The sequence below is a fragment of the Streptopelia decaocto genome (genome assembly GCF_964273445.1).
Source record: "Streptopelia decaocto genome assembly, chromosome: 6".
Lineage (NCBI taxonomy): Eukaryota > Metazoa > Chordata > Aves > Columbiformes > Columbidae > Streptopelia > Streptopelia decaocto.
In genome coordinates this window covers 30,563,162-30,635,250 of record NC_138660.1, presented here as the reverse complement: position 1 = coordinate 30,635,250, position 72,089 = coordinate 30,563,162, and the positions used below count along the sequence as shown (strand labels likewise).

The 72,089-nt window shown below is 42.4% G+C and overlaps 1 protein-coding gene across 1 annotated transcript; it reads right to left on the bottom strand.

Annotated features, from left to right (window-relative positions):
- Nucleotides 1-46,131: 46,131 nt before the first annotated feature.
- On the bottom strand, nucleotides 46,132-57,299 carry ICOS (inducible T cell costimulator). The gene is made up of 6 exons (XM_082056749.1): nucleotides 57,194-57,299; nucleotides 51,383-51,421; nucleotides 50,329-50,667; nucleotides 49,009-49,121; nucleotides 48,311-48,401; nucleotides 46,132-47,813 (listed from the first exon to the last, which is right to left on the bottom strand). Exons 1-5 carry the CDS (start codon nucleotides 57,249-57,251, stop codon nucleotides 48,312-48,314), a joined length of 639 nt encoding a protein of 212 aa, XP_081912875.1. The 5' UTR covers nucleotides 57,252-57,299; the 3' UTR covers nucleotides 46,132-47,813; nucleotide 48,311.
- Nucleotides 57,300-72,089: the final 14,790 nt, after the last annotated feature.

Here is a 72,089-nt window from a genome sequence, read left to right as displayed (position 1 = left end):
TTTAAAAACCGCGGTGGGTGTATCTGCCATGAAAGTGTCCGATCATTTTTCAATCCATCTCTACTTTTGGCCTCCACCAATAACGAGTGGTAAAGAACTGCACAGTGTAACTGGGCATAACGTGAAGTAGAAACCATGATATAACCCCATCAGCGATGCTGTTATCCAAGTCTGAGAAATGTGAGAGGCAGGAAGCGCTCGGTGTTTCTTTAGTTCATTTCTTCGGTGTCGAGGACTGAGAGTGTGTGTCTCTCTCCACAAACCTGCCACTCCAAGCCTATAGCCAGCCTGTGCATTCCAGCAATGGGAGGGCACTGCAGGCCTTGTTTTTCTGTGTCCTGGTGCTTCCAAGTCAGTGTCTGATGGGGATTCTCAGGAGGATGAATGCAGGAGACTGATACTCAAGAACAGGAATAGTGTCAGAGAGGGAGGAGAGTACTGAAGATGATAGGAAATGGGAGGACTGGGTGATATGAAGAGTGTGAACCAGAAAGATGAAACCGGTTTTGAACGGCACAGGCGGTTCTGAAAGCAGTCTTGTTTTTAGTGCAGAACAGAGTGGTACGGTGTGGGTTGTGAGTGGCAAGCCCGGGGCTCTGGAGGATCCGTAGGTACCAGTCCCATCAGTCTGTGTGTGGTTCCTCCTCTTTGTAAGGGATTTCACCTCTTATGTGGTGTGGTTTGGAGAGCAGGCTGGCTCTCCTTGTCCTGCTGAGCACTCCCAGACATGGCAACAAGCCCTTACTCCAAAGATGGAAGAGGGTCCTTGGATGCTGCTTCTGCACAGACTCAGACATCCACAAGGACTTGTGTTAGAGCGAGATAAGCACTCAGCAAAACAAGTCGATTCAATGTGAATCACGCTAAAGCCATTTATTACAGAAACAAGTCTCCTTATATATGTAACTATATTCTAATCATGTGTCCACGCTCCAAGCATGGATTCGCTAAATGAGTATCGTGGGCTGTCCGTGCACTGGAGTCTCACTGATGATACGTCCGATGATTCACGCCATGCCAGGACCTCGGTGATTGTGGAACGCCCCTCTTTATCACAGCAGATTCTGTTTCTCGAAGCGGCCTTGAGATTCCTTTGAGCCTGACTAATTCAGCAACAGATCTTTATCTATCAAAACCCCTCCACAGACTTGTATCCTGCATCCGTGTCTGCCCAGGCACTGACATCAGTGAAACTCTGCACACGTGCAGGAATTGACCCACGTGGATCCAGTCACGGGAACAGGGTCCCTGCTGGGTCAGGCACGACTTGCAGATAAATGTGCCCTCACCGGCCCAGGGGTCACGTCTCAGCTGTGTAGCACTTGCAAGGCAAGAGCTGAGTGCATCCAAGTCTCCTAGAAACCCTCCTCCCTTTCCGCTACCTATATTAAATACAGAGCAGGTTCCATCTGCAATAAATAATTCTTATAAGTCAAAACAACAAGTGCATTTGTTCCATCTATTCTTAGCTTTGCCACTTGTTTAAATCTTGGATGCCTGACACTGCTTAGATCTGTGATAAAGGCAGACAGCAAGAACTTTATCATGCTTTGATAGGGCTGGTTTTTGTCAGCACACTCTCTCCTTTGTCATCAGCCTTAGAAGGCAAAAAGCTGGAAACAATTCATGGGGAAATAACTGAAACTCATTCTGCCACAGAAAGAAAAAAGAAAGAAACACAAAAGACATTTAAAAATATATATAAAAAGACCCTTGAAACTGGCTGGGGCAGTGCCCTCATGGTGAGGGGTACTGAGCCCCGAGTGACTCAGCCTTTTCCAGGATCAGGCCAAAGAACAGCTTGTCTGCTTTACACAGGAGAACAAACACCTGCCTAAATCCTGCCAGAAAAGCACAGGGCCTGGAGATGGTTTTCTGCATCTTTCTTTCCTGCCCTAGGAGTATAGACTAGATCCCACATGATGGGCAGGGAGATACAGGTGTCTTCTGTTTACCTAAATCTTATAGCTGATTCCCTTCCCCTTTACTTCTATGACACCTTGTGAGGACAGGAGCCATCTTCTTCCTGTCTTCTGCGAGAGCCCCTCACTCTCAGCTTCTGCCTTCTTGTAGTGAGCAAAGAGCCTTTCTTCTGTAACATCACCCTCTCTGTTAGCTGCACGAACTGAGAGGGAAAGACAGCCATCCTGGTCCTGCCAGATATATTTTCCAGTGCCATATAGTAAGACAAAAGCAGGCTGTGAATCAGGATCACTCCGCTGTTTGCCAGGAATCCCATAACTGGTTAGGACCTCACGTTCTCAATTTACCAAGCACTGAACCAGCAGGTTGTGGCTCACCCCCCTAACAGCAGCTCCCGTGGATACCGGAGGAGTGCTGGGAAAGCCCTGCAGGTACCTGGTCCATGTATGTTGCTCCTGTGATCGTGCTCTTTGCTAGATTTAGAGAGAGAAATGACATTTTCCCCCAGCTCAAAGGGACTGTCTCTAAGGGAGACCTATGCTTGGTTTACATGTGCTGAAGTAGGAGATGGTTCTACAAATTCAGCCCTAAATGGCTAATCTATTCTGAGCCTTGGGCATACTGTGTCTTGGAGTGGTGGTGGCTCTATTTCCCCTTGTGTAAATGCCTGGTAGACATTAAGGAGGGAAGAGCTTTGGGTTTTACAGATGACTTGAAGCCTGTTGAGGCTGTTAACACCCTAGAAGAAAGGTGGTTTGGAAGGCAGTGGAGAAGGGATTTGCTTGTTCTTTCATCTCCTTTCTCTGAACAGCATTGGTGTGATGTGAAAGTTTGGATTCCTGGCTCTTTGTCTCAAGCAACCAGTGAAAGCAATTGATCCTACAGCCCTGCAGTTCAATAGGACTTCTGTAAAAACATGGTTTATTTTCCTGATACAGAAGACACAGGGCAGTGGCGCGTGTTCCGTTTCCAGCCTTAATTACGCTTCATAGGTACGTATGGGCAGGTCACTCAGCATCTGGGTTTGTGGTTAGTTTTGTTTTGTTTCCAAAACTGTGTTTGAGAGAAATGTTCTGAGCTCAGAATCACTCTCAGCTCCTACAATCAAGTTGCTAAACACAACTGGCCAGTTTCATCTTTGTGTATGCAAATACATAATTTGTGCTTGCAATCACATCTCTTGTTTCTATGCAATCAGGTGCACACAGTTTAGAAACCCAGACCTCTTTAGAAAAATAAACAAAGCCCGCTGTAACCGACAGTTTGCTGAGCCTGTTACCCTGTCTTTATTTTAAAAAGTGGGAAAAGAAGAGATAAAGTACATTCCTGAAGGGAGGCCGTGAAGCTCAACTTCTTAATATTCGATAATTATCTTTAGGTGGCAAACAGAGAAATGCATTAAGACACATGCAGTGTTATGACTTCCCCTAACTAAAAGTAGCATTTGCCAAGAATATGATGTACTGAAAATGACTGTTACTGTTATAATGCCATCAGCCAGTGTAGCTGTGAAGGATTTGTTTTTATGTCTCTGCCTCTAATTTCATCATAATTTTAAAAAAATTTCCAGAGAGTAGTGCAGCTGCTCCAGCATTAACAGCCTTGAAATAGAAGTGTGTTACTTAGCAAAATACAGCTGCAGAGCAGAAAAAAATTCCCCAAACAACAACTCCAACATTTGGATTGATTAATCCACCAAGAAGGTTATTTGTATTTTAAAATCATGTTTTTGAAACTCAAATCTGTTTGCCTCCCAGCCATTTCATTTAGTTGTGTTTTTCCTAAAGTAGTAATGATTTCCAAGATCTGCATAAAAAATGAACACTGCCTGAGCAGCTCAGCAGCTCCCGCCGCTTGTTGGCTCCTGCTTGTTTCAGTATCATAAATTGAGCCACTGAGATTGCTCTCTGGAGGCTCTTTACCCCCAATGATGTAAATAACTGTTCCTCCTTTGCCCTTTCTGGAGATGCTTCCACCATCTCTGGCCTTTCCTAGGTACAAGAGATTTCATATCATCATTATTAGAGGCTGGAAAAACACACAGTGTATTTACACGTGCCCAAGTATATAAGACCTAGGGGAGCGATAGGAGAAGTTCAGCAGTTCCCAGACTGATGATCACCCGCTCCGACACCGCTGTTAGAGAACGTGGCAGAGGCCACACAGGAACCTCCTTGCCTGCCCCAAACCAATAAGAACAACCCTGAGCAGCCCTAAAGGTGCCTGATTCAGGTGCCATCCCCACCCCGTGGCTGCACTGAGCCTTCCTTGCAGCTCCACCTTCAGCAATGAGGGTATGGTGGGTATCTTGCTGGGAGAAACTCAGTTTAGACGTTATCTGTGCCTGCAGCTTCACACAGGCTTCTGCATATGGTTCGGGCGAGATGTGGTTAGGCGAGAAAATGAAAGAATAGGAGCAAGCATCCCTAAAAACATCAGTCTGAGTGAAGCTGGGAAGGATTTTCCTTCAGACACGTCCTGTGAGAACTCTCCGTCCATCCGCAGGAAGATGAGAGGAACGTGACTGCTGAATAAACCTGTGCTGCCACAGGGGTGTTCCTGGGAGCACAGCATGGGAGCAGGCGGTCCCAAAAAACAATGTTTCAGACCTCTTGACATGCTCTGATATCCAGGGGATTTCCTCCTGCAGTCTGTAATATTCGTGGATTTTGGAGAACTGTTATCCCTGCTAGTCCTGTGAGACCATCTAATTTATAGGAAACTCAGAAAACAGGAAATCTGTGGCATTTCCCAGCCCTCTCACATTTTTGTGCTGATGGTATAATCCCATTTTCATGACCTCGAGAGAGATACATCTTTTGGTCAACTGATTATCATGTAGCATTTAATACTACTCACGTCATTGACTCCTACAGTCGCACATTATGCAGCCAAGCACGCTTTACCTCCAGTATACCACTTACAGAAACCCAGCTGGATTAATATTTTATTCCTTATTTAAAAAGAGCTGCCCAAGGTTATCTTATCCTGTCAGACCATACTTTTTCCCCTCTCTAAATAATTCCTTTGCCCTCACATTGTTTCAACTTTTACTTAGCAGCTCTCCATTTCTCTCCCAACTAATTTATTCCTTGAAGTGCCTCCTCAGTCCTTTTAGTTTGTCTGTTCTTTGTTGATGACATTCATGCACCCCAGCTCAAGTAGGCTACAGCAGCTTTTTCTTCTTCTCTCAGAAGTTGCCCGCAGTACTTTAGTAAGTCCTATAATCTCCTTTTTTGTAAAGAACGTAGATTCAGTTTACTTAACCTTTCTAAAAACTGCTGTGTGTCTGAGTCATCTGTTGCCCTCTGGTACTTTTCCATAATATCCTTCTTTTATAAGGTGACCAGAAAGCCATACAGCATCTCAAATGTGACCTCACATGTACTTAACCAATACCATAATAATTTCCTCTGCCTTATAATTGATACTGAAATATTAAAGTTTCCCAGGATTTTGCAGAGCAGCAAGGTTACATTCCTTTTTCATTGAAGCTTCTCCCACACGTTTTTGTCCAAGCTGGCTCTCCTCGTGCTGCCCCACAGTCATTTGCTGTTAACCATATAAATCCTTATGCAAATCTGGACAAGGTATTGAGAATCACGGTCCGTGTCCAGCCTCTTGTAAAAGGTTTCATGTTATGAGGACCTTTTTGCATCCAGCCCTGTTCCCCAGGAGTTTGAATGCTTCCAGGCTCCAGCGATGCCACCAAATTAGGTATTTACTGTAAACTGACAGTCTTTCTGGACAGGAGATGATCTGAGTCTCTTTCTTCTGAAGCAGGTGTTGGATCTGACGGGTGGAGAAATAAGCGCACAGATGCTCCAACAGTAAAGAAAGGAATAAGTCTGGGAAAACAAGGAGAAATTACCAAGTTTTGATAGTTGTAGAAGTTCAGTGTGAAGTAAACCTATGCATGATGCCTTCTATAAAGTGCAAGGAATTCCTGGCCACTCACCTCCCATCAAACCACATACTTAAAAGATAAAATATGTCTCTTGGTGCTAGAAAATATATTACATTTTTTTTCAAGTGAGTCTTGGCTTTTTCAAGCCTGAGAGAATGATTCTATAAAGATAAAGAGTGGAATCCATGGCCTGTTACCATTCACTCCCACAGGTATTAAACCAGGTATTTATAGCCTCAGCATTCTTGAAGACAAATTTCAACATGAATAAAGGGAATCCGTTTCTGTTTTACAAAGTAATTGTGCACATCTAGCTAGACACTCCAGATTGTAGGCTCCAAGTGCTATTAACCTACGAGGCAACCACTTGTGTGTATACATAATGTGCTTTTCTGGCTTTCCTACTTGAACAGTAAGTACACAGCTATGCACCCATACACACGGCCTCCCTATATTCATATAATTACATCCCTTGAGTAGACATTAAAGCAGGTATGTTGCTTGGTTTTTAAAGAGCAGCCTGGCTGGCTGGCTGAAGAGGTACTGACTGAGGTTTTGTTCTTACACAGCGTGTGTGACAGCACTGCAACCAGGTCACGGCTCTATGGCACGTACATAGGTGAAAATATGATTTGTGTGGGGTGTGATTACAGCTCCCGGTCTATAATCACTTCATCCTGAAGTGTACTTGTTACATAATTATCAGGAGACCTGAGGTGACAGAGCAAAAAAGGACACTGAAAGAGGTGGAAAAATGACCTGGGATCTATTCAGACAAAGGAGCACTTGATAATTAATTTCACTGGAACTCTGTGATACTTTTAGACTTAGATGCCTCTTGTCCTGCCACTGGGCACTACTGAGAAGTCTCTGTCTCTTTCTTCTTTACTTTCCCCATCAGATATTTATATACACTTACAAGATCCCTCTGAGTTTTCTCTCCTCCAGGCTAGATAATCCTAGCTCTTTCAGCTCTTTTGTGCGAGAGATGCTCTGATCCCCGTACCATTTTTGTGTCCCCATTTCCAGGTATAGGAGTTGTTCTGGTGGCAGCACCCAGATGCTTTGCTGGGGCCTCATCAGAGCGGGTGGAGGAGTGAGCACCTACTGCTTGCACACACCATGTCTCCTTAGGCTCCATCCCAGACAGGAACAAACTGCAGTTGCTTTGTGCTTGTGAGCTGCTGAACTAACTTTTGGATTCGTACAACCAGTTTGCTTTCCTGAACCTTTGGTGAACTTCAGCTATGTTTTAAGCAGGGATGACTCAAGTTTAAACTATGCAGATTTCACCAGCTATATTTCTGGGAGTTGCAGACCATCCCTCAAAACCTCGGCTGCCCCAGATAAACGCCCCTTCCCTAGACTGAGTCCTTGCCTGGCCTGGATGGCCATAGCTGCACTGACATGAGTGAGTGCTCAAGGAGCTGGGCTATTTCATTTTCTCCCCAACATCCTCTCACTTTATTCCCTGCTTCTCTTGCACAAATGTCATGTTGGTTGCCCTCTGACTATGCAGCATATCCACTCCCCCTTTCCTCCACCCTTTTGTAGGATTTTCAGCCAGATCATTGGCTGTGGTAAAAGCTCATCGAGCTCAGTTTGGTTTTACTTATCAGAGCTGCACAATTTGTTTTAAGGGAGCTGTGCCAGTTCATAACAACTGATGATTTAGCCCCTTTTTTCTCATGTCTTGTTACAGCATCTCCCTTATGAACATTCTTGGATATTCAAGTTCTACTGTGCTTGCTGCAAGAAGAACATTCTCCCTTCTCCCAGCAATTTCTTGGTGAATAATGGGAAAAAACCACCCATTGATAAAGCAGACGTCTTACTGAAGCTGTCTGGCTTATCCCTATGTGGTCAGCAGACAGACTGGTTCAGAGGTAGTTTCCTGGTCCCTCAGCATGTTCATGAGACATGTTTTGTACAATTTTTTTTTATTCTCTCGGTAACTACCTGTCTCTGACTCTTTAAAATGAGATTTTTTTTCATTAATTAAGTTCTGTGGCCTTTATGAGAAAGTTAAAGGAATATTATCTTTTTAAACCAAATTGGTATTTTAAAGGTCTAATAAGTAAAAGTATTATTTCAAAATTAAACGCGATATTTCATCTTTGTCTGCTATGCTCATTAAATATTTAATTAAATTCCAGACGGAGATGAGTCGATGGTTGGGAGGATGGGAATCTTCATTGCCCTTGCACCCACAAAAGGCTTTTATGTGGAAGTCTAAAGGTTTTGGCAGGAGAGCAAGCCTTCAAAGCCCAGCTGTACAGCACCAGTGCTGTTGAAGAAACAGTGAATCCTAACTGATGAAATCACTCTGCCTTCAGCTAAACCTTGTATGTCCCATTCCCCTCTCCTGGCTGTGGCCTCAGCAGGCAGTGGAAGGGTCAGGAGTGTGGACAGCAGCCCATGTCTTGTTTTGTTTTCTTTTGTTTTTTAGCATGCCTATGATTTGTTCACATCCAAAGTGTATGAGTGTATAATGAAGACCGTAATTCACTCACTTACTAACCACATTATAAACAGATTCATAATCAAATCAGACCCCACTTGAAACTAGAGAAGAATCTTCTTATTCTGGAAGGCTGATTTCTGTTCAAAGTCTATTCCTAGTTGATTTAGACCTATTTTTTTCTTGTGCCAACCTTATTGTTCAAGGTCAGCAGTTCTTTCCCATGTGGATGTGTCAATAACAATGTCTTGATATGCAGCAGTCTGTTCCACCCTATTCTCCAGACCTGTTCGGGTCTGAAACTCAGCCTTGAGTAGGTTTGGCCAGTATTCCAAACCAAGTCTCGAGTCTTGTCCGATAATATAAATGCTTCCTTATTTTCCTTGGAAACCTTTCACCCAGCACTTCTTAGGATTTTACTTGCCTTTTTAATGGCCATATTACATTGCTGGCTCATAATCGTTCAGTGATCAAATAATATACCCAGGTTTTTCTCCTTCTTAGTAATTTCTGACTAATGAGCCAAAGCTCACAGTCGGAGTGCTGTTACTGGTTTCTAAGTGCATGACTTCAGACAACTGAACTTTATTTCATTTCTGGTTTTTGAGTTCTTCCCACTTGATACAGTGATAGTCTTTTCTCTTTACTGACAACACCTCCCAACTTTGTGCATCTGTTAATCACTTCTGCGTACACCCGCTCTTCATGCCAAGGTCATCAAAATACACAAGAGACAGAATAACGTTGTTTTCAATACCAGCTGTTGAGGGCTGACACTAAGCAACCTCCCGCCAGGAACACCTTCCACAGAGAGACATTTGCCTCATTCCCTTTAAGAAGTTCTCACAAGTTCTCTTACAATTTTAAATTGGTCTAATTTCTCCGGTTAAACCCACCTCTTTGTATATTGTATCATATTAAATGCATTATCAAAGCCTGATTAGCAAAAAGCAGATCATTGCCTTGAAAAGTAAAACCATATGTTGCATTTTCTTGTAACTTTGTGTCAATATCTCTGAATTCTACAATATATTCTTTAACCTTGCATACCATGAAGGTCAGGGTAGCACATTTTTCTACTTGAAAAATGAAAAGTACCTAGCGTGTGCAGTTGGTTAGCTACGCATTCATATTATATATTGTTTATTATCTAGATGCAGTGTCAGCACTTAAAAAGTAAGAATAAATTCTGTGTGGTAGAGTTATGACTGTCATCTCCAGAAAGTAACAGAAACAGGCAGAATAAGCTGGTATTAAATGTTAAATCATACGGCAGCTCATGAGCTCACCTTTCACCTCTGGGAAGCTGGATTTAATAGAAATCCATTGCAGGGAGAAAAAGATGAGTGCGGCTCAGCCCTCGTGCAGTTCTGCACGCCCAGGCAGTTGGGGTGTGTGTTGGGGAGCCCATGCGGGTGCTGAGCTTGCTCAGGCATGTCTGACCTCCTGGAGTTTGAAAGCAGCACCTAGAGACTGGGGGAGAACTGCAGCAGAGAGGGAAGAGCTGACTATCAGTGCTGAGTGTGCCCTTCAGGTTTTTGAGAAAGAAAATGCCCACGTAAAGCAGGAGCTGCTACAAGGAAAGAGCTGTGGAACCTCCTTCACTCCCCTTCGTCTGCCTTGCATACATGCTGGGAAAATACACACAAAGCGCCAGCAGCAACGCTGGTTACTCCTCGTGTATCACTCTTGCTGTTTCCTTCATATCCCATCTCCTTCCATAGTTCCACTGTACCGGAGTTCTGCAGCAGATACTGAGAAACAGCCGATCTGCTCCGCTCTGTCCTTGCACACAAGCCCTGCTGGTCCTGCCTGTCTCAGGCTCCCCCGCTGCCCATGGGTTTCTATGTGATCACTGCTAGTTTGGCCTGCCAGTTCTCCTTGCAGCCAAGCGACCTGCCCAGTAGTTTCACATTCTTTATGTTCTGGATTACATTGTTCTCCTGATTATGTTGCCTGACTGCATGAAGTGCTCTCTCCCTTTCTGCCTTAGTTATTCCAAGTATCAATCACTCCACAACCACCTTTACTGCTATTAACCTTCTTCCTGTCTTCCAAATCAAAACCCATTTCTCACTTCCATATGTCAACACCAGCAACAAGCATCGATTAAATGTCTTTCATTTTTAAAGCACACAGCCTTGCTACCCTTGCTTATATCTTAATGCTTCCCATATGCTTCTCATCAGACTCTAAATTCCTCTGTTTGCTTCCTCTGAGAAGTCATTCTTCATTATAATAAGTTGCCCCAAGTAAATTTATTCATCATCTTTTTCTATGACAGCCACGTTCTTTCACTACGGGAAATTAAACACTGTACCATATGGCCAGAGCAGCAAACTTTAGTACTCACTTGCTCAATTGTTTTAACACTTTGCCGCCTTCGTACAACAGCCTGTTTGCCACTAGTGTGTCAGGCTTCCGCCTGACATATGCATTAGACACATTAATGGGAAGGAGGAAATTAAGTGAAGTTGACAATGTGAGGAAAGAACAGTATGATGCCATTAAGTTCCAAAAATTCACTATTTCTATTATTTTTCACTGGGTTAGGGGAAAAAAAGCCCCTTAAACTAACTCCTCTGAACATGCTACATCATTAGCCTGCTGTGCTGCCATATGACACCTTTCAAAATCAGAACAATGTGAGAAGTCTGGGGACAGCATATACATGGCTCTGCTGTGCATCCCTTTTGTGAGCCTCTTACTGTCATTAGCTTTGCTTTTCATGCTGCAGTTGTTCCTCAAGCCACACTAGGTCCTGTCTAATTAATGGAACACCATCAAGTACTGCTGGAAGCTTCGTTTTCTCCATGTTTGTCTTATGAATTTTTGCTCTCCTGACAGAATCTTTTTGAAACGTAGCAAATCGCATTTAAAAGCATAGGAGGAATACAGACTTCCTTCCCTGCATTCTCTTCCAATGTTGACTTATTGAATATCCTTCTTCTATATATACACAGATCTCTTCTCAGGAGATAAAAGATTTTTTTTTTTTTTTAATGGGGTTGAAAACAGCTACACGATTCCATAAATGTATCTTATTTCATTGCAGCACAGAATCCCAGAATGTCAGGGGTTGGAAGGGACCTGGAAAGCTCATCCAGTGCAATCCCCCCATGGAGCAGGAACACCCAGATGAGGTTACACAGGAAGGTGTCCAGGCGGGTTGGAATGTCTGCAGAGAAGGAGACTCCACAACCTCCCTGGGCAGCCTGGGCCAGTCTCTGCCACCCTCACCAGGAAGAAGTTTCTTCTCATATTTAAGTGGAACCTCCTGTGTTCCAGTTTGAACCCCGTACCCCTTGTCCTATCATTGGTTGTCACTGAGAAGAGCCTGGCTCCATCCTCCTGACACTCACCCTTTAGATATCTGTAAACATTAATAAGGTCACCCCTCAGTGTCCTCTTGTCCAGCTCCAGAGCCCCAGCTCCCTCAGCCTTTCCTCACACAGGAGATGCTCCACTCCCTTCAGCATCTTGGTGGCTGCGCTGGACTCTCTCCAGCAGTTCCCTGTCCTGTTCTTTTGGTTTGGTCATTATCTGTCTCTGGGCCAAATCTTAAGCTAGAAGCACCGCTGCCGCTACAGTCAGTAGAATTATATCTGAATATGCCAGGGCTGAAGTTAACCCTTCTCTCCAGATTTCCTCTGGCTCATTTACTGAATTTCTACTTGGGTCAGTGCCTTCAGTTTTCCATGTTTCTATTCCTGTTCCTGCTGTACAGCGAGCAGTGATGTGAGAGCCAAGCGCCCCTCGCTGGTGACTGTCATACTCCCTGGGGGTGACACTTTGCCCCCTCATACCGGAGGGGATGTGATTCCGAACTCCCTGCATTCCACCGAACCGCTGCAGGTTTCCTCTGAGCTGCTTTCAGTGGAGCACGAGCTGCTGGATGGAGCTGCTGGGTGAGCTTGTGTAATGTCTTTGGACTTCCCTGTCCTTTTTGCAACTCCAGCTCCCACCTCTGCGGTTTTGCCTCGTGACAGGGGATGACTTTTTGTTCTGCCACCCACTTGCACAGTGAGGGACCCCAGCAGTTGTGTGCGGAGCAACCAGGGGTAGTCTGAGCAAGGCAGCTGTGCCACTGGGCACAGCAACTGTTTTTCAGAGAGAGAAGGAGAGATGATGAAGTCAGTGTTGCATGTGGCTCTCATGTGCCAGTGCTGTTTGTACTCTGTCAAATATCCGACAGGCATTTTTCTCAAAAAGTCATATTCTGAAATTGTGAAGTTTTGAAATTATCAAACCCTTATGAAACTTTATTGATTTTTAACTCTGCTAAGCATGAAAAGATAATAGCTTTTACCAGCATTATTCATGCATCAGATAATACATAGTTTCGCATTTTATCAATTCAGTGTTATCCTGTGAGGGCTGAACTTGACTACACTATTATTCCTGTTGTTGTTGTAAGTTAAGGATTGGCAGTGTGCTCAGCAGTTTATTTAAGAGGAAAAAAAGATGTAATAATACAGCAAAAAGGCATTTTGCATCCAGCATGGGGCTGCAGGAGGAACTGTGAATAACCTGTGATCTTAAGGAAAAATCAATGACAATCTCTCAAAGCTCAAGATTGGTTTTCAAGGCTGTTGCTAGGAGGAAGGGCTAGAAATGTGTCTGCTGGTGCTCCTGCATTTCCAGGCAGATGTGGCAGCTGCTCAAATGGCAGAAGTCCACAGAGTCCATTTTGGCTCTGTTTGTGTAAAAGCACCTGCTTTTTGCCAAGCTTGCTGCAAGTTCAGAGCTCTGCTCATCAAACTTAAAAATATCCAAGGACCCCCATTACACTTCTTCCTGGATCCAATATTCAGCACTGGTGTGTAGCAAGCAAGAAAATGAATACCTGAAGTAAAATTAATAATAAGTGATAAAATGAAGCCCTTCAAAAGTACTTCCTGTACTTCAGGTAGTGATGATTTCATTCAGTGCAAGATTTCCTTTATGGCGGTTTCTCTGTTATCTCTTTTGCTCAGTGTGAAGAGTTTCTGCATTATACATGAAGATAGATTTGGGAGCACAAAGAATCACAAGGTTGGGAGGTGGGTCATCTATTGCCTCCCTCAGCCCAAAAGAAGGATTATACTTATGCCATTTTTGACCCCCCGTAGTGGAGGCAATGCAATCTCCCTAGTCAATCTGTTCCAGTGCTTTACACCCTTAGAGAGACTGAGCTCTTCCCAGTATCTTACCTGGGTCTGCCATGCTGCAATTTCAGTCCATTACTTCTCATTATATCCACCATGAGAAAGCAGGTTATCCCTCTCGTTTGTGAAGCAGACTGTTATGTATTGGAAGACTGTTATCACATCCTCTCCAAGCATCTTTTAGAATAAGCAATCCCAATTTATTTCATCTTCCCCTGTAAATCATATGTTTCTAGACATCTGATCATTCTTGGTTCTCTCCTGTGGGCTCTCTTCAACTGGTCCGTGTCTTTCTAAAAGCCTTTTCCTGTCATTCTTGAAAGACTTGATGAGACCTTCACTTGAAGCAGTCAGGGAATAATATTTTCCTTTAAGTGCTCTCCATGGATAAGTGAAAAGGCTGCTAAGTGGGATTATATAGCTGTTCTCAAATTTAAAGTGTAACCCTCTTTGAAAAGCATTGGTCCAGTGAAAAAAAGAAATTACGCAGCTCTGGAGTATATTCATTCACCTGCAAAATTAGCTGACATTACCACAAAATATTTAATCTAAAGACATTTCTGAGTGAGTCAACATGAATACTCATCCACGTGAAATGAAATGAGTCCATTGCATGTGTGCTACTGAATGGTCAGTCGAATAGCAGAGATGAGGTGAATCAGGGAGTTAATGCATTCACTGCTGGTAGAGCAGCTCGGAATAGTATTGTTTTGCCGTTGTGTAAATGCATTGTACATGACAAACATTGCCTTGAAGAGCAAACAGCCTAAGGAGGAAGGGCAAGCACTGGTGGGAGATGTCGCATTTCACTCCACTCCTTGGACTTTGCAGGGTGCTACCTTCATAGATTTATGACCTTGAAGGAACCCAAAACAAGGTTTTTTCCACAGGATCTGGTGATGTACAATGAGCACCCAGGAGTCAGATTTGCCCTGAAGGACAGCAAGGAAATGTTGCACAACACCTATGTGTACAATCTTATTTTAGTCTCCTCTGGTTTTAGAGACACTGAGTGGTCAATGGGCAGGCTGTGAAATCACATACAAGATCCTTGCCCTGGAAAGGAGGAAGAGCTGAGCGCCCACAAATGCTGCAGGCAAGCTCCCTTGTATGTTCTGAAAGCTTGTAGCCTCTGGCCCAGGTGGTCCCAGGTCTCCAGGAGACACTCAGCCGGCCCAGGACCATGCTCACTCCTAAGAGATAAAAGGAAGCCAACTCACCATGGAGCACACTAGGGATTCCTAAAGCTTTTTCTCCTGCCATGAGGTCTTCAGGGATGATGGCCTTCCCTCTGTTTTTCTTTTCCCAAATCTGTGTTCTCCTTTTACAAGGCATTCTTATTTGATATTAGAACCTCAGAATATTTCCCTGTTTGATTGTGGTTTAGCTAGCCCCTTCCAGACTTCCCAAGAAATCTGACAGGCATACTTCTGGGGATTCTAGGAGCACTCAGAGCGGGGGCCCTTCTCCACAAGGAAGAATTCATGACTGAATTGCAGCCAGAGAATGAGATGGGAAAACAGCCACCCTTCACTGCTAAATTGGAGCCGCAAAGCTCTGAATCGCCCAGCAGGAGCCCGGTCTCCCTCCCTTGCCCCTCGCTCCCCTGCCATCCCCACATCCCCAGCTCCCAGAGCCTGCACAGCAAAAGTCAAAACCCTGAGTTTTTCGCAGTTGCAATTTGAGAGAGGGCCAGACGTGTTTTCGCAGGCTTTTCCAGGCTTGTGGTTTGCACTATATTCCCTCTGAGCATAATTTACATAGGGAGGAAATGAATCTAGCAAAATCAGTCTCGGTGTGTTTAGATGCTGTTCAGTTCAGTTAGCATCACTCATGGTTTCAGAGTTGGGCAGCGGTGAAGATGGCATTTGAAACTGCAGCGTTTCCTGGTCACTTCATCCAAACGAAGCACCAGTGCAAAGAAAACCAACAAAACTGGAGAAGCCAGAAAATTCCCAATGCAGTCAGACTCCATACTATGATACTCTCTTGTTCCTCCAACCAGGAACCTTTCTTTTTCCTTCATTTTTTTTCTCTCTAATGTCATATGTACAGCTCCGGGTTATATTGGAGTGTATAAATCTCATGTGAGCCACAAAGCATTAAGCCACCATTATCCTTATAATTTCATTATCTCAGTTCCTACCCTAAAACATTTAAAACTAATTGAACACCCGAGGTTTTCGTGTGAATTTTATTTCCTAAACGTTATTGAAGTACTGTTGATAAAGCCAAAACATACAAAGTCAGCACTTCCTAAAGCAGCCTGATTTATTAAAGTAGAAATGTTTTTTTATGAATAGGATCTGAATGCCAAATAGTTCTTATCATTCTGTGTTTCCATGCCATGTATTTTAGTTGATTTCCAAGAACAACTACTTAACTTCCATGAAGTTGTGCCAGTTTTTCTTCCCCTCATAATATCACTTTAAGATGCTTGCCAGTTTGTTCTTTTTAACTATGAACTTACATTGTCTCTTGGTATTTTCTTTGTCTTGATTTAAACTGTTTGGCTTTCCTCATTCTTGATGTCACAGGCTGTCTCTGATACTTCATTTATGCTGCTAATGGTTCCCAAATGTTCTCATGTTACAATAGGCCATATTTTTCAGTAGAAATGTATTTTATATTCTTGGTGAAGTTCATAGCATAGCAGATTTGTGTAGCGTAGAAGATCAGACTAAATGATCGTTATATTCCTATATTCCAACATGTAAAATCAGTAAAACAGTTTTGCATGTGTACAGATTGCTTTGTCATTAAAGACAGTTCTGCCTGTATGTTTCTTTCTCCAGCTTCATGATATTACATTGATGTTGGATCCAGCTGCAAAATTTGGACTAGAATTTAAGTTTGCTGGTTTTAATTTGGCAGGTTATAAAGGCATAAGCTGTTATTTTTTCCAGAATAGAGTGGCACTCATGCTTCCAGCATCAAGCAACTTTGCTTTTATAGAAAGTAAAATACTTGAAGACAGATGGAAAGATCAGAGGTTTCCAGATTTTTTGTGTTTTGTACAGGTAATAGCAACCTTAAACATAATGGCAACCAGTGAAGCAATAATGAGGGAAGCTGGTTTGCTACTGAAAATGTGATTACTAAACTGACTAGTAATAAGCCCTCACTCCCAATTTCAGATTCAAGTTGGTGAGCTTAGATCTAAGTCTGAGCTCAGACCCTTATCTGACAGAGGCTAGCTGTGTTGTTTTCTCAACACAATAAATTGAAGTAGGCACACAAAAAACAGAGGCTTTAAAACTCCATCCTGCTGGGTTAGTCTTCCAAGTAGTTCTGTTGAAGTCACTGAGACGACAGTTCAAGATCAGCAGGCAGGATTTGGCCTATTAGATCACTGGGGCTTTGAGCTGCCCATGACAATGGGCTTTGGTAGCCATTTTACATGTAATATCAGATTTCAAGTGAAGAAAACAAAACTAAATCAGGTAACCAGTGAGAAAATGAGTCTTTCTTCTTTTTAAAATAAATTGCCAGCAGTTACCATAGTAACTGCTAACAGTAGAGCATTTTGACTGTCTTTATTAGGAACAGCAAAGTAAAATATTCTCTTTTCTTGGGAGACCTAAGGAATGTTCATCCAAAACAATGGATTAGCTAATCTTTAATTACATAGCAAGTCATCTCCAAGACATAGATGGATGGGAGGTGGCTCAGCTCCTCTCCAGTGGTCAGCTGAAATTTGTTGTCCCAATTAGCTGGACAGCCTAGAAAGGAGAATGACATAGTGGATCTGGAGGTTGGTGTTCTCTGTCACCACTTAAAGAGATTTCTGCTAGGCAGATATGAAATTTAGAGGCGATGTGTAGGAAAGCTGAGCGTGACCCATCGTCAGAGCTCTCCAGCTGAAACCGTCTCCTCAAACTCATTCTTAACTGGACAAAGATTCTCAGACATTCACTTGTTTCCTACACTGAAAACAGTTGCTTTGCTAGAGCACAAAACCAGATGGAAGGTGAGGGAGCAGCAGAGCAAATATCAGGAAACCATTGGGCCTCAAGCTGTGTTGATGAGCACTGCCACTGCAGACTGGGGTATGGGATTTTGACATTGAGGCTGGGTTGGGAGGAGGTTTTTATTAACCTCCCTCCCCACAAAATGCGGGCCAGCTCATTCACCTCCCCAGGAACTCTCACCGTATTGTTTCCACTGGAAAATCCACCGGTGCTGTTTCCAGTTCAGTTTAACCGATGCAAATGATGGGGCTGCCACCACTGCTATGCTGAGACTAGTTGCAGGCCTCCCTTTTCAGGCATTTCTCCTGCAAATCACCTGGACCACCTTTTCCCAGTTTCTAGGGGACAGCGAGCCATTTTCATGAAGAGTATGAGCACCAGTGCAATTTTCACCAGAAGTACAGAGGCCACCATTCAGCAAGGAGGTACAAAGACTGAGTTACTCTGCCATTCCTTACGCTAACTGCTGCCACTCAGGTTAGCAGTGGAAAGATAACTCAGGAAAGCGTGGTCTGACACTCCTATGCTCACACAAGCGTCAAGATCAAAATCAGGCAGGCCAGGATCCTCGGCTGTCATGAAGAAGTTAAAAGAAGTAGCGCTATCTTGGTTTGCAAATCTGAGAAACCTGTGTCTTTGGTTTTCAGTCAAGTTCCCATCAGAACCTGTGGGACCATTTTAAACTATTTCTCTAGCCTTTATGTGAATAGATGCTTTTTTTCCTTCGAGCCTTATATCTTCTTAAAGCAAAAGGAAAGCCACAGCAAGCCCAGTTAAATATCCCTTTCCTTAGTCATCATTTGCCCAAACTTTTTAACCTGAGATCTTTTAATCTCTCATCATAAATCAGTCATTTCAGTCTGTTAATCAGGTTTTAATTCCTTCCAATTTGGCAGCATGTGCCTGGCGCTGAGGTGCCTGGTGAAATGGCAGCGTGTGCTGGTTCCTCGCCTGGGTGCCAAAGGAGGGGAGGCTGCTGTCACCCTCCAGTCCCGCACCCGTTGCTATTGGGCATGGAAAATGTGAATGCTTATCAGGCAAAACAGGAGTAGGAGAGACGAAGAATATCCAGTGGAGGCCTGCCGCGTTGAGCTCAAGTGAAATCTTAACTCTGTCATTTGTTTATGGCAGGAGAAGATTTGGGATATAGGGTTTGCAGTTACAGCTGATAAAAAATAGCTTTTTGGGAAAGCTGTCACAGGGGAGTTACTAGAAAAAGGGTACAATCAAAGTCGGATTGCTTTTTTTTCAAATGGTTGATTAGGGCCTGATCTGGTTATATACTTCTACCATCATATATTTCTGCATTTGCAGTGGAATGCAAGAATAATCACAGAAATAGAGAACAGTTTTCGTTGGAAAGGACCTTTGGAGATATCTGGTCCAATTTCCCTCCCAGAACAGGGCCAGTTTCAAAATTGTACTCGCTTGCTCACAGCCTTGATATTCACACTGCAAACGTTTCTGCTAAATCTCTGATGAGGACTTGTGAATGAGCAATCAAAGCTTTCTTCAGAGGGGTGCCACAGGTTTCCAGGGCTGGGACAGAGCCTGGGAAGCTGAATCTAGTGCTTTGTGAAGGATTAACCCATAAAACTCATCCAGCAAGTGCTCCACTACTACGAATATGCAATTAGAGCTAAGATATCCCAAAGTGAACAAGAAAATATCAATATTGCAGCAGACAGCCATAAAATCTTGTACTTTAGGTCTTCTAAAGTGTGCTTTTTACCTTTCTTGCCACAGTGTGTGAGGGCACAAGTGCTTTATTGGAATAGATGTAAATCACCAGGGATAGAAGTTAATGAGTGGGCTTGATTCTGACAGCTGAATGTGGATAGTGCTGCTTCATTTCAAGCAGCCCTGGGGCTGGTGTGTGATCAGAGCCATAGGGTGGACCTGAGCCTTGCTTGGTGCCCTCTCAGGAGCTGGCAACCAGTTCTGGGCCCAAGGGTGGCAAAGCCATTGCCAGGTCGCTTGAGTGAAGCTTATCAACTTCTCCGTTTCTTCAAAGATTGTCTCTTGTTGTATTTTTGTGGTCCAAAAGTTCAGTTAAGGGGAAGCTCTTGGAGAACGTGACTCGACAACCATGTTACTAGAGCTAATTGGGGAGCCAGACCTGGCTTGGGTTCTGTCTGGTCAAATTTCATTAAAAAGACTGCAGAATCTCGCCAGAGCACAAGATAAAAGCTCATGTCAGAAGAGACAGCGTGTTCTCTCCTGGCTTTTCTTTTGATGATGTAAGTCCTGGTGGTTTAATAGTGCTGGTAGTTAAGCAGCAAAGTTTTCTGTAGTTAACTGTTTGCAGTGACAGATATTAATTAGTTTTACTTCGACAGCAATTCTTCAGTAATAGCTCTTCAATGGCAATTCCTATTTGACTGATTTATAAGAGCTCTTTACCCTCTATTAAGAGACAAGTTAAAGTTAAACTTAAATCTTATTACTTGTAATTGAGGCTTGGGAAAAATAGTATATACTTCAGACATTTAAATTTTAATTATGAGTGCATTTAAGAGTCATGAAAGTGAAGAGCTAATTGCTCTAGTTTGAACTAGACACAATGCATGTTCTGTACAAGCTTCTTCATCTTGTAGTTCAGGCAACGCACCTCAACCCTGAATGCTGTTAATCCAATCTTGCGGGTTTTTTGCAACAGGACAGCCAGTTTGTCAGTGTGTTTTATGAGCTACACACACCAAAAAAAAAGCAGCAAGGCTAGGATCACCAAATTCTTTCTGTATCCAAAAGCAGACTTGGAGCTTACAGCTGCAGGAGGCAACTGCTCATGTAATAGCCCATTGTTCAACCACCTCTTCCTTCAGCAGCTGAAAGCTAACACAGGTAAAATCAAGTGCTTGTCCATAAAACTAGTAATGTTTATGTCAGTGTTTAAAAAACTTTATTATTCCTAATAATATTTTTAGTATTGTATACATTTTCTAATAATTTCTGTCTCTTTCTGCATCAATATTCTATCAAACATTTGTCAGTTATTAATATTATTTATTTTTCCTTCTTTGGACATTGAGTGCACTTGGACGTGATAATAACTTCCAGCTTGCAGTGCTCAAAATTATGGCCAAGGTATTGAAAAACTTGCCATAGATATTAATAATCTTTTTTTGTGCTGTTTTTGTTACTTCCATCTGTTACGACAGGAAGGATGACTTGGTAATAAACCCTGTTTATACCTTCACCACAAAACAGGAGAAAGGAAATGAGATGTCAGCAAAAATGCATGGTGTGACACAAACATGTTCAGCAGTATTCTTTGTGACTTAAAGGTTCTTACAGAGAAGTTGTTGTTAATGCCCATATCTTGGAAGAGTTTGGGATAGTTGCAATAGTGTAAGTTCATCCAGGATGCTGCTCCTCAAGAGCTGTGATGTCCACTGAGAACCAAGTCATCTCCGTTGTGTTGATTTACACTCCAACACAATTTGAACTTCACCTTCAGGCTGAGATAGGACTACATTGCAGCATTTTACAATACTGAGAAGCTATTGTGTGCTTTAATTTGAAAAACTAAATCCAAGTAGTTTATTTGTCATCACAAAATGTCCATCTTTCCATGAGTTGATCCAAATTTGCAAGTAAGCCGTGCTGGTGCTCCATTGGCACAAAACTGAGTTTTTGTTCTCAGCCTGCAAAGGTCTGGGCTTTATTCCAGCATCTAGCAAGAGGATCAATACACTTCATGACCATTCTCTATACATTGATACACTGGGGATATCTGGGCCCCAGCAGACACCCACCCTCCCTCCTTCCCATCTTACAGACTCAGCTGGATTCTCTCCAAAACCACGTGCAGGTGGCTCCTAATTTTAGTAGTATCTACACGACGACTATCGTGATGTATGCAAGACAAAAAATCCCACCTCCCTTGTACAATGAGCTTGGGCTTCTGATGGGTTTCTGAGCAGCCCTGAACGTGCTGTGCTGGAGAAGAAGCAGCTGAGCAGCTGCGGGGCTTCAGGTGCGTTTGTGGGAAGGAAGGAGGAACTGGGAATACGGGACACTTTGGGGAAATCTTCTTTGTCCTGCAGTGGGGGCGTAGGCTTCTTTACCGCTGTTTTAGCTAGGCAGGCCTTGCCCTCATGGCTAAACCATTCCACATTGGAGACCTCTTCCAAAAGACTGTAGTAATCTTAAGCCTGGTACAAAGTAGCTTGTGGGAAGTAAAGGACACTTTTCACATGGCTTTTTCACAGGTTATTGATAGGAGTTTCAAGACCACACTTCCAGTTACCAGGCTCATGCTGTCTTCTGATAGTGGCTTCTGTCATTGCTCTTGGTACTACGTACAGATTCCGCACTTTCCCCTGCATCTTTTCTCCCTCCAAGAGGGGACAATGTGGAAAAAGTGAAGCTCCCATTTACTGGCCAACCTACATGTACTATCAGGCCCATGAAATCCTTTCTGCTAAATGTAGCCTTGCAATTGTTAAATCCTTCCTCGAAACACCACAGAGATTTTAACTATGCAGGTCAGTCCTCAGTGGTCCAAGCTTACGATTCAGAAGGGTGAAGTTAAGCCCATGGAAGTCTGACTTGTCATGGTACCTGAATGCAAGGCCTTTGGTGGGTTAACCAGAGCTGCATCTCTTTGCTGTGTCATCTGGATGTTTTGCAACTTCTAAAAAGCCCTCAAATGTATTTTTGAAAACAGTATGGAATGAAAAAGAAAAAAAATCTTCCAGTGACATCTTCCAACAGCACTTAAAACTTCCATTAATATTATGAATGAACCCAGCACATAATCTGCTGCTGAATCAAAATTTCCAGCACTGTATTCCAACTGCATTAAAAGCTGTATTTCCATTAATGTAAAGAATGAATCCAGCATGTAATATATTGCTGAATCAGAATTTATGCAACAAGTTACTTAAGAAGCTACAGTCAACTGCTATAACTTGAATATCTGAAACCTGACCTAGTACTATAGGCGCTGCAATTAAAAAGCTAACAGTAGATATGCAGAACTTTATATCCTGTCTGTGGAGGAAATCTATTTCTCTGAACAGTGATGTGGACAGGAAGTGAAGAGGTTTGAAAATCCGGCTCTGAAAGTAAAACAGTCACCTCCTTGCTAAAACAGGCTTCTATTGCAGTCTGTTTCCCTGGGAAGGTGGCAAAGCATGTAATAAATTTAGTATTTTTACTTAAAAGTTTAGTACTGTCTTATTTTGGTTCTTCAAGAAAAAGTACAACAGGAAGTACAATAGAAGTTTGAGGCAAAGTACAATAATGTGTCCAGATTGTTCAAAAATTGCCTTGAGACACTCTCCAGTGAAACTGTGTTCTTCTCTGAATGCCTGTGTCCCTTTCCCTTATTTTTTGTTATTCTGGGAAAACCCTTACGTTGTGAGGTTTGTTTCCTAATTATTTGAGATGTCTCTGGCAAGACATTCTTATTTCACTGACAGGAGTTACGGGCAGAGGAATCCTCAGAAATCCCAGCAGCTCTCTCCCGATTCAGCAGACAGAAGAAGATGAGGAGGCGGTTGCCCAGTTTGTGAGAGGCAGAGATCGGCAGGCAGGGTCCCTGCGACGGGAGGGAAACTCTTTCAGGCTCACGGGAAGGAATTTGCCTTCCCTGAAATGGGGACCTACTTTTGCAAATTCTCTTCCCATGTACCAGCTGGTGCCTTGGGGAGAAAGAGAAGGGCCTCGGGTGCTTTGGTTTAGACACTCTTTCCCTCTCTTTCTCTCTCTCAGTGAAGTGCTGCCTGTGGTGACATGTACCTGGATTGTTCCTCCCGTGAGATGGCAATATATAGTTCTACCTGAAGTTATCCCTTACAATTTCACTTCTACTCTGATGAGTCAGGATTTTACTAATAGGTTTATTCCCAGGCTCGATATCTTTGGAATTAACATTACTTAGTCTCTGTCTCTATTATCCGCCGCCTCCTTTCAAAGCCCCTCTGTAGCATTCCTTGCTATCTATTTTATCTTTTTGTTATCATTCTACATCATCTTCTACATTTTTTAAAATTTCTTTTTTGTTTTTACTAATGCAAAATTGCTTTGTCATTCCTTTAATATTAGCAGTCTTCTTCCATCCTGCGCTTTAATTTTAGCTAGTCTTGGCCTCCTCAGAAATGCTTCGACATCCTCAGTCAAAGGCAGCTGGGATGTGCAGTCCCTTGCAGGATCAGACCCAGACATGAGAGGAACTTGTACGCTCTCCAGATGTATTAAACTAATTACTTTGACTTCCATATACTCATTGTGGGTTCAAAGGCCAACAACGGGGCATCCTATTCGAGAATTTCAAGGGAGATGGCTGAGCACAGGAGAGCCCAGGAGCAGGTTTCAATTATTTTATTAGACAAAGGGTTAAGAGTCATGCCTGGGAGGAGAGATGAGTGTTTCTTGACGTGGGATTTACAGTGCAGCAAGGAGGACTTGAGGGCTTTTGATCTGGCATCTTTCTCAAGCATTATTTCGCTTCTTTTAAAAGGAAAAAGGGCAAAGAAGAAAGGATGGAAACATCTAGGCAGGAGATTTTTTTGAATGAATTCTGACACCAAGAGGAGCTTATGGAACACTTGTGTGGTTACAGTTAGGAGATCCTGGGGCAAACAAAAATTCATGCTAAAATGATAAGGAGTTTTGTTCACTGGGAACAGGTCCCCTGTCCTGATACTTCCAGCAATGGATCAGGAAACAAGTTTCCATGTTTTGGACAGGCTTATGTATTAAGAGTTATGGGCTGGAAAGGCCATTAAGAAAATGACTGTAGTAAAACTGTGAATGAGTTATGGAAGAATATCTGAAATATGATTTTAGTTTATAGATGCTTTCAAGCAATAAAATGTGATGAGTTAATTCTCTTATGCTTATTTCTAGAGCTGCAGAGATGAGATTAGGACTTGCAGATTTCTGGCACCTCGTCCATGTGGAGTCCACAGACAATTTAACTTCTACAGCAGTTACCGTGCTAAAGCATGGAACATGGTAAGTGTTTTAATATTACTGTTCCAGACTTCTCTTTCCCCACTTTATACTTTTTGTTTCCCCATATGAACCCCAAAGAACTGCTGTGCAGGAAAAAATTACTGCGAAAGAAAAAGCCTATAATGTATGCAAATTCCAAAGTACTGAGCGTGACTGGCTATCTGTTCTGTGACACCCCGCAGGGTGAGCTGAGGACAAAAGCCTATTCCTATTACATCTTTTTATGCAGCTTGAGATGTCAGTCGTCAGTTGAACGAAGCTGTCTGGTTAGCCTTAAAAACAGGCAGTGGAACTGTTTAATGTGAAAACTGGGAGAGAATTGTAAAATGCGTGAAAAATAGTACAGACGCTACTATAACTTCCAGTAGTTTTTATTCAAAGTTGCTTTCAGAACAAAAGCTACAAAAGAGTTATTTCAAGAAATACACCTCAGTAGAGAAGAGGTGCATGAAAAAAACATAGAAAAGTGGGCTAGATTCAAACACCACCTCATACCTGTAACGAAACATGGCAAATGCAATCCAGTGTATTCTCCAAATGCTCCTGATATGAATCAGTATGTCCATGAGTAGGTGTAAATAGAGTACAGTTGAGCTCTATTCCTGCCGCCTACACCGCTGCAATATTTGAATACTACAGAGTTAGTGGATTTTGTCTCTCTGACGTTATTCCCCCTCCTCTTCATAAAGCAGGAAAATATCCCTTCTCACAGGTACGTGGGTGTTAAGCCTGACGCAGAAAAGGAGGTTGTTTGGTGCACCAGATTGTGTGCACACCAGGTGCAACCACGCTGGTGTGGTCTGCCCATCACCACAGGACCTGCAACGCTGATTACAGGACATGCAGAAGGCCAAACAAAAAGTTGATCCGGAAACTGAATTTTCTGAGTCAGAGCTGTAGAATTCTTTCAGAACTGATTTTCTAAATAATCTAATTGTGTCTAACAGAATTAAGTCCTTTGCTTAGTCTTGTCAAGAGAAATTGCAATAAATATACGGTCCGAAAAGACATTCCCTTATGGACGATAGGAAAATTAGAGCCTTGAAAAGTCCAGCAGAGTTTCTTTTGAGACCTTCCCCTGCAAAGACTTATGTTTACTGTCCCCATGTTCCCTACAGCATTGAACACTAAACTTTCCTCGGGGAGTTTCCCTGGTGAGACCTTCATATGATGAACACAGTGAGGACATGATGACTATTCCTGTACCACAAAACATTAAGCTTTGCCTTTTTTTATACCATTGCTATGCCATGTGAATTTAGATATATTCATTATTTGGCCGTTCGGTGCAATTCCATGTTCCATAAGCGTCAAAGAGACTCAGAATCCACATAAAAGTTTTATTTTCCTTCTTTTATTTTGTATGTTATGCTTGAAAACAAGATGTTCTCGAAGGTCACTCAAAACAAGAAAAATATAAATGTTTCATTCAAAAAATACTGAAATGGGATGTCTGGACAATAGCAAGAGTACCCTCCCTTCCCCCTTTTGTTTGGTTGCCAAAATAAACTTTAGCCAAACTGATGCAGTTTGGTGAAAGGCATTTAGCTTGTGGGAATTGCATGTTCTGCCAGCAAATGGCTCCACCAACACTTGATGCTACGTTTTCCAGCAGGTTTTCTGCGTGCAACACCCACCCCATGGCCCCTGCAGGGTGATGGCTTTGAGAGGCTTGTAAATACTCTCAGGTTCTTTTTCAAACCAGCTTTTCAAGGTGCGACGGTTTGTGCTGTTCCCTCTTTCTAGGCAGCCTCTAGATGATGAGTGACCATGTCACTGAAAGTCGTGATTGTTATAGCTCTGCCTAAATCAGAAGAGCGGAAGGGGCCGATATGGACGCGCAGTCCTGGGCCAGGTCGCAGGGCTGTGGCTCCAGGTCCTCTCTGCAGGGCTGGCACTCAAAGCAGGTGTTGAGGGAAGCCAGGCAAGCCTGGCCAGAGTCTGCAGCATCAACATCGCTGGGTTAGGGTCTTAGAGAATATATCCCTGCCCAGAGTTTTCATGTTCCGTCTGTACCTGTTATCCTTGAATTTGTCTGAAACCCTTTTTCACCTGCTGCTGTGCTTGCCTCTGCAACCTCCCATGGCAGCAAGTAGCAGAAATTCACTATGCGTTTTGTAAAGATGCACTTTCTTTAATCTGTTTTAACCCAATCTCTTACTGGTTTCATCAAACGCTCCTGATTCTCAAGTTGTAGGACTTGGTGACAGCATTTCTGTCTTTACCCGGGAAAATGCCGTACGCAGACAGTGGAGGTGGAAGAAGAGGGAGGAGGAAAGAGCATTACGTGCATTTCTTACAGTTTCCTGATCACAGAGCTGTGTAAAAATACATCTGTTAGTAGATTACATAAACTAGAGCTCTAGCAGAAGCCAGAGTAACACCCTGAGTCCTGCCCCTGAAGTGCTTCCCAGCGTTTACAACTCCAGAATAAGGGAACAAAATTAATGGCTTAAATTTGGTCAATCACTGCTTGCAAGAGAGTGTGTGGGCTCTCTGCCTTGTACAGGAAGCTTGTCTGGTACTTAGCCCACATTTCCTTTCTTTAGAATTATTTTGGTATTTGTAAGCACAAACCCATAGACCGCAGTAATCCCCTTCCTTTCTTGATTTTAATTTTCTCTGCATATTTATCTTGTCTCACCCGTAGCTGTCACTGTGTCAGGTTATGCAGTACAAGGGCTTTTTTAAACTTGTTCTCTCTTCACTAGATTATCCCTGTCCTGTGGCAATTTTAGTTGTGTTTTTACTTCACTCTGATTTCCCTGAATAAGATTTGTCTGTTGGCTGTCTGGTGTATGTTTTATTTCAAGAGACATTTGGTGTCTGGTATTTCTCAGCTCTCTGGTTTCGCTTAAGGTCCATGAAGGCTTCTAATTCCAGAGACGCTCTTTTTTTGTAGTCTCACTTCTTGAAGCGGGGGCCAAGAGACAAAATGGAGAAATAAAATCAAATATGTGCCTGTGAGCCACCATCTCCTATTAGTGGCTTTATGAAACTATCTCCTATTAGAGGCTTCATGCAGCTGTCACCAAAGATGTTTCTGAATCAAAACCTTGGAATTAAAATTGTGGTGCCCCGGGGGGAAGGGAGTTGGTCCAGATCTGAAACCTGCTGCTTGGGTCCCTCTGGCTTCTCTCCCCCCACTTTCCTTTGAGGCACATGTTTCCTTGCAAAATAAAATGTCTCCAAGGATGCAGTGTTGGTGCCCTCTTGTGGGGGGAAAAAAAAGAGATAGGAGGTGAGGAGAAAAAATCATGACACACCAGTGGGACGGTGTTTAAAACAGATTAGAATGGATTATTTTGGCAAGGGGTGGAGATGGGGAGTTCACTGAGCAATGCGACAAGACTTAGATCAAGGATTTCTTGATGGGCACTAAGGGGGTAAGGGCCACATGGGTAACTTCTGAAAGGGGTCTGTATGCCTCTTCTTTTATCTATAGAATCCTTGTTCATGGCATCTTATGCCTGCATCTCTGAGTTCTGGCTTTTCAAGATCCCTTTTGATTATGAAGAACAGAGTCCATAAAATGTAACAAGAAGTATGATTCTCTCCACATTTCAGCTCAGTGTATTTCCCATTATTTTTTTTCCAAGCTAAGAGCCCATGTATTTTTTGTTGTCAGACGGTTTGTGTGCTGCTATCTTTTTATGAAAGCACAAGCACGGACTGTTGTAGTACATGAAAGCAGCCAGGTTCTTCACCTGAGGTGCTGAGCTTTCATGGGCTGACCTGCAGTCAGTCATCTCCTAGCGAGCTGTCTGAGAAGTCTTCAGCTTCTTTCAGCAGTTAATAGTTCTGGTTTTAGCTGTTTGAAGAAAATGTCCGTGGATGGTGAACAATTTCTTGATGCAAAGGTTTGTCTGCGGTAATATAAGGAAAAAGGTAGTTGCATCTTTCTAAGGTAACGGGCTATTAGATTCAACTTTCTTTAAGCACGGGAAAGAAGTCTGTGAGCCAGCAGAACCCAGCATTAAAAGATGTTAATGGGATAAAGAACAGTCTTATTGCATCCTTAAGCAGCAAACAAGTCATAAACCTAAATCAGCCTTGTGCCAGGCTTTATGATTTTAAGATTTCCCTCCAAGTTTTTTTCTGGCTTCAAGGTTTCTTGAAGATTTCCAGACCCTGGCTTAGTTCACTTGCAGGTGATAACTACAGTTCTTTAGGCAGGTCCCAGGCTCCCCATTTCAATTTCACTAAACTGAGGGGCTCTCATTCTAAGCAGAGGCTTGAAACGTACTACAGGCTTTGCTGGATTTCAAGGTTACTTGCCATTATTCACAAGCAATAGCCGTACAGTATGACCAATTGCCAGGGTAGTGGCAAGGAACTCAGAATTATAGTTCTAAACCAGCTGTGAGTGATAGCCAGAACTGTTTAAGGTGCAAGCTAGTGGAAAGGTATGTCTGTCATTCAGGTAAATAGGTAATGGTGTTTCTTTAACAGAGAGACGGAGAGAAAGAATTCTTCATGCAGGTGGCATGGGAAATGATGTACAATATTTCAGTAACCACTTGCGATTTTTTTAACCCTGTAGTAAAGGCATAGAGTGTTTAAGAAGGGAACCTCCACCAGGCACTCAAGGACTCCCATTGTGAAATGGAAGGAGAAGGGAAGAAGGAAGCAGACAAACCATCATGCTACTGTCAAAACTTCCAACCCCATCTTTTGACCTTGGAGGGATTGTTTTCTCCCTAGTCCTCCTTCATCACTTTCAGTAGCACTAATCCTGTAGTAAGGAGGGACAAAACTGGCCTGTCCTTTGTATCTCTGTTTTTTTTCCATGGGATGAGTTCTGCCACGAACTTTCTTCCAAGGCTGGTCACCTTCCTGGCATCCAGTTTGTTCAAGCCATCTGCATTTCATTATCAATTACATATAGTCCTTCCTTGAAGCATTTAGCTGCAAATGTCAAAGTCTTGTAGCATCCTTATCTACAGAGTGATGCATGTCAAATCTGCCTTATCACAATCTGCCACCAGGGCTTTTACACGTGTAACTTTCATTACAGTTGACAAGAGTGATATATGCAAATCTACCACATAGCAAGCAAAAAACTGTCTTTTTAAAAAATAATCTGACTTGTGGAAATACCCTGTGTGCATTACAGTGAAACAAAGGCAAGACTGAAACAGCAATAGCTGTTAGCAGTCAAATATTACATGCCAAAATGAAGATTACTAAGTTAGTTAGGTCTGTCCATGGTCCATCTTGGGCCAACTAAGAAGATATTCCATAATTTCAGGGTTCAGATTATTAGATGGACAAACCAACAGCCATAGGGGAGGGCAGCAGCAATATTGTGTCACTTGACATGTTACAGGGCAAACCGTGAAAAAGGCAATCAGAGGAACTCAGGAAAGGATCTGGTGAAAATCTGAACCCATAGGTAAAGTTTTGTACAGGACCTCAGAGGCAGTGAGCTTGATTCATCCTGTCACCAAACGCCCACTCAGAACCAACACGCCACGCAGGACTCGGCCTACAGGAACGCTTTTACTGGCAAAGCAAGAACATGTATGTAACAAGGCAAAACATATATATTAAAGACAGTGAAACTATCAAGCTAGCTGCTGACTAAAAGCTTCCAAATTTGTAGTCGGCTTAGACTGAAATGTTGAAAGTGGTGTCGGTCTGATGCCACATGTGTGGGAGTGCATCACTGCACACTCTGAGTTTACAGGATATGGGGAAGTAAGCGGTTGGGTACCAGCACATAGAATTAGGACAGGAGCTCTAATCTATTAGATTATTGGCTTTTTTCCAAGGCTTGTAGACATGAAGTTTCCTTCTGGGTTCAGTTCCCGCAAACTTCCTGTTCCTCTCAGGCAAGTTTCAGAGCCAGCTCCTCATTTATTCCTTTGTAGATTCAAAAGAATCCAGTTGGGCCCTGGCACATCTGCAATAATTCAGAAGGGAGCCTGACCGGGAGGATTTACCCACCCAAATAAAGGTTCAGAATTTCAACTCTGAAAGTGATCAACTAGCAAAATAAACTTTCAAAACAAGGGGTGGCATTTCTCTGTTTCTTGATGTTTTTAGATCAGCCTGAAGATGTATTTCTGGATGTTATGTTTTAATTAAACACGACTTTTTGTCTTCCAAGCAGAGACAGGCTAGAGAAATTCTATATTCCACCTGTTTAAAGAAATCAAATTAAATAAGTTAGTGTATTAAACCTTCCAAGTCACTTAGGTCTAAGAGGGGAGGCAAAACATAATAGAGACTCAGAATGAAGAACATGCAAGGAATATTCATAAAAGGACCCACAAAAGGCCAAGCAGTAATTTGCTTGAGAGTAATAGTAACATAGTGTCTCCATTTCCAACAGATACGATTTTAATAATAAAAGCAAAGAGATACTAGGTTTGCATCAGGTAATGCAATTCCATTCTCAGTCTCTGTGTGTGTGTTCCTAGCCCTTCCTAAATATGTAATAAAGTGCATTTCCAAAGACAACTTTCAGTTAAGTGTTCAGATGATACACAATTTGGAGATTAAAATGTATATTTTTCTTGAAAGTGAGTAATCTGAATTCAACAACACATCTGAGTAGTTTATAAATCATATTTCCCAGGAAAAAATACTTTGAAAGTACTATCTAAATCATCTTCACAATTCAGCTGTATTTGTTAAAGGGATGAACATATATGAGCAAATTTCAGAGTCGCATATCTGAAATTGATATTTTAATCTTGAAAGTCCTGTTACCTAAGAGGAAAAGTGATTACATTTTCAAAAGCAAATTTGGGACACTTTTGCATTGACGTGTTTTAGCATTGTGAAACGTTTCTATGAAAGAGAGAGGTGCTTCTTGTAAAAAAATGAGTCTCTTGAACACCCTGGAAAACCTTAGGTGTAGCCATGGTATATACCTTTTTCTGAATGACTATTTCCAATACTGATTCAAAGTTTTCTCTAAGCACTGAAAACTCCTACTAACACTTAGTCTCTGAAAAAGAACAAGTTAATAAGAACTAGGCCCATCTGCTTTTTCTCTTGCTTCCAAATAATACCCATCACAGCAGAGACCTGTTCCACTCATTGGTTTATTTTGTGATAAAGACAGAACATTGTGCCTTGGGCAAACATGATGTAGCCCCTTATTTAAAAGAAAGCTTGATGTGAGAAAGTGAGATGTAAAAGATTTTGTTCCTGCACAGTGAGAGTTCAACGTGCAGAACCTGAGCTTGTACCAACATAAAATTTCAGAGCACATAGGCCTTTTAATAGACAACACCGCCCATATATTGGATTGTACCGTAGTTCAAGAACAATCCTATTAATTTGGCCAGCGTGATCTCAGTTTTAAGGCTAGAAGAATCTGGCATGTAAAGTATTTATTTCTGAGGGGTTATTATGTATTCTTTGTGTATTTGAGAGTTCTTTAATTTTCCCTGCATTGTTGCTGTGGAAGACTATAATCACTTGGCTGATTTTGTCAAGACCTTTAATTGCGAACAGAAAATTCTGAAATATGCTATTTTAAAAGTATTCAGGGTTGCAAAATTCAAGTTGATTAATTTTGTCTCAAACAGTAATGCCTGTTCTCTGTTTAGGAATGGCTCTGTGCCTGGGTTATTTGTGCTCACGTACGGCATTCTCATTGGAGTTAGCCAGGCAACGATTCTTCACGCGAGGACCTCCTGAGCAGCAGAAAAGGCAGAGCTTCGAGGAAAGTGTCTTTTTTTTAGTATTCTCCAGAAGATGCTTGGGAGAAGCTGAGATGAGAAGTTAGAAATTGTTAGATTTGTAGGATTGCTGAGAGCTGTTGGGATGAAAGCATGTTCTAGGTATCTGGGACTAAGGAGTGGGGTAGACAGCTCATGGGCAAGTGGCTGATGAGAGCTTGATTTCCCTCCTCCTGTTCCATAGCACTTGCTTTTCAGGACCAGTCTCTTTGCTGACAATCTGCTCTGTCTCACAGGCCCCTTCGAGGTTTCAGGAGAGGGCATTGCTTCGCAGGTCTGCGTTTGGAAGCCACAGCAAGTAGAAGGTCTGTGCCATGAGCCTGGCTTCCATCTGTGGGGCTGAGCACAAAATAATTAACAAGGTACCGGCTGCATCAGGCTGAGCGAAGCCATCGTGTGCGTGTTCTAAGTTACACAGCAAGTCTTGTTCTGAGTGTTTTGACGGTGGTATTTAAGAAGCTGCATCTGCAGTTTTTAAAATAGAATGCGTCTTATATTGTCAAATCGATAAGTTGACACAAGCCAGAGGCTAGAGCCCTGCAGAATAAATGATCTGTACTAAGATGTCCCATTGGGCATTACATTTCAGCACAAAATTCTTCAGGGCCCAGTGGTACCTCTAGAACTGAATTCTGGAACAGTGAAAAATACACAGGTAAATTACCTTCTGTGAGTCAGTTGTCACAGTACTTGGCAGCTGTGTATTTTAGTTCTTGCAGACTGTTGTTAGGTAGGAGCATTTCAGGTTGCTGCGAAGTACCATTCTATCAGGGGGTCACAGTGACCAAATTGCCTATTTCTGTGATATTTCAGGTGTGTTTGTCATGTCGTTACTTCCCACCTGCTGGTAGAAGAACATGCTGTAGGAAAACAGGAGTCAAAAGAACAGCTAAGTACTGAGCCTAGAGGTATGAGAGAAAGCAGGATAAAATGACAACGGCAAGATGCAAGAGCAGTGAGACAGGATGGGGGGTCATGGCAGGGAGGTTAGTGCACGGAATCCGCTAGAAAATCCGGGTGTCATGTTGTGCAAATAGGCCAGCCAGGGAAGTACCTTCGTACCAAATTAGCATGGCGAGGAAGTGATGAAAAAAAACTCTGCAGCCGGGCCTGCTAATAAGTCTTATCTCTGATCTTGAAGGGCTTTAAACAGTTTACTTTCCATGCCTGTATAAGCCATTTGTGCTAGTCAATCAGAAGTGCGTGCTCCATATCCTGTTACCTTCAGATCTGCCTCAATAGCCACAAGCTGTGTAATGCCAGAAGACATGGCTCTGTCTTAAAAAGAAAAAAAACCCTGAAGGTCCTTTTGATCTAAATTGAATCTCATTCAAGTCTATATAAACCCTTATGTCTGTGGCACACAACACACGCTTCGTGGCCTTGTTCCATTGCATTCACACCGATGTCCTGCGGTTTCCTTGTCATTTTTTGCAATCAAGTCACATGAAATATATTATTGTCTACCTTGTTCTGATAATCTCAATACCACATTTTCCTGTTGCACAAACATCTTTTTCAGGGTGATTTGATCTAAAAGTTTAAAGCCGGCAGAAAGGAAACAAAATGTGAGGGTTCTTTTTTTAAAAACATCCTACTTCACCACACTGAGTGCTTGTTCTAACTGGTGCATCCTAAATTTAAGTATTGGGATCAAAGCAGGGTAAAGGAATGGAGTAAGGAATTGGACAATATCTTCTTACAGCTCTGACACTGTCCAAACATATGGGTTACTTTGATTTTAATTAGAGTAGTAAATTTATGTGCCTTGTACTCCCACTCAAGAAAATTTCTAGTAACTGGCTGTGGTCACCGCACTGTTCTCCACTTCTCTCAGTTCAAAAACATAACACGTTGCCACGGCTAAAATCCAACATCCGTTAGTTGCCCCATGGTGGACAGGATGAGTTAAAACAGAAGCAGCTCTATAATGCAAGTCTTTTGATGAGTTTGGGCTGTTCATTGGAGGTAGCATTGATGTCACTGAAATAGTGACTCAGTAGATGTGTTTCTTGAGTCACCTGTGCTGAAACTGGCAACGTGTGTGCCAGTAAAGCCTAAATCAACTTTGGTTTTTAGTAATCTGAGCACGTTCCCCCCTCCCCCATTCTAAAACTACATTGAGATTATCGGTTGATAAAATCAGATTGAGCCTTCCTGAGAAGAGAGCCTAGACAAAGACATCTACAGATCTCGCTTCATATGAAGCCTTATATATATAGCCATATAAATTCAAGGCAGCATGTCCACCACAGCAGCTTTTCCTCTATTTCAGCTGAGGTTTACGTCTCCTAAACAGCATATGGTAGTTTCCCCTCAGTGATCTAAATGTGCACGTGTGAAAGGAGAAACTACCATCAAAAGTAGCAAATAGGAACGGGGAGACACAGGTATAGTTAAACTAAATCTCCTATAGCTGTGAGTAGTAGTACATTCTAGGTCCAGACTGCCCTTAAGCAACCAGTTGAAGCCCTTCAGATAGCAGCACTGAAACCAGCCTGTAATCATTGCCCGTAACACCTGACGGCAGGACTAGAAATCCTTTGCCTCTGCTCTGGGCTCCATTTTCTGCCACTGCCTTAGAGCTACAAAGGTCTTAAACCTTCTTCTACAGTCCCTCCCTAAGGAATGGGAGAAAAAAGAAGGGAAAAAGGGAAAGAAAATAAGAAGGGAAGAGCCTTCCTTTTACCAAAGGAGGCTATGTGAGTGTGTTAGATATCAGAAGAACCTTGAAAAGGTTATTAACAGATGTAGGCCAGTGACATTTTCAAAGCAGATGGAGTCATTAGAGTGCAGAGAACAAGGTGCCAAAGGAAAGATTACTGGGGAAGAGCATTGGCTCTTTTTACCTTCAAGAATTATAAAAAGTCAATGACAAACATGGACGGGGTTTACATGGTTGAAACTGCTACAACTGTAAAAGGAGTAAAGGAAACAGAGAAGAGGGAAGGTGAGGTGGGTTAGACCATGTGAGACATTAGTTTTACCTTACTGATGATGTGTTGTTGCAATAGTAAACAGTGAGTGAAGTTTGCAAGCAAGTAAATAGCAAGTGAAGTAGCTGGGGTGGCATGCTAAATTCAGCACCTGGGTGGAAATCTCAGAAGCATGTGATGTTTGGACAGGGATGCTTTCAGGAGACAATATAAGCGATGGGAGCTTCTGCTCTATTCTATCTAGCAAAGCCTGTGCTGGAGTTCGCCCATAAATCATGAGCTCAGGTTTTACAATCCTGTCAGTTACAGCCTTGAATCTCTCGCATTCTTGGAAAGAGGATTTAGTGGAAATACACTGTCCCTACAGCTTGAACAACATCGAATAAACTGCTTTTCAGATCTCCTGAGGGAGGTAAAAAATGGGCATAATTTATGCTGCACTGCTATTATTCATCCCTTCAGGAATTATTGTTCCACATGAGCAAAGGTAGGACAGGTAGGCTAAGTTGCCTGAGATATTGCTGAGCAGTGAACAGATGGCTGGAAAACCTCTTAACACTGCTGAAATGTTTTCCAGGGATGGAAAACTAGCCCTTATTTTAAGTAATTCTACTGAGGGGCTGCTCATGAATTCCTCTTCACCACAGAGATTCATAATATTTCTATCTGGTGCAGATACATGGACATCACAGAGCAATGGCATGTGAGGAACTTTCTATACATGGGTTATGCTCCATACCCCTTCAAGGAAAGAACAAACAGTGTTTATTCCTTACGAAGGACAATTTGCGTTGAGTTCCTGTGAGTTATGCTGACACCAGAGAAATAAGGGCAAATAAGGCCATGATAACATTCCTTCTTGGTAAGGTAACGATCAAGCTAAATCCTACATAATCAGAAAGCCTTTGAATTTTGAGTAAGAATAGTTATTGGTTGTGGTCAAAGTTATGAAGATCTTTCCATATGCCAGAAGTATTGCATGGTATGTTCTTCAGTGGGTTCCTGATTGGCTCTGATGAATGTGATGTGTGTAGGGCACATATCTGACAGCCTGGCTCAAAAAGCTCTAGCTCTGCCTAGAAATCGACAAGCCTTGTGTAATGGTAGGACATTTTGAATAAAGTGGATCCTGTCCCCTCAGGAAGTGTTTGCGTCTGATGTATATAAGAAAAGGAACTCTAAAAGAAAAATAATAATTGAGTTTCTCTTATGCATGTGCTCCTAAACCCTTTAGAAGCGAGGTCGATAGATATGGCACCCACCAGTTGTGAGGAAGAAATAACTGAGATTAAAGATTAGAAACTTTCCCACAGGTAACAGAGACTGACGTGAAACGTGGCTCTCAGTCACCGTGGTTTTGAAGTGTGTGTCAAAGTCGGAGCTAGAACCGTTTCAACTCTTACTCACCCAGGTTATCAGAGAAGGTCCCTTCTGTGTTGCTTATCATTAACTTTTTACTGCTGAGAATGGCATTGATTACATGGATTTAAAATATGTATGTGTCTCCCTAACCGGGATGTTTGAACCAGCATTCACTGATTAAAGCAGGGAATCTGAGGGCAGAAATTTCCTTTGCAAGGGTGCAGAGCGACCACCACTGTTAACGGGTCCAGGTGGGTAGTTTCTGAGAATGTTATGGGTACAAACCATAGGAGAAGTTGGCTATTCAGGAATATGAACACTGCTCAGCTCACTTGCACTTTATGAAGACATTTTTAGACATATTTCCCTGAAACTGGATCTGGTGACTTGCTCATCCCATTCCAAGAGTAGATTAACATTGACAAATCTTATTAAACAGCACTTCAACCTGTGGTGTAAAATTTTTGCTGAGTCCATCCAGCACTTTGAAAGCACCAAGGGCAGCGATCTTTGGAGTTAACAGGTACTTGGCAGGCTCACAGTCCTCCTGCTCTGAAAGAGACAGCAATAAGTTTCTTTTATTCATATCATTTGGCTTAGGCAGTGCCAGGCATTTCTGAACTGTAGAGGAGTAAGACTTGGCTTTAGTGTCTTCATACAAACCTGTCTTTAGAGAGTAGCTCTTATTTCAGCCACTGGGCAGTTTTCAATGTGATTCTGGTTCTTTCTCCTTTGAGGAGAAGACCTTAATTGGTACAGCCGATGGCTGGGTACCAGGTGTGGTATAGTTTTTCAGCCTAACTATTGCTTAGTCAAAAGACAGTCATCAAAGAGAGAGAAAAAATTTAGCATTGGGGTCATTAGCCTCATTCATCTCCCAGCTGTTTCTGCCCTTCCCTGTTTTTTTTAGAGCCTTTTGTTACTTGCACTTTTTATGTGCTTGCACATCTTTTTCAGAATGCCAGTTGGTGGTTTGTCAAGTTTGTTCTAAAGCACTGAGTGCTTTACTAAGACTGCGGCCACTGTATTTTCCAAGGAGGAGTAGAACTGAGTTATTCTCCACCAGGTGCAGAGCTGTACAAGAAATTCCAAGAAAGCCACATTTCTCTTCATCCTCATGACATGTACTCTTGCGGCAGGCTCAGCTTGAAGAAGAGGTTGCTACCAGCTATCTTGATTCAGATCCAGTTGACTTTTTTCCAAAGCTAAGCACCTACCAACCTGCAGAAGAAAGCCATGCTCTGAAACTTAAAATCTTGGGGACAGAATCTGTTCTTTGTTGCATCCTGAGTAGTCTCTGAAAATAAGTTTGACAGGCCTGGCTTCATTTGGTTGCAGTCTGCCGTTGATCCTTGGTTCTTTCATCAAGAGCTGTGCACTTTAGGCTTGTAGAAAATCAGTTTTTCACTGAAGTGAAGGTATTTTGGGCTAAGTACATGGCAGTCAGATTCCTGTGTTGTATGTATTTGTAGAGGCACTTCCATTCTCACCACTTTCACAAGCAGAGCCCATCAAACCATCTGCAATAATAATTTTGTGGCTGGGAAACAATCGATCATCACTAACGGCAATAGTCAAGCCCCCACAGAAACTGATGAAAGAATATTAGCAAAGCCATTCTTCAGACAAAGGTTGCCAACTATCATAACATCGCACGGTATTTTCAAGTAATGCTTAGCATTGTGCACCCTCTTTTTTATAAAGGAACTTTTACCATGGCTCCTGGGTGCTGTGACAATGATGGGAAAAGGATATTTCAATGATGGGAAAAGGATATTTCCATTTTCAGTTAGTGCAGGAGATAGATTTAAGCCTTTTGGTGATAACCCTCTTGTCAAACCATTTTCTTAGTCTGCTTAAGGGCTTGTAATTCTCATTTTAGTTTCCCTTGGACTTAGGTTTCTCACAAAAAGCAGCAGTTATCTATTATTTTTAGGATTCTTCTCCTGAGGACCAAGCTGTACTCCAGAACAAACTCCTTTGAAGTGCCCAAATCAAGAGATTTTCCTGAGTAGCACAGCATAAAGCAATCCACATGACACATATATATGCCTTTCCTCAACAACTTGTACACATACTTTTTCAGTCTTGCCAACAAAAACCCTAAAGAATTGGTTTGTCAGGAGCTCATCTGTGAGTTCTCCTGAATTATCACTCAGGGAAGGGTTTTGTTTTCTTTGACACCTCAAATATCACCAAATCTGTGTCACAACTGAGGTAGGAATTTTGCAACTGACCTGACAAGTTGCATCATTCTAAATTAGCATAAGCAGCAATAAACCAGGCTATGAAATACATTTGTATAAGTAATGTATAGAGCAGTGTATGTCTCTGGCATGTCGCTGGCACGTTTTGAAGAGACACCTCTTCGCCCTTTTCAATGTTACATAGTCACACGATGAAACTAAATATTCTGGGGAAAAGTGATATCAGAAGAATTTAATAGCATCTTTTCACAACACTGAATTTACGGGGGATTTTATTGGCCAAACTTCCTGCAAAGAAAGATTTTCTACAGTTTGGTTGTTGGTTGTTAAGTCAACTTCCCCAGTTTGCTGTGCTTCCATTAACGTACCCCTTCTTTCTGGTGGAACTGATTAACACACTCCCTTTCTTTTCCAAGGGTTGTACACTGAGTGGGAAATCCTGAGGTCTCGTGTTTCTGTCCGAGATGGAGCATTTTCACTGTGAGAAATAGGAAGTTGCATTTCTCTTCAGAATGACAAATCTTGTAGATTTTTAGCTATCCTGTAACCTTTGCTCTGATTCCCCAGGAGGACCATTTCCTCGCTGTTTTCTGATGCCTTCTTTTGTATATGTGCTGGAGAGGGAATATAAGGTTGTTACCTACTCTGACAAATGACATGAGGGAGAAAAGGCTTCTCAGAAGGCATGTTTTAACTTTGGCAACTCCAGATTAATTTGAGAAAGTGTCACATTATGATGATTGATTCTGAGGTATCCAGGAAGGAGGGTATAGGTTGTTAAAATGCTAATAATACATTTCTTTGTTGGGTTTGAGCTTGGAATAAAAGCATGTGCATTGATTGTTTCTCCAAAAAAAGAATATTCCTAGGGGCTAGAGGCCACAGTAGTTGAGCTTTCTTTAAAAAAGCCACAGGCACCCTGTCAAATTCTGGCATTCACAAATGGTCCAGCCAGTGTGCTTTAGAGATGCAGAGATACACAGAAATAATCTGTGCCTTGTTCTGGTAAGAAGAAAATTGTATGTTGGTTTCATTAGCAAGTATCACTCTGTTTTGCAGGTGACAAAATGTGGGGGGAAAAAATCTGTTAAATTCAAAGGCCATGAGTTTCCCTATAGCAACTGCATCGCCACCTAAAAGCGAAGGCCCTTCTTTAACTCTGTCCTTCAATGCATGACAATGCTCAGTGTTCTCTTCGTGTGAGTTACACAGCAGCCCCTCTATCAATGGGGTTGAATGTGTTTGTCCATCTGTGACGGCTGCCTGGGGGCAAGTGCTGTGTTTCAGGTCTTTAAAAATATAAATCTGTGCCTACCCATGCAGAGACATAACAAGGCTTTGTGCTGGTGAGGCTCTGAATACTGTTTCCCTATCCTGAAATTCTTCTTCTCCTTTGTAACAAAAGATTTCCTCATCACTGATGAGATCTCTTTCCTGTTGAGGAATCAGGCCCATCTCAAAATACAAACATCCTGCTGGCTGCAATTGAGAACTGTGCTCTGCAGATCACAAGTTTTAACCTTGGGGCTCTGACACCGTTCTGGATACTCTGCTGTGTCCCAGGCATTGTGCTCTTAGTGCCATAGTATTCTTGTCTCCGTAAAGGACCAACGTAGTGAAGTTTCCTCATAATGGCAAAAAAAACAAGCACGTGGCGCTATGCTTTAGAACCTTCAGATCCCATGTCCTAGGGGGATTTGTCATTATTCACAGGCAAAGAATTTGATCTGTGAACCAAAGGCCCACAGGCTTTACTTTTATGCGCAGGAGATTACCCTCCCCAGTGTAGACTGCTCAAGTCTACATTGTCTTTCCCCTCATGAAACTGAAATAACTGTTAGAATGGGGCACTATGAAAATATAGCTCTCCAACTTGGTGCCCATAAATCTTTTACCAGAGCTGGTAACCATTGTTCATCCTCAAATTTGTAATTCTTCCCATAAAAAGGTATCTCCCTGTTTCCTCATATACTCAGAATTGTAAATAGTATAATTTTCAGACTTTTCCAGGTCTTTTATTTGGAGAATAAACCAGAAATGATTGTTTATATGTCATCCAGCACAGACTGATTATAATAATGTATGTATGCCTATGTGTGTATATACAATAGTCATTATATACTCTATATATAGTATTTATCTATACATAAGACACTGATTATAATGATTTCTTTATCATGTGTAACTCTGGTACACATGGGTGGCATCAATACTGAAGTTTTCAACCATTATTCAACCCAGTTCTCAGAAGCCAAAACCGCATCTGCGTCTAAGCAGTTTTTAGAACAGCGGTACCGTCTACAAGTAGGACATCTCAAAGGCCACCCTGTGCTGTCTGCATCCTTCTCACCCAGACAGAACAAGGAGATACCCACAATCATGGCTGTGGTTGCATAATATCTGGTGTTATTCATTTTGCTCACTGAGGACATCTTTCACATGTGAGTAATGTACACATCCACATATACCAGGATGAGAACACTCTTGGACTACGTGAGAGTGCCACACATTAGAAACCAACCAAACAGGACCTTTATTTCATTGGGAGAAACCATCTCAATATTGACCTGCGCAGGATTTTGAAATTATTTGATGTTACTGTTCATTGACTTTTTACACCAGATTATCCCAATTCCTTATTTTTGATCATTCTTATAATTGTGCACCGTGACATCTCCAGTCAGTGTAAGAGATGGCTGCAAAACATAGATTATTGACTGTGTTATCCTCAGTCCACTCTATGCCCTGTAATATTCTCATCCACAAAAAGAGAAAGTGTCTAGTGGACCCACACTGCAACATGCAGGGAGCATGTCAGGAGGATGGAGCCAGGCTCTTCTCGGTGAGAGCCAATGATGGGACAAGGGGTAATGGGTTCAAACTGGAACACAAAAGGTTCCACTTAAATTTGAGAAGAAACAACTTCTCAGTGAGGGTGGCAGAGCCTGGACCAGGCTGCCCAGGGGGCTTGTGTGTGGAGTCTCCTATTCTGGAGGCATTTAATACCTGCCTGGACACCTTCCTGTGTAACCTCATCTGGGTGTTCCTGCTCCGGCGGGGGGATTGGACTGGATGAGCTTTTGAGGTCCCTTCCAATCCCTGACATTCTGTGATTCTGTGAAATAACTAGAGCAGAGTATTGTTATGATAGGGACTGCTCTATACAACAGTTCTGCACAGCACCTGTATTGTCTGCGCCTGAACTTGACTCCAGTTGCCCTTGATACACCCATCACAGCTTGTACATTGTGGTAAACAGGTTTTGACATGTAGTTGTTTGTAGCCGAAAGGTGAAGGTCAAGATCCAAGCTGGATGTCGGTTCCCTGTCAGCTCACGTGTAATGAGGACACGCTCACTGTGGCTTCGCAGCACGTGCAGAGGTGGCAGCTGAGGTGACACCTCCATGGCTGCTGCCACCCAGCCCGATGAGCATTGCCCATTTCCAGCAGGTGGGGTTCGAAGATGTGTAGAACTGGGGAAGGCTTTTGTGATTTTATTCTATTCACACTGTGTGTACCAGAAGGCCTGAAAGGAGGGGTCAGGGTCTTGCTGTACCTATGTGGCATAAAGTTTACTCACTCAACTGAGTAACCTCCAAATTAAAGGCAGAAGAGAAATACGATGGAGCAGGAGGGGAAGAATGAATAAATATAATTTAGCTCCTTCAATTGTTTGTTAGGAAAAAAAAAATGAAGATATCTATGTTTTTATTTGGCAACATGACAGACTTGTAAGAAAGAGCGCATCAATTCTATGCTCCTCAGAAACACTTCTGCATGTTTGATAGATTAAGTTATTTGATCATCAAAGTCTCAATGTGCTTAGATGAAATACAACTTTCAAAAAGGGATTTACTTTGCAGGGTTTCAGTTCCTGGAAGCTGCGTGCTTAATAATTCCTTTCAATATTACTAATTTTATCTTGGTAATATTGAAATTAATATTCTCAAAATACAGCCAGTCTTGATAAAAGATTCTGGCCTTGTTGCTTCTGTGAAGATGAGTCCTGCTGAAGCTACTGATTTTGGTCCTGGGCTGTCACGAGGAGCTGGCTGGGTCTGTTCAGAAGGCAAACTGCTCGCAGCAGCACACGTTTGCTTTGAAAACAAGCAGGGAGAGAGTACCGTCTTCTAGCAGATCTGCTTACTCTGTGCATTTAGGGTTGTATATGCTTAGTTTCATTATGAGAATATTTAGTTTATTTCTTGTTGCTGGTAGCCCTGCAGAGCGGTGGCACACTGAGAAATGCTCTTTTGGGTGGCCTCGTTAGCTGAACAAGGGCTTGATTCTCCACACATGAACTCATATTGCTGTTATTTTTATTTACTGCTCTTTACAAGCACCGTTACCTGTGACACGTATCGCAGCCCTGTGTGAGGATCCTAAGCGTTGCTCTGTGTATGTTCAGGGGACTCTCCTGGAGTTACCAGCGGGTGCAGGCGTCAGCAGAGCTGTGCTGTAGGCTCAGATCTATGGGTACGGAATCAGAGACCGGCTGCTTTTCATGCTCTTTGCGTTGTTTTTCCACCCTTTTTGATGTAGCAGAGGAAACGATGTGTTAGAAGTCTGTGTTGGGAAAGGACATGGCGTCAGAGACTCTTTGCTGCTGCCACTCAGCCAAGTGCTTACTGCAACATCCCCTGGTTCACTTAGGCCCAAAAGAGCCTTAATGAGCATGTCCTGTCATTTTATTTTGTCTTGCAAAGAGAAAATAATTTGGTTGAGTACACAAACACAAGCACCTTACATTTTGTGGGGGAAAATAGCCAGCAAAAGGTTTGGGAATCCCAGTTCTGAGCTTCCTCCTCCAAAATCTGGCCTGAATAGCCTGAAAATCCTATGCAGAGTTCTCATACTCCATAAATTATGTTCAGTTAAACCACCACCTTTGAAAGTCAGTATACTCCCTGTTGCTCTCATCAGCTGGTGCTAACATCATTTCCACTTTTCTCAGCATTTTGGACATTTTTCAGAAGAACCCTAGGGCAGCAAACGAGCCTTCCTTCTCAGCGGGGGACAGGGAACACCTCCTTGCAAGTCTTTCCACAATCCAGGCATTAAATCCTGCCCTTAATTCTGAGAGATGGCAACAAACTCTGTAAGCTGCAGTGAAACTCGTTCCTGCAATGTGTTGGGACAGAGGGTGAAATATCACCGGTGGTGGATCTGCCAACAGTGTACTAAAAACCGAGAGGACTGATGCGAGATTTAATATGTGGAAGATGTTCAGTATTTCAAAGTTGTTAATGTTTGCAGTTTTTAAAACTGATTATGCTTGATGTGTGCAGCAGCTAAATCTTTCTTGTTGATAATCAGAGCTGATTTATCTCTTTTCAAAAATTGATCTCAAGCCATACAAGATCTTATGACTCCCAGGAGGAATTAAATAGTTCAGACATACTCATTTAGATGAAGTTCACCCCCTGACCTCTTCTTCATATCTCCAGTTCATACCTGTCCAGTTCATTTTGCCAGAAAAGCTGTTTAATCCTTCCCGTTCCTCCCTCTTCTCCAACAAACCCCCCGCCCCGAACTGAACTCATAATCGTAGAACATAAATACAAACCTCAACATTTCATCTCTCAAGGAAATGGGAAATTTTTATGGCAGTGGGTAGACTGCTATAGCCATGATGGGCTGGACAACTCGAGGGACTTGGGTGTATCGAGTGTTTCATTGCAGTTAAAGTCAAACCAAAGGCAAACACTTGGATCCATCTCCCCAGTAAACTTTGTATGGGCAAAAGTCCCCACTAGCTGATAGGATTTACTTTTAACTGACCTGTACTTTTTCTATTTTTATTATTGCTGTGTTCTTCCACATGGCAACTTACAGCTTCACATGCATGAGAGACTCTCCACATTGTATAACACTTTATGAATAGCTGTGTACATCTTCAGTACGGATCCTCATTAACTTGTTTGCTTTACTCCAGTTTGAGAGCCTCTTTTCCCCTAGCCTTAAATCAACTTCGTAAAAGTTTGTAAGAAGTATGATAGAATTTAAAACTACTTGAACTTCGAAGTTAACAAAATACCCGTAGTAAAGGAAAATGTCCCACCATTTTTCATAGTGTCATTTCATTTCCAGTGTTATATATCAGGTACGAACTTGCAACCTTAAATCTAATCATTAAACCCCAAGACCGTCCAGATTTCGGTTCATAATTCAGTCTGGGAAGATAAGCTTGTAAAATACAAATTGCGGTTTGGATTTCAAACCATCTCAAGATATGCAGGTGTTCAAATTATTGTATTCTTGTCATTCATCCTTCCTTTAATTTTGCAGTAGCGATAGTTGTCATCCTTAACATCTTTCACCTGTTCACATTAGATCATACCACCTGTTTAGCAAGATTAAGTTTGCTCAAGTTGTCAATTTTCATTTCAAGTCTTAACCTTCAAGGAGATTGTGAGCAGTTCTTTGTCGTACATGTCTATTTGGTTTACTGACTTTGTGCACTCCATCCTGGTGAGGACTGGGAAGATCTAAAGGGTATTACTGAGTCTAAATACATGTGGGGTGACTTACAGCAATGCTAAATCAGGTAGGAAGAAAGCATGTCGCTGATACTGAGTCTTATGCTACCTGTTGTACGACAGAAACTGGTTTTACATGAACACTGTTGCTGGGGATTCAGCCCCTGGAAGAGCTTGAGCCAAAATACTTTTCCAGTCATATTCCCCATAAAGCAATTAGAAGACAAAGAGAGGGACAGACTGTAGAACCCCTGTCATGGACGGTCAGAAATTGTAAAATTTCTGTTACAATCCTAAACAATTATGTAGCAAACAGAGAAAACATAGGTTATGTCTTGTAGTTCATTTTACCCTCAAACCTCTGATTTCCTGGGTGTTATTTGGATGTTACTCATGCTTCTGCTTGTTCTCAAGGTGGATTTTGCAGAAGACTTGACAGAAATATTCTTCCCCCACACTCCTGCCCCTAAAATGGTCTTTTCCCAAAACTGGGAGTTTCCCAATAGAGTCTTTACTTTTTGAAATGCTGACCTGTTAGAATATTGGGCTTTTTGTTTATTCTTATTGACTTATCTTTCGTTGTATTTTAATCCTTTCTTGTTGCACAGTCAGTGTACTCAGTTCATGTTACTTTTTTGCTTTTTTCCTCATTCTGTCATCCTTTATCTTCTTCCAGCTCCTTTTGATTTGGAGGTATTGAAGAATGGCAAAAAGAAACTGAAAAAATATTGCAAAATAATCCTGAATATTATTTGTATATTGCATAAGGGATTAAAAGAAAGGAAGAAGAGATGGCACAATAAGAAAGAATAGTTTCTAAGGAAAAGAAAAAGAAAAAAAGGAAACTAACAGATCCAAACAGAGTCATCACCTCACTGCATAGAAACAGACCCAGAATTTTGGTTTTAACTTTTTAAACCTTTTTTTTTTTACTTAGTCATTTTCCTATTCCCCACGAAGATGCAGTACAGGTATAAACTGCCCTGTACTCTCTCCTTATTGCTCTGTGGATTTTACAGAGCTAGTTTCTTTGTCCCTACACGGATGCATGCATGAACTTTGCTATGGACACGTGGCATAATAAAAAAATGTTTTATTAAGAATAAAAATCTTTTCCCAAAAAGAAAGCAGTGATGGAACTTGAGACTTCCAAGAGCATTGTTACAATGAGTAGAAATCATTTCTCTCTCCAGAGTAGAACGTATGTATTTTGAACTACCTTGTACAGACTTTCATCATTTGTCCTTTATCCAGCACCATCTCAAGGCAAACTTCAAATTTTTCCTTCTTTCAGAAACTCTTTATTCCTTGGATTTCCTTCTCAGTCTGGTGAAAGGTTCCAGGGGATGGGATTCTACACTCTTACATGGGATCCTTAAGCATTTCTCACAGGCAGTAGAGGGCAGCTATCTTCACCAATTATTTTCAAAAGCAATGATTTTCAAAGGCAATTATTTCACCAACACTTTTTTAAATGGTGAAATCAGTGTATTTGTGGATGTGCAGAGGAGGGTTTTGTTTGCTGGGAGGTCAAGTAATTTGGCAAAAGTTATGTGACAGAACGACAAGAAAGAATGTAATGTTCCCTGACATGCCCAGAAGCTGGTTATCTAAGCAGGGTACCCGCTGTGAAACTGGCAGTCCCCTCTTCATTCGGTGCTTTACTCATTTCCCCTTTGCTTAATGTCATTTTTTAACAATTTGCACCTTCTCTCTGCAATACTCTTATGAATTAAGGTGTTTGCTGAGGAAAACCCTGTTCTTGACACACCAGCTTATGTCCCCTTTGTGCCTGACAGTCCCTGTTTGCCCTCTCAGATTTGAAACCAGCCTTGTGTTTGCCAGCCAAGCAGGCTGTGTATCTTTCACAATAGTGTCCTCTGATGGGTATTTGGCTTTTCAATAGATTACAGAGAGCCTCAGAATCAACGCACCACTCTGCTTCCAGCAGCCAAATGGTGTCTGGCAATATACCCAGCCTGGAGTTCCACTTGGTCGTTTATGGTCAGAGTTTTGCTGGATTTCACAAAGATTGATCATTTTCATTTATATTGAAGGCTCAGAGTAATTTGAGGCAGGTCAAGTAACCCCTGAACCCTGGGGAAGCGGTAAAGGTTTCATGTCAAACCGCAAGAGGAAGAAAATCGCAATGCCGAGTCTGTGAATGCACTGGCCTTATGGACCATGTTGTATTTGTGCTGCAAGACACATGAATAGGACGTTGGAACAAATACAAGAAACGCAATGCGATCCTGTGTCACTCTCCCAGTGTGGAGCTAGGAAGTCTGACAGTGAATCTAGGGCTAAATGAGCCCTAACAAAAGGGCATGTGCAATACATCAACAGTGCTTCATGGCTGTGCCACAAGGATTGCCATTGGAGGTAGTCATTTCTGTTTGTCACCAGTGGAAAGTTTACCATAAAGGAGACTGTGGAAAATAAAAGTTCCCTCTGTAGCTGCACTACAGGAATCTACTCTCAAGCAAACTCACTACATTTTCTTCAACTAAAAGCTGATGTCTTTAACACATAGTACAAGTCAGTCAGTGGATTGGGCAGCGTGCCACTGAACACACAAGGCTAGAGCAAAAGGCAGCTCACAACAGGACGCGGTGGGTGTCTCAGGACCGAGCGCAGGCCCGTCACGAGAGCTCAGGGAGGCTGGGAAAGCTGAGGAGATGCCCATTTCCCATTGTCCAGATTCAAGTAGCTGGAAACCTCTGCTGCCAGAATTTCCATGCCACAAGAAATGTACACCTGCAATAGGAATGGAGAATTAGTTACATGCGACCCACCTGCATCTGAATCGGTCCAAATTCTGCTTCCGTTCTGTATCCCAAACTGCTTCTGGCTACTATGCAAGGGCTTAAGTAGTTAGGAAGTTCCTCATCCTCTAAAGTTTATTTGCCAGTAACAGTCAGTAAATCTAACAAATCACTTCCCCAGAGAGATTCTGGGTACCACACATCATCTGAAGAATCTGAATGGAATAGTTTCACATCTTGTCCTCAAGCATAAGATCATTACTTTGCACTGACATGAAGCAGTTGCATTTCTAGGAGCCATCCCACCATTCCAATTCAAAAACTTCATGGAGATGCTTTTCATTTCATCTTCCTGCTACACGGCAGCATGAACTCCATGAACAAGCTATCGTAACAATCTCACCCACCCTAGAAATCTATGGGAGACACAGCAAGCAGCCCTGTCCCTCCCACAGATACAAGGAGAGGTACAACCAGGCTTAATACAACCTCAGATTCTTGTTTTCTTGGCTTCATTCACTGCCGCCATGGGCATGTATTCACTGTTGTACTCATGGGATTTGGATTCACACTGGCGATTCTGCAAACAGAGAAGATGCCGTGAATTTGATTTGTGGTCGCTACCTCTGCCCCTCCTGCATATGTTCTTTAAGTAGGGCAGTTACTCTGACTGTTTGCAGTGGGAATATTAAAGTCAGAATAGGCAGGCACCCATGTAGAGAACTTGGAATAAAACAAACTGAAAATGAAAAACACACATTGTCCAAAAGAATAACTAATGTCCATGGCCTTTGTTTTCCCCTGAGCCAACTAGTTCTTTGTTTAAGTGGTTTTGCTCCAGCACAGAGTTGGAATTGCTCCACTGATGATTTGTTTCCCCCTCTTGGAGAAAACAATCAGGTGAATTGCTTACCAAAGTAATTTTGCTGACCTGTGCAGCATTTCTCCTCTTTTCTTTGATTCCCAGCCCTTAAATCAATAAACAATTCTGTCTTAGAAAAATTAAATCTGAGCTGCTGTCATAAATGACTGAATTCCAGTGGTAAATTAACAACTCCGTCTCTTTGTCAAAAAACGCATCACATGCTGAGTATGTGTGTGTCCCACCCTCTAAATCTCATTAAATCAAGTTCCCCATCCAGGACGCTCGGAAGGAAGGTTGTGTAGAATCTCAGAGACTTGCTCACCTTGTTCCTTAAGCAACAGGCTACGACGCAGCAGATACAGGAAATCATGGCAAACGTGATCAGGCCAATAATGACCCATGACATGTGTCCCAGGGAAATGCAGTCTGCTTTATCTGGACATGGAGGCAAAAGAGGTCGGTACTGATCATTTGCGTTTCTCCCCCACCCAGAGATAACTTTTCAAATTCTTTCCCCTCTTCACTTCATATTGATAAAAAAGAAAAGTGAGCCCTGGAGAATGATTTCTTAAGGTGAAAAGCCACCTTGGAAAAGTGTATTCAGCAGTAAAGAGAACATTGTTGTTTCCCAGAAGGAAAAGTGAAACTCTTGGTACACGGGGTGAAAACTGTAGACTGGAAAGAAACAAAGCCAGGCTTGAGAGCATGATAGTATTTCAGACCTGAGCAAAGCTTAAGTTTACATTCAGTGCGTACCGCGGGTGATTTAAAGGACAGCCTGGTCAAAAGAAGGGTGGACTTCGACAGTCATTTTTGGATAGCAAGGCAAGCTGAGGGATGCAAAATTACCCTTTGCCCAGATCTGGGGGAAAATATAGGGCATGAAACATTTGACAATAGCTCTGAGCATCTAGCTATCCGCACAAATGGAAATGGACAACAATGGGAGACACTGCAGACAAAAAAATATGTCATAGCTTGATTCTGAGAAGCTGGTTTATGTTCTGAGAGGGCTGAGAGATAAGTTGACCCAACCACATAATTTTAGCCTTAGTGTTTCAGCTTCTGTCTTTGCTTAGTCCTGGTGCTGAGAGATCGGAAAAAGTAGCAAGGAAAGGACAACAGGCAGTACTGTGTTGCAGCTGAACTATATGGAGAACCAAGAAGGGGTGTGAGCAAAACCACTACTAACTCTTTCAGCTTAAATACCAAAGAGACACCAAGTGAAAGGCAATTCAAAATTAAAGCCTGTGCAGCAGAACTTCTGAAGTTAGTCCAAGCCCTTCTCAGTAAAAGCCCAAAAACCCTCAGCAGTTGTCTTCTGCTTTAAGAAGGCTCTAAAGCTGAAGGCCTGCTTCAGAGAGGTGAGCATCGCCTTCTTCACATCCGTGTGGCATCAGAGTTCCATTTACCACTATTGGCACAGAGTTTTGACAGCTGATTTTTTTTGTTTTAACTATGCAGGGGCCATGCTGAGCAGTCTGACAATACAGCTCCACTGTTATCAGCCCCATGCTAAGTAGTTTTAAGCCGTCTTGGAAATATTTGTGCAAACTGTAGTCGCATTTTTCTCTGCAGCATAGCTATGCGCAATGTCCACTTATCAGTAAACTGAAGAGAGGGAAAAGAGAAGGAAACTTACCTTGGATGTACAAATAGGTTTCTTTCAGCCGGCAATCTCTGTAAGGAGGGGGTAAGAACATCTCCAGGCAGTAGGTATAAAGGTCGATATGCTTTCTTTCCAGATTTTTAAGAATGAAAGTGGTGCTGCTATTGGTATGCTTAGTCTGGCAGTAGGTGACGTTAGTCTTGTGGATAGTGTTCTCCTTGCTTAAATGGAGTGCACAGATCTCCTTCTTTTCGTGCCCTTTGAAGAGGGTCATGCTGAACTCACTCACATTTTTGGGATTGGGGAATGTGAACTTGAAGTTTCCATTTTCAAATTCCACCATCACCTGGGAGTCAGAGACATGAGGCTGCTCTGAAGACATGAAAACAATAGGTACAGTCACTCACATAGCATTGAAAAGAATCCCTAAAATATTAAGAAACTCATGTAAACAAAGCAAGTGAACCATGTACATATAATCCTTGCCTCAGATTGATTGTCCTATTAATAGATAAAACAAAGTGTGACAAAATGATGATAATTATCTCTATGGTTCATAATCTGCATCCTAATGATGTAGCTGAAAACTTAAAATGCGATGTGAACTCAAAATTCCTACATAAGACCCTTAACCACAAGACATATCTTTCCTTTCTAGAGTAGACACCGGCTTGAGGCACAATATAAAGTTTAAACCAAATTATCTAGATGGCTATAGCACCTTTATCACTAACATAATAGCAGAAGTAGAGACTAATGTCACTTTGTGCATGTACCCACATACAATCCAAAAATCACATTTGACCTTCCCAAAAACTGTTTGAAAAACTCAGATGTTCTGCAGCTCTCATTTTGCAAATTTCTTGGAGAAGAAAAAGTAAACTGACCAAGGGCCTCCTGCGGCCTCACAGTTTGACTTTGTCAAGTTCGACTTTGCCAAGTCAGCAGCCAACAGCATGGACAGCTCCCCCAGGCAAAAATGTGTTAATATTGTAAAAATACAATGACATTTTTTCTTCAAGGGCAGTATTTTCTGCTCTAGGACGACACTTAAAGCCATGAACAAAACTATGCAAATGTGTCTTACCTATATTTTTGCATGGTCTTGGCGAGCAGCTGTCAACTCCTGAAAAATAGAATATTGTTACCTGTTTAAAATTCAAGCAGAGAGATGCAGGAACAGGGGCTGAGCTACACAACGGTAAGATGCCGAAATATTTTCAAATTTGTATCATTAGCCTATCTGACCCTCTCTGTGCTACACTATAAAATCATATGATGTGATAAAAGCACAAAATATAAAAATCAAAATAGAAAGAAAATGCATTGAGCAGGAATTAATAGTGATGGCACACGTAGCATTTACAAAACCTTAAAAACCTCTGCAAAGTAATAGATGTATTTCATATAATGAAGGAGCATACTTTTGAGTTCTCATGAATCCCGAGCCAGCGTTATGCCTTGTTTCCAGACCAAAGCGCTCACTGTGATCTGCGTTCACTGTTCAACACTGCACCAAAACACCCTAGAGCGCATCTAGGATGAAGATCTGGAAGATGCTCCCATACATTCAGCAAGAGAAGATTCAAGCAATGCATATGGTTTTGTTCCTTTTTCAGTAGCAACTTTTTATCTTCATGACTATCAAACTTCACTCAATCCACTGTGCGTAGGCAGCCTCCATTACAGGAGACAGGCACATTTTTAATAATTGTTCTGGATTTGTTTTTTAAGCTGCTGCCTCCACCACCACCCACTATTGCAGTAATGAGAGTGGAATTTCCCGGCTGTACCTGTATTTGTACCTGTATCTGTTTTTCCTATTTTCTGGTAGCCTGAGTAGTTTTTTCAGTGGCTGCTTAGATTGAAATATACTCTACATCAATATTTTATAATATTAAGGAAATACAGGGCAAATACTTATAGAATTCGATGCACCATCCTATTCTTATTGTTCCATGGCAGTCTAAATCCACACAAATTAGATCCCAAACAGTGCCAGGTATTGCACAGATTTCACAGTATAAATGATCTTTTCCCCAGGGCAGCTGTTATCTGTGACATTCAGCCTACATATGCACAAACCAGAGGATTATTCTCATCTGGGTACCTTTGTATGCTCTCAACTCTTTCTGGACAGAGGCGATTTTTGAGTGTCCGTGCCTTTTCCTTCTTTGAATTCTTGCTCCCCCAGTTACCACCACTGGGGAGGGCATTGCAGTGAACAATACTCGTTTAAAATACTTTTAGTGTGACACATAAGCTAATGGGCTCTGGAAGACTCTTTGCAATGCTCAGTTGGAAAGCAAAAGAAGCCGTTATCTCTTTTTGATTGATTTACCCTCTTCCTGGTTATCACATTCTTCCTGGTTTGCTGTGCACAGTCAACACCCTTATCTAATTCCGTGACAGTTCTAATATCTGTACTTCTCTCAGGACTATTACTTAAGTGCGTGATAACAGACAAGGTATTTGGCACCTTGTATCATTGCTGTGAAGATAAGGCACAATTCACCAACCCACAGTGAAATGGAGCTCTAGATTCGCTGAAGGTGCAGATACAGAAAGTACAAGCCCTCACAATGGTATATAGGCTGAAAAGCTGAAAGCAAAGGTCAAGTAAAGAAACAGTTCTTGATGACCTGCATGTCACGTGGTGAAAGAAAAGATCTGCTATGAGAACAGCCTTTGAAATAGAGGTCTTTTAAAATGCTCTGTAGTGTGATGGCCCATAGTTTGGTCGCATAAACCTTTAAAATTAGGCCCAAGAGCAGACGGGAAGGGAAGGGAAGGGAAGGGAAGGGAAGGGAAGGGAAGGGAAGGGAAGGGAAGGGAAGGGAAGGGAAGGGAAGGGAAGGGAAGGGAAGGGAAGGGAAGGGAAGGGAAGGGAAGGGAAGGGAAGGGAAGGGAAGGGAAGGGAAGGGAAGGGAAGGGAAGGGAAGGGAAGGGAAGGGAAGGGAAGGGAAGGGAAAAAAACGTATGTACTGATATAGCAGAATCTAGGGAGCATGGCGAATATGTAAGCTGACCTGATCCTTTTGAGAGGTACTGTCACCTGAGAGCAGAGGCAGATGTGGACTCTGGCAGGGCAGCTACAGAGCCAAGTGGTGCCATATAGCGTCAGGCTACTCTGAGCACTAAACCAACAGCTTCATTTCTTTCTTTGTCTCTGAGAATAGTTCGGCTTTTCTGTTAGCTAATGAAATTGCCCTTTCATACTGGATGATTCAAAATGTTTGTTAGAGAACTTGGTTTTAATCCTTGTTTTTAATGGAAAAGGGTAGAGAGGTCATTAAGCATGCAGTTTATGTGACCTTGTGGCAAGCTGAAAGACCATTTTGAATCCTCTCGGCCCAGAAGCCTTAACTGCCTATTTTCAAGAAAGACTCAGTAATGTATTTCTCTAAATGAGCATTTTGGTAAATGTGATACAATTAGTACTCCTCTGAAACAAGTAACCATACAGGAGACTATACTTAGCATAGCATAAAGGCAGCACATTTTAAAATGAGATTAACACTGCTTGAGATTAAAACACAGAATTGTCTATGTGGATGACCACAATGGGTGACATCTGACATGAATTTCCAACTCACTGGCTATCCTTCATCAGCTCCTGATGTGAATGCGCTCACTGCATACTAAAGGTGGCTTATCCCCCCTCCCTGTGCCTGCCTGCGGTTCTCCTGGGCCCATTTGTACTGGTTCATTCCAAGGGTAATCCTGTGGATCTGGAACACTCTGTGGTTAACGGCCAGACACATTTGGGATTTCATTTGCCAAGCTACAGCCAGAATAAATGTACATTTAGTGGGATGGGAGATAGGAAACTGGGGTTTAAACATCCAGTGATATTCAGAGATTCACTCCCTAAACTTCCCTGATACTACCTCCAAAAACATGTGAATAAAAGACTGCGTCATGGTATTGTTGGAAATGAACAGAAGACTTTCATTGGCTCAGTAGTAAAAATGTTTAGATTTGGCCTTAAGGTTCCTTTTTGGTATTTTTTATAAAAGAGCTAATTCAATTGCTCACGAAGGTTTTGAGACAGGAGGAAACAAATCTTTGATTTGTTTCATAGCCATGTCACACTGTGGAGCTGTGAGATCATTCCTGGCTTGCCTCATGTGAAGCGGAGTGGCAAGAAAATACTGTGGTTCAGACATGAATCCAAGAGATGAACATGTGTAAGAAAGTATCATCTTGCTATGTTAAACTATGAAAGTGTGTGTGTGCCTTCCATGTATATGTGTGTTTACAGTCATGCACATTTCCACCTCCATTTCATCCGTACTGCAGTGGGAAAGCACTTTGGCAGAGGTTTGGGGATTTACGTAGTGTGCTTGGACACTGAAGGCCAATGGAAGGTGGGTTATTCTCATTTTAATGGAGTTGCAATTTTGAGCTTTCTTGTTGCTCCTTGGCAGATGCAATGCTATTTGCAAATATCACTAACACATTACACATTTTGGCCCTAACAGAAGTTTAAAAACCACTTTTGATTCATTTTAAAACTTGGGGCTTAGGGTAGAGGGATAGAATACTCTTGTTCAGTTTTCTTGCTGCTGGTTTCATCTGCCCCAGCTCTCAGAAGACTGATTAGCTGATAAAAAGAATAGGCGTAATTTCACTGGGGTGTGTTTGCCTCTGAAGATGAGCAAGGAGAGTGCAGACCCTGCCTTTAAAACAAACCCATTTGTTTTGTTAATACTTTGACCTTTCAAGGCATTCTGAATGATGACACTGTCAATGCAGTGTCATTAGTCATACACCTCAAACGAATGTGTTCCTGTCTTTTAAGAATCAAGGATTAAGAGAGGAAAGTAGTGCTTCTGGGAAAAGAAAGCAATGGGCATAATTGCTCTAGGAAGCTGTCCATAAACTGAATTATTTCTATGGTATAACATATGTTGTGAAATGCAGAAACTCATCTAAAATATATCACCAACACAGCAGCCACTGTTGATAATATTTCAGATACCCTTCTAAGAAATGACCAGGATTTCCTCCGGTATTGACAGCTGGAGACCTGTGGCTGAACAGTGCGAACACTTTGCAAACACTGGCGTGCAGAGGCTCCTGTGCCATGTTGCATAGCAAGGGCCTCAAGTGCTATGGGGTTCTACAGCTCTGTACCCCAAAATTCCCTACAGGCACTGCAGAGGCACCATGCTCTTACAAGCAATTTCTTTATTGCAGCTGGGTTATCAAATCATAATACAGATATACATATGGATATCAGCTTCTGTGATCTATTTACATTGAAAAAACTATCCATAGATCACAAGTAGGCTAAAAAAAAATCCAAACTCAGACATTACTCTGCTTTTACTCCCTGAAATTTGCCATAGGCTTCAGCAGCACACTCTGGAGTACTAGCTTGTTCTTTAAATGAGAGGATCATGCTAATGGGTCTTACATCAAGCTGATCTTTTACAGCCCTTTTGTTTTTAGCAAGAATGGTAATAATTAGTACTTTTAATGCTGAAAGCACAGTGAGGTAAAAAACCTAAGAAATTCTTTCTCCTGCCATCTCCTCTCCCCAGAGCACTGTTCAAATTTTATCCTGCATATCTGAAGGAAGGGAGAAAGAAGGGAGGAATGCCAGTATCAGATAGAACAATTAAAATTACAGCCTATTTCTTACCACAAGGAACGGCCTTTTAGATGGCTCCAGCCACATGTAAAAACATGCTGGGCAAGTATATCTGCTAAATTGACTAGCTGAGAAATATTTAACAAAATCAATAGGATTTTTTTCTTGGTAGATTTAAGAATAACTTTTCAAGGAGAAAAAGAGCAGCCCATGTCCCTTTAGAGATACTGATCACAAACCTCCTTCCCAGTGATTTCACCCATCTTTTCAATCTATCTGAAACCTCAGTATACTCGCGCTGTATTAGTTAACCTTCAGAAGGGTAACTGCATTGCCTAAAGAGCTGGAAACTGTTCTTTATTTAAATGAAAGCTTAAATTCTGGATGAAACCTCAGGAGTAGTTAAATTCTACAGAGGGATTTGAAACCTATCCTGTATCACCAGAATTTCAGAAGCAAATATATTCAATAGCTGTTGGCATGACCTTCAAAGAACATGTTGAGATGGTGCTTAGTAACTGTGCACACTAAATCTCAGGTTTTGCTTATATGGTGCATCATACCAAATGCTTGGACAGTATATGTATGGCAAAAAGGATTCTTCTTAATCAGATATTATCTGTATTTCCATGCTGGCCTGGTAATATGTAGGTTTCAGAGAGGCTACAGGTAAATGTGAGCTCTGGTATTTTACTTTGCGTAGATGTGATAAAGCGCTGAATCTTGTAAAACGCTACATCCGTGTTTATGGCTGGGGTGAGATCAGCGCTGTCACCGCGCGCCATCTCAAACGCGGCATTAGGAATGCTCCGTTTTCTTTTTAAGTCAGTTTGCATTTCCAGCCTGCACCAAAACCATCTTCCACTCTTCCATGCCATATACATTTTCATAGTCTAAAAATTCCCTTCCCAAACAAGATCAGGTTTAATATTAATAACTTGGCTTCTCTTTATTAAGCCATTCGCCGTCATGCTGCCAAAGACCTTATGCCCAGCAAGAGAAGCTGGCTGGAACACTACAGCTAGAGGGTAACACTGAACAGGTGAGCTAAAGAATATCAAAAATGAAAACTTGTACATTTTCGTTTCAGAGCAAATGCCCTGTGCTGGCAGGAATTCTCTTCCCATCAACTTTAATGATATTAAAGTTGAGAGTGGTCTTTTTGCAGCTTTTTCCCTTAATTACCTCTATTCCTCCAGCCCCTTGCTGTTATGCCTCATTTGCTGCCTCCCGCCATTGCGTGGGTTATATTCCATAGAGACATCTACTGCAGGGAGAATAATCCAAAATGCTACTCACCGTACAGGGCTTCAAACTGAAAGCAGAGGACACAGAAAGTTACAGCAACCGACTTCATGCTTGCCTGACACTGACACCGGTCTGCTGTGTGCTGTGAAGATGGGGAAGAATTCATGGGTAGAAAAGGAAGTGGTTTGTGGGCAATGGGGGAAATTATGTGATAATCAGAAGGATTTTGTAATTTAACCCCTGACTACGTTGTAGCTATGTCAGCATTAGCTGTCGCCCACACCTGCGGAGTTTACTACATTTTTTTTCCCTGTCTCGTGGTTTACTGTCACAGACGGGAAGATGAAAGATTTTCTGACATTATGTTCGATGTTTGCTTTTGCAAAGACCGTTTCTTGCTGAATCTATCACGATAGAGGCTACAGTCACCATCCTGCAGATGGCCCATGGTCAGCAACTTGTTTTTTAACTTAACTTATAATACACACATATTAGCAACAGGTGACTCAGTTTGTCCCCACCAGTTTCAGCTGGCCTTGTGGAACTGATGGTCTTGCTTTACACGGAAACTGCTCGTCAGTAGGGTAGGAGCCTCTTGTGAGTCCTGGTCCTGGAATTCATTGGAAGAACATGTCCAAATTGCAGAAGGATCCCCTCACATGACCTAAGACCTCCACCCTGGAGGTCAGGCTTGTTCTGCATGGACACGAGCAACTTTGCGCAGTTCTGTGAGAGGAGGAGAACTGACCCAGGGCCCTAGGGCCTTAGGTCAAACGTTTCTCTCCTTCCCTCTCCCTGCTTTTGTGCAGCACACTCTATTCTGACCTGCTGTCCCTCTGTGTTCTGGGAATGGCTTAGAACCCTTTGGGATAACATGTTCTACAATCATTTAGAAGTGGCTATTTATTTATGCCTATAGTACCAATTTTAGTGGAGATAACAAGCTCGAAAAGCAGCTTCTAGATCACGTTTAATATATTAGATGCAGTTATTAATAGCATTGCTGACTGCACAAAATGAAGACACAAAGGACTAACAGTGGTGTCTGACAGACACTTCTGGGATTGAGTCCTTGTAATGGTCATGCAGTGGTACCAAATAATTTCTGGGTTACAGATTGACTCCTACTTTACACTGTGTGAAAAAATCTTCATGTCTTGCTTTACTCTTCCTTAAAAAGTGATTTAATTTCTTCTTCTACTACTACTAAAGATTTGTTCCCATGGACATTGGCAGGGAGTTTTACTCTCTTCAAATATTTGCCAACCCCTGCAAATCTTTGCCTTTTGTTAAATTAAAATCAAACCTAAGCCTGTGTCAAGTCAGGATTTGATCAAAATTTTCAGCTCAGGTCTTTGGAGCCAAACTTAACCAACTCTATACTAGAGAAAGTTTCTGCAGTAGCCTTTTAATTCTGAAGCTCAGGAGTACTATATGGAGATTCAAGCAATGATAAAGCTTAAAAAGATACATCTGAGTCCTGAGCTTTGCCTCTGAAGTTAGGACCCACATTGGGACAACCGACTGTGCTGACAACACACCACAGACTGGGCGCCTACCAAGCCTACCGCGGGCTGGGAAGGCCAATAAAGATGAAGGGGAAGGTACTCCTTTGAGCAAAGTTTTTGTTATTTTTTGAGAAAACAAGCTCTAAAACAAATCAGTATTGTTAGGGTTCAAAAATGTGTTGTTGTTCTTAAAAACTTAACTATTTTGCCAGGAAAGTAATTTTGATAGACAAAAGGTTTTTTATTTAATGAATATAGTAATTTTGGAGCAACTCCTCTCTCTGTACCCTTATCAGTTACACCAATCCAGAGATGATTAATACACATCTATTTCCCTCCTGGGGTAAGAATAGCTACCAGCGTAGCTTGGTTGACATAGATCTCGCTACAACAATTGCCACAAGTCTGACTGTCCAGTAAAGTTTGTATTTGTCCTCTCTTTCTCCTGTCACTGTAGCCTCAAGTCTGGAATGACTCCTTCTCTGCTTTCTGGCAGTTGGGATTGCTCAAACATGCTGCTCCCTTTGTTTCAAAAGGGTCCAGCCCAGGGTAGCACTCCAAAGTTTGATCTAGACAGTGATTTCTTGCAGTGGTCAAGTGCGTTTGATAATGAACCAGCAGAGCCTGAGCACTCACAGTGCCTGTTCCCAAACTAGGAGACACAAAGGCTGGCTCAGGGCTGAGCGTGGGGGCTGCTGCTTCTAGTCCCACACCAACAGAGACTCCTCTGTTGCCTTTCAATCTTTCTGTCTTTGCCTCCCTCCTCTGTCAGAGCTCACCTACTTCACAAATACGTTGTGACTGCAATATGGAAATGTTTCTTGCAAAGACTACAGTTGGTTACAGTTAACCACCTGGGACAAGCAGTCTGTTTCCACAACACACTTCCTATAACTGCAACTATTTTTGTTCGCAAACATGTGTTTCCTTTTTCCACCCTCACTCATTTCTCCTCGCTTTGTCTTGATTTTTCACTCTCTCATCCACATACAGCTCTCAGAGCTGACTTCTTTCCTTCTCCGACCTGACTGTCCCGCAGTCCCTGTCTACTTTTCTCCTCAAGCAGAAGTTGCCCTTCAGCAAGCGCAGTAACTCCTTTCTGGAATGTGGGTTCTTCTTTCCCCAGGTCTCTTTCTTTCTTCCTGTCTTACCTGCAACACTACCTTATAGTGATAAACTCCCTTTTCTCCTATTGTCTCAGTCCTGAATTGCCATCGCTGCCTATTAACAACCTGGAAAATCCTTATGGGCGTTTTAATGCCTTCAACAATGCATCCAGGGATACACTCAGTTCCAAAGAGTAATGGGCTTGCTCTTCCCTTGGTCCATACACCAGTGTTCTCTACCACACAGTCTTCAGTGCTTCTCCCTTCTAACTCCAAGCAATTCAAAACACCACTTGTTCTGCTTCCCTAAGGAGTCTGATTCACAGCAAAGATTTTCCCTGTGATGTGCAATATATAATTGTATTTGCTCTATTTAATCACATAACTCTTACTATACTTACAGTTATCACCCTAAACAATGTCCATGTTAGCAAAATGCTACTGCATTGTATCCCTTTTTCACCATGAAACAAAGGTGGTGTTTACATTGAGGTACCTTGTTCTGTCTCACCAGCAGTTTTCCACTTCTGCTTGTGGATGATGAACAGTTGCCCACAGCAATATAAAATATTCTCTCAATAAAATGCTTTGTGATTCTTTCTGCAGAGGCTGCTACAGTCTATCCACACAAATTATATTCTGTTGACTCCTGCTGCTTCTCATTCTTTGCTTCAATATCTGGCCTATATTCTCATGACTCCGGGTCGTTCCCTCAGGGCTGGAGCAGAAAGTCTCCACACTCATGCGTTTTCATTTCCTGGCCTCCTAATTGTGAAGGGAAACAATGACTTTCACTATGCTATTTTTAAGGTTCTGTGATGGCTTTAAATCCCACTTCCCATCTGCATCACTCCCCATTAGGTGTGTAAACAAGCTACATTCAGGATGTACAGATTTCAGCCTGAAATGCAGCTCATGTGCTCCCTCACTTGTTCTGATGCCTCCTTGCTGGTCTGTTGGTCTGATCTCACACCAGCCCGTGGGACGTGCTGTGGGGCTCAGTGGCAGGGCAAACACCTCCCTGCAGAGCAAATCCAATGAGATGGTCTCCTTCAGGGTGTATGTGTGGGGCTTTGCTTCTTGATACAGGCTCAAGTACCCCATTAATCACCTTTTTTTTTTTTTTTTTTTTTTTGGTGATGCTTGAGAATAATTCATTGTGATTGACTTTCCTAAAAGAAGAAAAAATCCCATGTATGTTAGGGTGTTTAGCCGAGATCTAACACATGCAGGGGCATTGACCTAAACATTCAGTCGATAGGCACTAAGTGGCAAATTCAATCAGTCTAAACAGGTTGCCCAGAGAGGTGGTGGATGCCCCATCCCTGTAAACATTCAAGGCCAGGCTGGATGAAGCTCTGAGCAACCTGATCTAGTTGAAGATGTCCCTGCTTATCGCAGGGGGATTGGACTAGATGACCTTTGAAGGTCCCTTCCAACCCAAACTACCCTGTGGTTCTGTGATTCTAAACGCCACTTCAGATCCTGTGACTAATGTTTTGGACCGGCTGGCTCAAGACACTGAACCATCTGGGCAAAAGACTGTTATTGTCTTGCCACTTGTAGAGCAGTGCATGACAGACACATGCTGATAAAACGGGTGACCATGAAAGTTATTCTGCTTTTGGATTTGAATTTAGTTGTCTTTTGGGTGTCACAGTGGTGAATTAAACACATTCTGTAAAATTTTCACACCCCAAGTATTTCAAAGCTCATAGTAGGGTGAAGACTCCTGTTATGTGGTTATCTGGTCAGCTGCCTTGGGGGAGTTAGGACTGAAAGAGCCACATACTGTGGTGGTACTTCGGGTTTGTGGTGTGATTTTTATCTCGGCATTGTTGTGATTACTTTTTAAAGGTAAACTGTTGCTGCCACAGTAGAACAAAGGGGAGCTTTCTGCAACAGAAATAGCCCCCAAAGCTGCGATGAATCCTTGCAGATAAGAGGTAAATCAAATGTCATGCTGAAAATTGCAAGGACAAGTGAAGCAGCACAACCCTGGCTTGGACTTCCAGAAACACTGAAGTGGCTTAGGACACACATGCCACAGTCTTCAGCTGACCTGAAGCGCTTTTGGAACCCCTGTCTTTGAAGTGTTTTCAGGCTAGGCTTTGCTGTTGTTATTAGTGGTTAACTGGGCCTGGGCTTATACAGCTCAGGCCTTGTGGATTTGGAGGACTGCAGTGAAATCACAGCTTTGTCAAACACGTAGCTAAGCCTCCTCTATTTTGTGTCTGTCATTCAGAATCTCACAGGTTACTGCCTTGGGAACAAGCTGCTCTGTAGCTGTGGGCCAAAGCTGCAGAAGGCAGCATTCCCACCTGAGCAGGGATCGCCTGCTCCATCATGTGCGAGGCTCAGTCCAGCCACGCTGCTCTTGGGGGTGCCAGAATAAAGACAACCAAAGCTGGGCACACCGCAGTGCTGGGCTCCTGTGGCAAGGGACCGGTGAAGGGTTTGTTCTCGCTTTGGCAGGAGATGAATCCCAGAATGTCAGGGCTTGGAAGGGCCCTGGAAAGCTCATCCAGTGCAATCTCCCCATGGAGCAGGAACACCCAGATGAGGTTACACAGGAAGGTGTCCAGGCGGGTTGGAATGTCTGCAGAGAAGGAGACTCCACAACCTCCCTGGGCAGCCTGGGCCAGTGTCTGTTACCCTCACTGGGAAGAAGTTTCTTCTCAGATTTAAATGGAACCTTTTGTGTTCCAGTTTGCACCCATTACCCCTTGTCCTATCATTGGTTGTCACAGAGAAGAGCCTGGCTCCATCCTCCTGACATTCACCCTTTATATATTTGTAACCATGAATGAGGTCCCCCCTCAGTCTCCTCTTGTCCAGCTCCAGAGCCCCAGCTCCCTCAGCCTTTCCCCACATGGGAGATGCTCCACTCCCTTCAGCATCTTCATGGCTCTAATGCTTCCAAGATGCTTCCAAGAGCTGCCTGAGGACTGGGCTGACAGGGTGCTGGGAAATGGGAGCAGTGGGACACAGGGCAGATGGAGCAGTGGTTCCTGGGCAAGGAACCATCACACCTGCTCTGCGTGCACCTCTGCAGGGCCAGGCCAGAGCAGAACCACCAATTCCACCCTCCTGTTGTGGCCAGGGCGCTGCCACGGCCAGATCCCTGGGGGCCGCCCCTTGCGGACAGACTTTTAAGAAGAGCGTGTTACAACAGGACAAGGGGTAACGGTTTTAAACTGAAGGAGGGGAAATTCAGGCTAGAGATGCAGATGAACCACTGCTTGTAAAAGTCTGTCCTCCTCCTTCTTATAGGCCCCTTTTAAGTACTAAATTATCCTCCTCTTTTCCCCACTTTCCCTCTTCAGGGCTCCCTGTGCCAGGTTTGCATCGCACAAGAAGGTGGTGGTGGCCGGGCGGGTGAGGGGATGCGTCCCCCCGGAGGGCAGGAGGAGGGAGAGACCGTGGGGTGCAGACACAGCTGGGAGGGGAATCAGGGACTCAGCCTGCGATGCTGCTTGGAGCTGGGGGAGGGTTTGAAAATGTCTTTACACATTGGACTCGTTTTCGTTTCCAAAATTCAGTGTTTCTGCCAGCACTTATTTTTAGCTTGGGGTTCTATTTAACAGTTTTGGAGATGGGGCAGTGTATTGATTTAGCAGCCCTTATGTGACTGAGAGAAGGCTGCAGCTTCTGTGCCCCTTTTCTTTTTTGGCGGGGGGGGAAGCGGCGGGCCCGTGTCGCCGCGAGATGGCCGCACGGGGGCGCTGCTGCCCCGCGCGCCGTTCCCGCCGAGCGCTCCCCGTGCGCGGTCCTCGCGCCGCCGCCCAGCCCGAGCTGAGGCGGGAAGCGGCAGCCGCAGTGAGCCCAGGTGTGCGGGGCGCTCCTCACAGGCTCCTCCCGGGCTGGCCGCGCAGGTGTTATTTTGGGGAACTATTGTTCGGCGCTAGACGGCGGTTTCCTTCACCGTGACCTCAGCCCGGTGCGGCTCGCAGCACAGTCCTCCCAGTGTCACCCCGAGGCGCCCGGTGTCACTGGCCCGTACGGAGCTCTGACTGCGCTCTGTGGTTTCCTACAGTCCTGCGTGAGTCTCCCCGCATACATGTGGCTTTGTGTCTAAAGTTTTGGGTTTTTTTTCTTGGGAGGTTTGGTGTTCTGTGAGGCATGTGAACATTGTTCAGGTGTGGTTGCTGATTTGGTGAGAAAGAACAAGCTGCAAAAACAATCAATCCTTCCAGCAGGCCTGGAGAGACGAAGAGATAAGGGAGTTTGAATAGAGTCACTTCTTTCCTGTGTCACTATATTTTGTTCTGTTTGTCAGTAAACCCCACTCAGGGAAGTGGGTGGGGGTTTCTCCCAAGTAGCAAGCGACAGGACAAGAGGAAATGGCCTCAAGTTGTGTCAGGGGAGGTTTAGATTGGATATTAGGAAAAAATTCCTCATGGAAGGGGCTGTTGGGCATTGGAACAGGCTGCCCAGGGCAGTGGTGGAGTCACCATCCCTGGAGGGGTTTGAAAGGCGTTTAGATGAGGTTCTTATGGACATGGTTTAGTGCTAAAGTTGGTTAGGTTATGGTTGGACTCAATGATCCTGAGAGTCTCTTCCAACCAAAATGATTCTATGATAGTTCCAGCCAAAGCCCAGGTTGGCTGATTAGTAATACTGCAATTATTCACATCCAGAGCAGAAAGGTTTCAGGTTGGAAGGTCCCCCCTTACTACACGATGAGTAACAATTTACTGAGTCTTGTTATATTGTTGAACCTGTTGAAAGCAAAACTATTAGTTGTTAATACATACTCATGATCAGCATGGCTTGTGTAGCCATACAGGATCTGGAAACATCTATCATGCAAAACATGTTAAAGGAAGTATGTGGTACTGGCCTGCATGTGTTAAACTGGGGAAAAGGACAAAATTCTCTCATAACAGCACACATCACATTCTCAAGAGAATGAGGAAGGGGATAACACTAATACCTTATCGTGGCATTGAAAGAAAATCTAGGATACCAAAGACAGTCAGGGCAAAATGAGTTCTGTCCCAGCAACCCTGAGTTCTGGATCCTGGAGACAGGATGGGAATTGTCTGCAAACCCTTCTGATGTGTTTGCTATTTGTCCTAGACTATTTTTAATCCGGTGCAGCATAGTTTAAAAGCCTTTGGTGTTCTTCAGGAGCTCACTGTAAGGAAGGGGTCTAGGGACCCGTCTCGCAGCCGGCTTGGTTGCTGTCACCACACAAAAAAAGAATTTGCAGTAAAAATTAGAATGACAATGAGCAAAAAATAGAAATCAGATATCTATATTCTCTAGAGAACATAAGTGATTGAAATGACTACTCTGAAACATCACTTTAACCACATTGATCACGTTACAGATCACCATAGCATATTCTGGTGAATTGGCCTTTGTCATGTAAAGACTCCAGATTTCCTCACTGAAATACTCAGCCTCCATGTACCTCCATGCTCCTGGGAAATAGGCAAAGCTACTAAATAAGAGTAAGTTGCACCATTTCCTAATTGCTGAACCTGGCCCTTCAAGATATAACATTCTTCCTCATTTTGAGGGCCCTTCACAGCCACACCTTACCATGCCAAATTAACTTGGTTATCAGGGACTCCACCCTGAGAGTGTAATCAGAAGAAACTGCAGGGCATGCAAGTTACAAAAGTTAACACAGCACTCACAGCAAAAGCAATGAACTGGGCAGCTGCCCAGCTCCCATCCTGATTAGCTGCCCTTCTGTGTCTCCAGTGTACACTCCACTACAGTTCAGGGTGAACATATTCAAACTATCTCTTAACTGGATCACAGAGCAAGCCTGAATGCAGAAAGTATCTAGTTACATTCAGGCAAGCTCTGCAGTAGCTAATATACCCTTGTTCTCAGAGTAAAGCCTCAGTAAGCTCTGCTCAGGCTGAGCTGTTCCCAGCTACTATTAAGTTGGCCCAGGCAGATGTGCACACATTGTATAGGAATGTGCAGCTCCCTGCTTGTCCATGACTGGCTGCTGGCAAACTTTAAAGAACAGGCTTTTCATGCTTGTTCTCTTTGATCTCAGCTCTGTGGTTGCTGGTCATTAAAAGTGGATGTTTGCTCGGGGCGGGGGCTTTTGTTGTCCTGGCCCAAGTGCTACTTCAGTTTTGGGAAGCTGGGGAAATAGAGGTGTCTATGTTATTTGGATCCATACGGCAGAATCCTGGACTTTCTTTGTCCTCTTCTTAGTCAGTTGAGTAACAAAGATATCAACCCCACAAAAGTCCTCAGCCTGCAAATTTTTGTAGGTTATGATAGTCTTTCAGGATAGCATTACCATATGTTTTTCCTATTGTTACATTCCTGACTAAGCACCCACTGTTGGATACTTATCTGGGAGGCAATGTACTTGACCCATGATTTTTTTGTTCTCATCTGGGACAGCCAGCCCTTATGTTTACACTCTCATGAGTTGTTTAGATGACTATCAGAAAAGGTGAAAGTTGGTGTTTCTCTGTTCTCACTGTTGACACTGCTTCTAAATATTACAGTTAAATTAATTTCTGGGGCTGATCATAAAATTGTTCCCAAGCCTCACTTCAGATTTCCTCAGGAATTCCCTTCTGGCTGGAGCTGCCTTGGTTTGCTGCCAGGCCAGGAATGGAGCTGCCTCATCAGATTGCCCTGGAAAATATGGTGTGATAAGTCTCAGTTTTCTCTCCATAGATCTGTTTATAGATCAGCTGCTCATTCTGTTGTTCCAGGTGACCGCTGAAAAGTCACACACATCTGTCCACTCTCTCTTTAAATCAAAGTCTGCCTGATGTTAGGGGGTACCTGTTGTGGCCCAGGTATTTTTAGGCACTCTTTGTTTTATTGGTGTTCACAGTATGATGGAGAGAGTACAAATATATTACTTCTTGTGCTAGAGGTCTTACTGCACATGCAGTCAACAGTATAGGATTCTTTAGTTACCAAGTCATTGATCCACATTATATTGACTGAGGTGTTTAGCTCTGGAGGCTGTTGGTTTTTTTTCCTTCTGTGCTAGGTAAGAAAAAAAAAAGCTGTAGAAAAAGAAAATAGTAAGCCAGTCAAGCCACTTGACTTCTCATTGGGTTGCCATGGTTACACTGTATTTTCTAGTGACATCAGTGACAGCCCCGTAATGCTTGCGTGATGGACTGTTTTGGTGCCTCTTTTACTTGAAGAAAAAAGTTGGAGGGGAAAAAATTAATTTGGCCATTTGCATCTTTCCTTCTAGTTACATTTTCACAAGTAGGTGATTAGTGTTAGTGGTTTACAGAGTAGCAAGTGGTGATTTTCTTATTAGCTTTCTATAACAGAGTACATATGATTCTATTAATAGTTAATATGGAAACATAACTATTTTTCCACTATGAAAAGAAACACTTCATTATTTCCAGGCTTTGAAAACTACCTCAGATATCACATTTTGTCTCTCTAGGTTTTTCTGCTGTTTTCAGGACTATTTGAGCTTTTCAAAGTTCTTCAGTTTCTTCTGTAATGTGGAACAGCTGATGATCCTTGTTTACCTGGACTCAAAGTCCACAGGGTTTCAAAAGGTGATGGGATAAATTCATGGAAGAGGAATCCTTCAGGGTTGTTAAATACAAAGACACCACCCTTGGAAGTTCCTGATCTGCTGGTGAGGGAGGGCTGGGACAGTATTTTAGGAAGGTTTCATAGCACACTTTGGTTCATTATATAGTGTTCCCTGACATCTGCTCTTGGTCGCTGTTGGAAAGTGGACACTGGCCAGAGTGTATCATTCGTCTGACCTGATGCAGGCTCAGTTATGTTCTTAAGTTCTCACTGCACTGTTGCTGTGATAGCAAATTGTAATTTGGTTTGATACATGACATCAAAGCCTAAGAAGTGCAATATCCTGCATATTGTTTGAAGGCCATAGTATTCTAATGCCTTTCAGGTGGGCTCATTGGTTTATAGGAGAAAGGTGCTTTGGGGTGATTGCCTAGATGAACAGCTGCAGATTTTCTGACCAACCTGATGTTTCCATTGCAGGCAGTTCACCCAGGTAATACAGTCTCCTGCAGGTGGTGGGAGCAGCTGGATGTGCTCAGTGCAGACAAAGGGTGCAAGCAGCCTTGAAAAAATTGTCACGAAACTCTGTGAGCAACTTGCAGACTGTGTGCTTAAGGTGAGTAATGTCTTGTCTCCTAACAGGTTAACTAGTTAATTATGCACTCAAATTAAGCAAGGGCTGTTCCTGATTTCATAGAGGCTGGGAATGCGTATTAGTGTGTATAAATACCTGATTGGGGTTGTGCAGAGGACAGAGCCAGACTTTTCCTAGTGGCGCCTGGTGACAGGAAAGGAAGCAATATAAGAAATTACATTTAAATAAGAAAACTTTTTTATTGAGGGTAGTCAAGCACTGGCACCGCAGCTGACCCAGCTTTGAGCAATGGGGTTGGACTAGATGATTCTGTAAGTGCCTTTCCACCACAACCATCCTTGATTCTCTGCGCGTTTGTTCCAGGCAATCTGAACTGTGCCATTCTCACGTTCTCTGTGGTGCGTCTGTGCAAGTTTTAGGTCTCATCCTGACTCACCCTTCCCAACAGAACCAACAAAAGGGAAAGGCTTTCTTCTTCACAACTTAGGAATTCAGAGGTGGAAATCACCATCTGTACAGCTGCCACAGTGTCTTTTAGCATCATTTCTACCTTTTTTTCTGCCTGCTATGTCTGATCTTGAATCACACCTGCAAACACTGTAAAGCAGGTACTGTTTTATTAGTACCCATTTACACTGTGCTTTTCTTGATTATTGCAAATACTAGTGTTACTGCATATAAAATAAAGAGTTACTGCGGGTGTATTGTACTATCACAGAGTGTAGTGAGTGTCCTGTGGTATCCCCACAGCCAGTGAGTTAACAGTGACTGATTTTGTGTCTGTGGAAGGAAAAACTAGAAACTCATCATGAAAAAAAAAGCTAGAGATCTGTTTTGCAACAGCAGCTATCTGTGGATTCACCAAGAAATGTGACCGTAGAGCAGCCTGTAGGGCCACACTACTCACAAGAGCATAGAGATTTTAAATGAATATGGGGAAAAGGAAGGAACCTACAGGGGCAAACTTAGGACCCATTAAACAAGCCTGAATTGCCTGAATTTAAAAAGTGTAGGAGACAACCTTTATTTATTTTTTTTTTTTTTTAATTAAAAAGTTGCTGTATAATATGTGCCTAGTGCAGAGTGCTTTGGTGACAATGAACACATAAGTACAGCCTGTGTCGCTGTTGGGAATCGTGTCCCAGGGTAAGTTACCTGCAGCAGGGCTCAGAGCCAAGGGCACAGCCTGCTGCGTGGTTTGCTGGTTTCAGAAAGACGACCTGTGATATCTCATGCTTAAATACCTACAAGCAGTAGAAATAAGATGCGTGACTGCAGTATGTGTGTGACTTGGGAAGCGAAAAGAAAAACTAAACACACTAGTACCAGTATAGATAAAGCTGCAGCTGGAAATGGATTCAAAAGGTTAATCCTTGGTAGGTAGTAGCACCTAGATAGGTGATATGAGTTACATATGAGTTTTTCAAATCAGAGATCTTTCTTGCATAAGAAAGAATTATGCTTATTCGTTTTGAACCTTATACAGTTTCTTCTGTCATAAAAATCTACTAAGTAAAGGATGTTTAAGTGTCTCAAAATTGTTGACAACAATGATTTCCTTGTTCTGTTGCAGGACATAGATTTACAGTACTCATCACTCAATCTGCTGCTGATCTGTGCTGCAACAGGACAGTGGTTTTAACAGCATTCCCTCTAGCGATTTCAAAGAGCTTTAATACCACTAGCAAATAAATCATTTTGATGTTTGTTATTAGACTTGCAAAGTTTCAAGATAAGTGTTGAGGGCACAGCCTGCACACAAGTTTTGTTCCCGTCTCTGGCACTGAACAGAAAGTCTAACTCGGACCAAGGAAAATTTTGTCAAAAATGTTTTAATTGCTGCGTGTGTGCATGCAGACCCGCACACATGCACTGAGTTTTTTAAAGAAATTATCATTCTATGTATGAACTTTCTGGCCAATTCTCTTTACGTGAAAGTGACTAATAGGACCGACTCACCCACCACTGGAAAGTGGCAGCCATGTAGTCATGCGTACCCAAGGGAACAAATTAGGGCAGGAACCGAAGAGAACTCTGCATGACTTGTAAAATGTCTTGATTTGAGATTTTGCTGGGGTATTCTCTTTAAACGCTTTATGATTACAAAAATGCCATGCTATCTCTAGTGATCACATATCAACAGAGCATCAGTTTCGTGTTGAAAAAACTGAAAACAGCATTTCAGCAAAACATGGAAATATTTTCTAGCAACTAGACCGAAACTAGCAACACTTCATTTTTCAGATAATTTATAGATTTTATTTCAGAACAGAGTCAAGACAATATATTTCTGAAGGAGTGGTAGTTTTTTTTTCAGGAGTTTTTATTATAATAAAGTGCGGGATTAAGTAGCATGGGAGGCCTTCAGGCATGCTCAATATAGAGCTATGGATATTTCATAGGCATATTTCAATATTACTATAATTAATTGTATATGTTTAGTAGGTTTAGATCCTAATTCTTCCCACACCACCTGCTTCAAGCGATTTCCAGCTTCTCCTCTTCCAGTTCTGTTGCAGGGACAGCTTTCTGCAACACTTAAACACTTCACTATATATTACCCTATTGTTGCTATTGTATGATGAGTAAGATTTCATGATTTATTCATGAGTTTAAAGCCACATGAACAAGCTTTCAGTGTGAGTCTGAGTAGTTAGCTACAAGTGTCAATGCTTTTAATCCATATACTGGCCTCCAAGATGATTAAATCCATAGAGTAAAGAAAGGATTAAGTTAAAAGCAAGTCAGAAGGATTCTGTTGGGTCCAACCAGCAGTATCCAAAATTCTATTTGTCATAATAATCAATTGAACTTGGAATCACATAACGGTAACTACTTAGAGCATAAAAGGAATTATAATCAGAAAAGAAAAAAGGTAACTAGTTGTTGAAAAATAATTGTTCCTTCATTAGCCACTCAAATGTCATAATTAACATAGAATGCATTACTTTAAGGTGAGAAAGGAAGATCAGTACAATAGTTTCTGCTACATTTGGCCTCGTCTGGATTTTGTGATATTAAAGCTTCATTATCTTTTTCTTTACTGATGAGAATAACTAGTTCTAAATTCACTGTTTGACAAACTAGGAAGTTGGCTAAAAAATAATGTTGTGTTTTGCAAACAGTTTTTTTTAATTATAAATTCAATATTGTTAAAGTACATTTTAAAGTGAAACACTATTTCAAAGAAATCAAGGTATTACATTTGAAATACCAACATATTTCCTTTTTTTCAGAATTTTTCTATACACACAAATTTGCAAAAACAGATATAGACAAAGAGTTTAATGTGAGCAGTTTATCAATGGAGGAGGGATCCAATACAAATACTTGATCAGTCTAGAGCAGACCTAGCTCCTGAATGTTTCTTGTTCTGCATGTTAGAAAGTAACACCAAAAATATCCATATTGCCACATCGAAACTGATTTTTTGGGGGAGATGGTCCTATGGTGCATCCAGCTTTGAAAAACAAAAGAGGAGTAAAGCATCATGACTACGCTGCTTCCAGGAACCAGAAGACAAATGCTTAAGGTGTCTTTCCAACTGAGGCATCTGAAACCTGAGAGTGAAACAATTGTGTCCGCTCCCATGGAAGAACCACAATTTCATTACGGTCAGTGGTAGCAGGGCAACTGCTGTATTTATTAAGAGTATACGGAAGGCTGCTCTTTCTTAATCGCAACATGCAAAGTAAAAACATGAGAAACAATAATGGAAGTTAATCTGAAAACTACAGTAGAAATGATGACGTTAATGTGAAAAATTTTTATACCGGATATATGCCTGTGGCTTACATATGGGAGGGGGAGTAACATGAGTTTGGACCTGTTGGTAAAATCATTATAATGGCATTATACTATTGCACATAGACAAAGAGATCAAAGAGCTTAAAAGATGTTCCATCTTAATGAGAGAGTACTATAAAAAGAAGACTAGACAAATAGTCATAAAATAAAATACAATATAATGAATTAGTTTGGCATTATAAGAGAAAGGAAAATATTATTAATTTGTGAAGCAGACAGTCATCTTTGCTACAGAATTAAAAGTGAGAGAGCTCTTCTAAGTGCTACCCACACGATGTAACACCTCACCAAAGCTCAACTATGAAACCAGCTTGTTCTGCTGATTACTGCTGTTCTAGCCATCTTTCCTGCATGTAAAACATTAAGTCAGCCAGTTATGAAGCTATCAAATGTTTCCAGAGTGTCACTTACCAGAAGGATTTTATAAC

Bases quoted from the DNA above. Each gene is read 5' to 3' on its own strand.
- ICOS (XM_082056749.1), bottom strand. From the start codon at position 57,251: ATGAAGTCGGTTGCTGTAACTTTCTGTGTCCTCTGCTTTCAGTTTGAA. The intron at 50,668-51,382 runs GTAAGACACATT...TCATGTCTTCAG, and splicing joins AAGACCATGCAAAAATATAG to AGCAGCCTCATGTCTCTGAC. The intron at 49,122-50,328 runs GTAAGTTTCCTT...CTCCATGTCCAG, and splicing joins AACCTATTTGTACATCCAAG to ATAAAGCAGACTGCATTTCC.